The sequence below is a fragment of the Dermacentor andersoni genome, chromosome 10 (assembly GCF_023375885.2).
Source record: "Dermacentor andersoni chromosome 10, qqDerAnde1_hic_scaffold, whole genome shotgun sequence".
NCBI classification, from domain to species: Eukaryota; Metazoa; Arthropoda; class Arachnida; order Ixodida; family Ixodidae; genus Dermacentor; species Dermacentor andersoni.
This window is the reverse complement of record NC_092823.1, coordinates 996,584-1,068,672: the sequence shown is the minus strand read 5'-3', so window position 1 is coordinate 1,068,672 and position 72,089 is coordinate 996,584. Positions and strand designations below refer to the sequence as shown.

General features: G+C 45.4%; 1 long non-coding RNA gene across 1 annotated transcript; it reads left to right on the top strand.

The window, feature by feature from the left end:
- Positions 1-47,888: 47,888 nt before the first annotated feature.
- On the top strand, positions 47,889-52,759 carry LOC126525256 (uncharacterized). The gene is made up of 3 exons (XR_007598179.3): positions 47,889-47,992; positions 50,623-50,664; positions 52,719-52,759. It is a non-coding gene; the product is annotated as an uncharacterized lncRNA (long non-coding RNA).
- The last annotated feature ends 19,330 nt before the right edge of the window (positions 52,760-72,089 follow it).

Here is a 72,089-nt window from a genome sequence, read left to right as displayed (position 1 = left end):
CGATAGGAAACGCGCTAGCACACATACGGGAACGCACACGGAAAAATGTCTTCTGTGATCGGGAAGAAAAAAAAAAAACGCTTCGCAGTTCTTTGGAGAACGACGCGACGACAGCAAAAAAAAAAAAAAAAAAAGGTTGTTTCACTAGTACACTTCACGGTGTAAAATACGGCTTGAGGCGGACGACACGTACAGTCTCTGCGCGTGGTAAACAGCGCTTCGGCGATGGCAGGTCTCCGTGTGGAATCACTTCATAGTTCACGTCGCTTACACGCCTTAGTACTGTGTACGGTCCGAAGTACTTACTCAGGAGTTTCTCGCTGAGACTTCGCCGTCTAATGGGTGTCCAAACCCAGACTTGGTTACCAGGCTCATAGGTAACTTGTGGATGGTGGAGATTGTACTTTATTGCATCTGTACACTGCTGCTGTCTTATGTGCACACGGGCCAGTTGACGCGCTTCCTCGGCGCGCTGAATGTACTCCTCGACGTCTGGAGCTAACTGGTCGAGCTGGTCGGTATCTTCATATGGAATCATGGCGTCTAGCATAGTTTGGACATCTCGACCATAAACGAGGCGGAATGGCGTGAAACGTGTAGTTTCCTGCGTGGCAGTGTTGCACGCAAACGTTACGTACGGTAGGATTTCGTCCCACGTTTTCTGCTGCACATCCACGTACATAGAGAGCATGTCTGCCAGTGTTTTGTTTAGTCTTTCTGTCAAGCCGTTAGTCTGAGGGTGGCCTTATGCAGTGGCCTTTCGATGACTCGTGTAGCTCAGCTTGAAGATGTCGTCCAGAAGCTTCGCCGTAAATGCCGTCCCTCGGTCAGTGATGATGAATGACGGTGCGTCATGACGAAGCACAATGTGAGGCATAAAATAAGATGTTGTCCCGCGTGGTAGTGCCTTCGTCTCAGCGTAACGCGTCAAGTAGTCAGTTGCGACAATGATGCACTTCTTGCCGGAGGAAGACAAGAGAAATGGTCCAAGAAGGTCCATTCCAACTTGATCAAACAGCGTACGCGGAGTGTCGATGGGCTGTAGAAGGCCTGCAGGCTTGAAGGGTGGTGACTTGCGGCGCTGGCATTCACGGCATCCTTTCACGTAGCGTTTGACGCAAGCAGTCAGTCTAGGCCAGTAGTACAGTTGCCGTACCCTGTCCAGAGTCCTTGAGTAGCCCAAGTGACCAGATGTCTGCTCGTCGTGGCAGGCTAATAGGATGTCGTCGCGAAGGGCTTGAGGTACTACTAGAAGATGTGGTTTGTCGCCGGCACCTGTGTTTCTTTTCTGTAAGATGCCCCCTCGTTGGCAAAATGACGACAACCGTCGCAGATAGGGCGAGGAATGGACGCGATGCCGCCTTCTAAGTGATCGATGATGGGTCTTAACTCAGCGTCCGATCGCTGTTTAGCGAGCAGATCCGGCCCGCTCAGGGCTCCCAGAAAGGCGCTGTCGTCTTCCTCGTCAGGATTCTGAGATTCAACAGGTGCTCGTGATAACGTGTCAGCATCTTCATGTTCTCTGCCTGACTTGTAAACGATGGTGATGTTAAATTCCTGGAGTCGTAGACTCCAACGTGCCAATCGTCCAGAAGGGTCTCGGAGGTTGGTCTACCAGCACAAAGCGTGATGGTCGGTCACAACTTTAAATGGCCGCCCGTACAGATACGGCCTAAACTTTGTGGTAGCCCAAAGAACCGCGAGGCACTCCTTCTCTGTGGTGGAATAATTGGACTCTGCGCATGACAGAGTGCGGCTCGCGTAGGCGATAACTCGTTCAGTCCCCTCTTGCCGTTGCCCCAGGATAGCTCCGAGACCGATATTGCTGGCGTCAGCGCGTACTTCTGTGTCAGCATCCTCATCAAAATGACCAAGCACGGGTGGAGAAGACAATTGACGTTGTAGCTCCGCAAAGGCGGGCTGTTGTGCATCAGTCCAGAGGAATGACGGGTCGTCACGCGTAAGGCGAAATAGCGGATCTGCAATCTTCGAAAAATTGTCAATGAAGTATCGATAATATGCACACAAGCCCAAAGATCGTCGGACATTTTTCTTATCGGTGGGAGCGGGAAAAGCTGCTACGGCAGCAGTCTTCTCGAGATCGGGCCGAACACCTGCCGCGCTTACGACGTGACCAAGGAACTTCAGTTCCTCATAGCCGAAATGGCATTTCTGTGGCTTGAGTGTAAGGTCAGCCGATCGAATGGCTTCGAGTACATTCCGAAGGCGTCGAAGGTGCTCGTCAAAAGTTTCCGAAAAGACAACGACATCATCGAGATAGACGAGGCAGCTTTTCCATTTGAGGTGAGCGAGAGCGGTATCCATCATTTGCTGGAATGTGGCTGGAGCGGAACAGAGGCCGAAAGGGAGTACTTTAAATTCGTAAAGGCCGTCCAGAGTTACGAAAGCAGTTTTCTCGCGGTCACGCTCATCTACTTCAATTTGCCAGTAGCCACTTTTCCGATCGAAAGAGGAGAAATACTTCGCGCGCCTCAGCCTGTCCAGAGAATCGTCGACACGAGGCAACGGGTACACATCTTTCTTTGTGACGTTGTTTAGCTTCCGGTAGTCAACACAATATCGAAGCGTGCCATCTTTCTTTTTAACAAGAACGACTGGCGATGACCAGGGACTGCATGATGGCTGGATTACGCCGTATTGACGCATTTCCTTCACCTGCGTTTGAATCGCATGTCGTTCGGTCGGGGAAATACGATAAGGCTGTTGCCGTATGGGGGGCACGTCGTCATAGGTGATGATACGGTGTTTCGTAATCGATGTTTGACGTATCTTCGACGACCGTGCAAAGCAAGAGGGGAACTCAAGCAACAGCTCGCGCAGGGGTTGTCTGTTCTCTTCAGGAAGCGTTGGACTAATGTCGACGTTGCGTAGAGCTGCTTTAGCAGTGCCGATTGCCTCGGAAACAAAACACTCAGTGACATCGGCGATCGGGTGGGCGTAGGCGATGATAGTACCGGGGAAAAGGTGCCGGTGTTCGTAGCTGAAGTTGGTGACAAGAACCTCACAGTGGCCATCGTGGAGATCGACAAGGCTTCTTGCTACGCCAATACCATGAGAAAGCAGGAGAGAGCGATTGCTTTCTGCGACCGCTTCACCGTGTACGAGCCTGTCACATGCCACTTGAACCACGACACTTGCACGCGGTGGTAACGTGACAGGGTCATCGATGACACGAAGAGATGCTCGAGGGTGGATGGTGTTGGTCGTCGCTGTGGCGCTCTTTGTCGAGAAAGTAACGAGGCGTTGTCGAATGTTGATGATAGCTCCGTGCTCCCTGAGGAAGTCCATGCCGATGATTAGGTCTCGAGAACACTGAGGGAGAATGCTCAAACTGGCAACAAACGTAGAGCCGCGAATCTGTTTTCGTGCCGTGCACATGCCAAGTGGTGTGACGATGTCCCCGCCAGCTCTACGAACTGGTGTTTGATTCCAAGGCGTGGTCACTTTCTTCAGAAGGGTAGCCAGTTTTTCGCTGATTGTACAAGAATCCGATGAGATGGTGGAGCGGCATCAGCAAACCAGGTGAATTGTGAACTGCGAAGAGGTGACCAAGCGAATTGAGGACTGTGGTGCAATTTACTATGAATGAGCACAGTAAGTGCAATTAGGCACGTGTGGTAAAACAGATGAAACAAAATTTTACGGTGAGATTCACTAAGACACTGCGGCCACAAAGCATGCCCATAGTCCTTTGCAAGGTGATTGGCAACTATGGTAAGAAGCAATTTGCATATGTTGCATGACAAATTTACCCTCGACATCAATAATCAGAGAAGCGAAAACAAAAGGATTCCACGATTGAAGTGGGGCAGAGCAGAACCACTTCACTCTCCAAAATACCCTCCAAACTCCACTAGGATAATCCCCAGTAGCATTGCTCTCCGCATTCGCCTTAATGTTGCCTTTAACTATAGTACAGTGTGAAAGCACGAAATACTGCTGCCATCATGGTGCTGATGGGGCCCTGGTGCATGCGGTCTGAATGTCGTGAAATCAGTCTATCTGCGTAATACATAAAAGTAGCCACTGTGATCTACTGACTCAACTAGTTCGATGGACAGCTCTTTTGACACCAGTCAAGAATGTTGTATGCAATACCATGTTCCTTAGACAACAACAAACAAACAGAAATATCATTGCTGGGAATTTTCGATTGCACCGAATCCGGATCTCAGTGCTTGATTTCAATTGGCTCTTGCAGCCTATGCACAGGAAGCAATCACGATCAAGAAGTTCGATTCCGAGTAGACTCAATCGCAATAAGAAATTCTCCGGGTAGCACCTTATCAGTTAGGCGATCAGTTAACAATGACAAGAAAACTCACAGGACAACAATTAGCTTTTGCTACCTTTCAGGTTCATCAATGCCGATGGTCCTCTCAAACCATTGATGACATCTTTGTATCAAGTGCCATCTTCATATCTCTCCTGACAAGCTCGGCGGTTCGTGCCTCAACTGGCTCATCGGTGACGTATCTCATGCTCACTAAGGAAAATAAGAAATGTTAAAATTCTATAAAACACCGCACACAGTGCACCTCTTGCAAAATGCAGAACTTCTTTTTGCACATATTTGCTTCGAGAGTAGAGTGCAAGAAAGTGACATGCTATGCTCCTTCCACATGCTCGCTCCTTATAAGCCACCAGCGGCATCCAATGTAGCCGTTGAAAGGCATCATGTTTTGCACAGCTGCCCTTGCAGGCACATCCACAGAAGAACACAACACGAAAGACTTAGAGGTATGCACCCTGTTCTGGTAAGTCCATGTCACTGGTTTCGTGCTGTTCGCTTCTTGCACAAACTTCTCAAGGAAGAGTTGCACGTTTGTATGGGACTTGCCAAACCAAAGTCCTGCAAGTGTCGGGTGCTTGAACAGCAAGTGCAGTGAAAGTTCATTAACAATGAACTGAATAGGCCACACAGATGTTTTTGACGACTTGAAAACTTGGCTGCGATCGGTGTTTATGGCCAGCGTCATCATCTGCAAGGCTTCTTGCCTTCTTCAGTTTAGCATAGCACCGAGCATTTGTGATATCACGTATTTTCGATGCCGGCAGTCGTGTTTTTACCAAACTCGACTGTTACTCAGATTTCATTTTTTTTTCTATCAAAAAGCTGAGCTGTTTGTGGAAGTCAAGGGGTGATAATATATTAGCCTTGCCCTTTCAGGGCCTGAAGTCTTTCAGTACGCTCGCAAATTTGGCACTGTGCCATTTTGCCTTGTGGAGTCATTACTGCGCGGCATGTTCGCATACATAATAGTACAGTAGCACTTGCTTTCCTTCTTTGCTCAGTAGCTTGCGAAACATGTACCAAAGAGAAAGTTAATAAGCTTTCAAAGATCGTCTGGTGTCGTCCAAGTGAGACCGTGGGCAATGGAATATGCCAGAACTGTGCTTTCCTGACTTGTGAGCCTGCCAAGGTTTCCTCGCTCAAGCCAGAAAACTGGCGATTGTCTCCCTCCTCAGACTGTGCCTCCTCCAAGCCGTCGCTCTCCTCACTGCTCTCTTTTCAGCTCCTTTGCTGGTCGTCACTTCGTGTGTGCGTGCTACTGGACGCAGAACTGCACGGAGCTGTAGCCGCACTGCCACTGGCACCGTCGTCGTCGTCATCACTGTGCGCAAAACACGATGCGCTGGTTTCTGCCAAAGCCGGAGAGTCGTCCCCGTTGCAGCGACTTTTGCTAGCGACATTTGACGTTGATGCGTGGTCCTTTAGTCGCTTGTAAAGACTTGACACAGGCACCTGGAAGAACTTGTCACGATCCAGGCACTCCTTGCGCCGCTTTGAGGGGCGGGATCCCTAGGTATTTCCCCGATGCTGCACCGACTGCGCGAACTTAAATAGGCCTATGATTGTTGACAACGACAATGCCTTCACGACGGTTTAGCCACATTAAATGTATTGGATTGATGAATGATTGAATGAATGAATGAATGCGCGCATGGATGGATATTATGAACATAAAAGGGTAGTGGCGCTCATTATAGAGCATATAATTAATTTAATTATAGAATATAATTTTATTTATTCAGCTAATCTACTACTACTACCACGTCGTCATGGTTCGTTTTTTTTTTGTGGTGACTGGTATATTTTTATTATTCTACAGGCGTATAGATCGATTCCCATGTAAGTAGGCTACGTGTGGATTCGTGGATTGTTCCTGTGATGAAAATATCTGCACACCCGCCGTGGTTGCTCAGTGGCTATGGTGTGAGGCTGCTAAGCACAAGGTCGCGGGATCGAATCCCGGCCACGGCGGCCGCATTTCGATGGAGGCGAAATGCGAAAACACCCGTGTACTTAGCTTTAGGTGCACGTTAAAGAACCCCAGGTGGTCGAAATTTCCAGAGTCCTCCACTACGGCGTGCCTCATTATCAGAAAGTGGTTTTGGCACGTAAAACCCCATAATTTAATTCAAAATATCTGCATATATGCAGTTTGAACAGCTACCTGTCAACATCGCGTGTGTTTGCGTACACCTTCGTTTAAACAAGGGGAATGTACACGTGACACTTTTGAAAAGCTTGTACCATTTGGGGTTTTTAGCTTGTCCCCCAACGATAATCGTCATGTGCCTTGCTTGCGCTTCTTTTCTTGTATAATCTGCGCTTGCTACTTTCCTGTCAAGAATCCCATGCTGAATGAAAGCGCGCATGTCCTTCGTGACCTGGAAGAACAGGGCGCGCAGTTTTAAAGAGAGGCAATGCGGGCAGTTTTGATGTCGAGTATCTTTGTGGGAACAGATAAATAACCCATGAAAGGGTGCAAACTTTTTAGTAGCTAGCTGTGTGTTTAAATTGGTTAATATTTCGAACGGTCACAGCTTGGTGAAGGTTCATTGCTTTACTCTATACAAAGTGATAGAAAGCGATTGACCTTGCACACGTTGTTTTGAACCTCTCTTTTCAACTTGAAGTTGTGTTGACTGGGACTCACCCAGCCCGGGGAACTATAACAAGGCATTTTCACATGTGTTCAAAATGCATGGTCGGAACTAACCCGAGTGATGACAACAAAAAATTACAAAGGAAGCGAAACAATTTATGTCAAGCGGAAGGAAGAAAATACAGCACGCACCGTACCACCCTCAGCTCCCGCTTGCATCGTACGAATTGTGTAACGATACACCAAATTCGACCCATACCAGAACCCGCTACAGTGTCTCAAATCAAAATGGTTTGGCCAGCGAAACAAAATGCAAAGAAAAGAAAATGACAGTTCAGCAATTGAACCGTACTCATTTGCAACGAACAAGCAACACAAGAATGAGCAAATGCTGTGCTGCAACTGACAGTGCTGGACCGAGCAAAGAAAAGGTCATTTGTGCGTGTGTGTGCTATTTCACGTTGTGCTAATTATTAACAATGGCCCCAGCTAAGGTGACTTTCTGGCCGGAAGAGGCACAGCGCATATCGGGCGCAATAATTATTTACCACTGTGTATATGGACACACAAACTGACAAAACTGTGCCAATACATTAATTAAAATGTAACAACCCGCTAAAACACAACCAGCAGACAAACTGAGTGCGAAGAATACAGTTAGCGGGAGTTTATTTATTCATTTGGCTAAATTTAAACGGTCGCTTTCTGAATGAAAACCCAGGAAGGAACACACTGCAGAAATCTTGGTCGCGTTTATTTATGCATAACGTTCGCCTAAGCGTGCACTTTATTTAATGCTTGCTACACTTTGATAATCTTCCGCAAGCGGGATAGCCGAAAGTTGACAAGTCGACAAGGTGCGCTGTAGTGATCATAGAATGGTAAGAGCTCGAATTAGCCTAGACTTGAGGAGGGAACGGAAGAAACTGGTACATAAAAGCCGATCAATTAGATAGCGGTAAGAGGGAAAATACAGGAATTCCGGATCAAGCTACAGAACAGGTATTCTGCTTTAACTCAGCAAGAGGACCATAGGGTTGAAGCAATGTACGACAATTTTATGGGCATCATTAAGGAGTGTGCAACAGAAGTCGGTGATAACTCTGTTAGACAGGATACGAGTAAGCTATCGCAGGAGGCGAAAGATCTGATCAAGAAACGCCAATGTATGAAAGCCTCTAACCCTACAGCTAGAATAGAACTGGCAGAACTTTCGAAGTTAATCAACAAGCGTAAGACAGCTGACATAAAGAAGTATAATACGGATGGAATTGAACAATCTCTCAGGAACGGAGAAACCCTAAAAGCAGGGAAGAAACTAGGAAGTGGCAAGAATCAGATGTATGCGTTGAGAGACAAAGCCGGCAATATCATTACTAATATGGATGAGATAGTTCAAGTGGCTGAGGAGTTCTATAGAGATTTATACAGTACGAGTGGCACCCGCGATGATAATGGAAGGGAGAATAGTCTAGAGGAATTCGAGATCCCACAAATAACGCCGGAAGAAGTAAGGAAAGGCTTGGGAGCTATGCAAAGGGGGAAGGCAGCTGGGGAGGATCAGGTAACAACAGATTTGTTGAAGGATGGTGGGCAGATTGTTCTAGAAAAACTGGCCAGCCTGTATACACAATGCCTCATGACCTCGAGCGTACAGGAATCTTGGAAGAACGCTAACATAATCCTAATCCATAAGAAAGGGGACGCCAAACACTTGAACAATTATACACCGATCAGCTTACTGTCCGTTGCCTACAAAGTATTTACTAAGGTAATGGCAAATAGAATCAGGAACACCTTAGACTTCCGTCAACGAAGGACCAGGCAGGATTCCGTAAAGGCTACTCAACAATAGATCATATTCACACTATCAATCAGGTGATAGAGAAATGTGCGGGATATAACCAACCATTATATATAGCTGTTAATGATTACGAGAAAGCGTTTGATTCTGTCGAAACCTCAGCAGTCATGGAGGCATTGCGGAATCAGGGTGTAGACGAGCCGTATGTAAAAATACTGAAAGATATCTATACCGGCTCCACAGTCACCGTAGTCCTCCATAAAGAAAACAACAAAATCCCTATAAAGAAAGGCGTCAGGCAGAGAGATGCGATCTCTCCAATGCTATTCACAGCTTGTTTACAGGAGGTATTCAGAGACCTGGATTGGGAAGAACTGGGGATAACAGTTAACGGAGAATACCTAAGTAACTTGCGATTCGCTGATGATAGTGCCTTGATTAGTAACTCAGAGAACCAATTGACCTGGCCTGGAGAGGCAAAGCAGAAGGGTGGGTCTAAAAATTAATCTGCAGAAAACTAAATATTTACCAATCTCGGAAGAGAAGAGCAGTTTACGACAGGTAGCGAGGCACTGGAAGTGGTAAGGGAACATATCTACTTAGGGCAGGCAGTGACGGCAGATACGGATCATGAGACGGAAATAATCAGAAGAATAAGAATGGGCTGGGGTGCGTTTGGCAGGCATTCGCAGATCATGAACAGCAGGTTGCCATTATCCCTCAAGAGAAAAGTGTATAACAGCTGTGTCTTACCAGTACTCACATACGGGGCATAAACCTGGAGGCTTACGAAAAGGGTTCTACTTAAATTGAGGACGACGCAACGAGCTATGGAAAGCCGAATGATGGCTGTAACGTTAAGGGACAAGAAAAGATCGGATTGGGTGAGGAAACAAACTTGAGGTAATGACATCTTAGTGGAAATCAAGAAAAAGAAATGAGCACGGGCAGGACATGTAATGAGGAGGGAAGATAACCGATGGTCATTAAGGGTTACGGACTGGATGCCTAGGGAAGGGAAGCGTAGCAGAGGGCGGCAGAAAGTTAGGTGGGCGGATGAGATTAAGAAGTTTGCAGCGACAACATGGCCATAATTATTACATGACCGGGGTAGTTGGAAAAGTATGGGAGATGCCTTTGTCCTGCAGTAAGCGTAAACAGGCTGATGATGATGATGATGATGACGGCACTTTATAATGTCTTGCGGCTACGTTAACATATTGCAATTCATTAGGCGCTTTCCTTTTCTATAGGTCTATAGCAGATACAACACGCGACATTTGTACCGTGCCTTGTTACAGACCTTTCGCTTGAAAATTATGTCTGTGGACAATATGTAGCCTGTGTTACCTAAATTTCGCTCGCAGACAAAAAAAAATGAATTGAGGACTTTGCTAGTCGTTCACGATCGACAAGGCAAATTTCTTCTTGAAGGCCGTTTCTCGCCACGGAGTTTAGTTTCGTTCATACGCCATGACGAAGCCGGTTGTAGCGTGTTGTAGCTGAACCAATCCGAGGTCGCTACGGTTGGTACAGCGCCTGTACGGCTGGGCCATACTAGGCTATGAAGCTGTGTACGATGCTAGCGTACGTGAACTATCTCGACAAATATCGGACTATTTTGCCAGCAGACTTATAAATCCCGGTCAAAAAATCCGTCAGGGCTATCTTGATGGACTTGTAGAATTCTTGAAGGTCCGTCAGGAATTTCTACAGGCACTCTCCCAGTACCAATAGGATTCTTAAAGGTCAGTCAGGAATTCCTACAGGCACTCTCCCAGTACCAATAGGATTCTTAAAGGTCAGTCAGGAATTCCTACAGGCACTCTCCCAATACAAATAGGATTCTTAACGGTCAGTCAGGAATTCCTACAGCCACTCTCCCAATACAAATAGGATTCTTAACGGTCAGTCAAGGATTCCTACAGGCACTCTCCCAATACCAATAAGATTCTTAAAGGTCAGTCAAGAGTGTCTATATGCACCCTCCCAATACAAACAGGGCTCTTAAAAGTCATGTAAGACTCTTACAGGCAACCTTCCAGTGCCAATAAGAGTCTTGTCATTTATTGGAGATACTTTACATGTAGCTTTCGTAGACCAATAGGGCGCCTAAAGGTTAAATAGATTTCTACGGGCATCATGGCCGTCCGAAACGAAAGCGTCCGCCCAGCCGATTAACTGAGTTGAACGTGTAAATCCTCGTGAAAAAGCTGCAGTAACCAAAAGCGATCAGTCTTTGTTTGGTGCTTCTACTTTTATTTACTCTTTGTGTTGTCGAGATCGGCAGATGCGTGAGGCAACTCGCAACCGAGTGGCTTTCCGCAGTACACTAGGCGAATGATTTCTTCACCTCATGTTAATTACAGCTACAATAACATCAATTGCGCTACCTTAAGAGTGTCGAGGAGAGCAGAAACTAATTGCCGCTATTAGCAGAGTTACCGCGTGAGTATATTATGTATATATAGTATATATAAGCGACATTACAAACTTGGGCCAGTTAGAGAGAGAGAGAGAGAAAATATTTATTTATCATGAGTTTGGGCGACTTCCTCGCAGGGTGGGCCAGTTAGAAGCAGAATGAAGGCTGCGCTACAAACTGAATTTTTTCGGTGACTTGTCATCAACTCATAAGCTCAGCGGGTGATTAAGATCGCGTACTCTATTTTTGTGGCTGCCGAGCAATACACCATGCATCTATGCGTTGTGACTTCGCTTCTCGCTTAATTGTTTTCTCCGCGTGCGCGTCTTTCCGAACCGTCCGCTCTCACAACGTCACTGCGCAATATATACAGTGTAATAAGGCCTCGGTGGCGCGTGCCTAGCTTTGGCAGCTAAACAAACACGTTTTCAGTTAAAGATCAAAACATCCCCGTGACGGCAAGGAGCGGTATATCGGCAAGGCATCATTTAGTGAAGAAACTGTCCAGAACTGGCGTAAACGGCTGTCGACGTCTTACAGCGAATCGAGTGTATGAACGCACCATCTGAATGCAGCGCTGCGACAGCTGCGGCGCGCAGTTCACAAGCAGAATCGTGGTCGAAACGCGACCTCCCTGAGCGCGAGCGATTGTGCAGTTTTGTGATGTATACCTCATGCACCAAACATACGTCCGCTAGGAAAACGAAGAGCTTTCCCGATGTATACGCACTGCCGTATGTTGCATACGGCCCAATTCGATTACAAACGGGAAATCATATGTCTGCATGTACTAAACTGGGCTCTATACGCTATCGCCGATCATTACTATAGCGTATGCGATAGCTCTGCATGCATTCACGCTAAATGCTGCATGAACAGACTTCCATTGCACGCCTTTCATTCTGAAGCGAGTTAACAAAATTTTTATCAGCACAGCAATTAATTTAACAGCTAACAAATTTTCATTAGGATATACAGAAATTCTATACGGTTCTCATATTGTTGCTGTGGGTGCACCGAGCTACCTTCAGGCAGATGGCTCAATGTTTCTGCAGACATTATGTGTTTAGTCTAGCTTTGAGTGAGTGCATCAATTGATTATTGGTAGACATGGAGCACACCCATGCAATGCAACCGTCACAAAATGTGTAAACTGCAAGGTTAACATATAACACACAGCCAGCCGGTGAAAATATGCTCTATAGCCCCGAAGATGCATATGTGAGCCTGAAGAATATGCCATATGCCCCATATACTGGCAAATGCTGTAACAGCTAGCCGACTTATTTTTTCCATGATAAAGGCTGTCATCTATGCATGCAGTCCACAATTATATCTTCTGGTAAATTTTAGCAACCTGTACAGGCTGCTAGCCTGGTGACCATGTCAATGCCACCAAAAAAAGTGCACCAAAACAATTAATGCATAATGTTAAATGTGTTCTGTATTTAAGCAAAGGCTGTGACAAACTCTTTTTGCTGGTAGTTGTAGCAGTGTTGTATATCAGAAATTGTATATATAGATCATCAGTAAGGTGAACAAGATTTCAGCATTTTAGTATTGTGTAATAAAATTGGTTGAAGTCAGTGCTTACTTACATCTACATTTACCCTGTGTACTCATCAATTTCATGCTGCCTGATACCACGGCACTTTACCAACTTGCCTGCAGGATTTCAGCAATTGATGCTTCTTAAATAAATTTGTCATAGATGTTACAAGTGCTGCTTCAATGTCAATCAGTGCTTAATGTAGCAACAGCTTTGCCCCACAGTACTTTAGGAAGGTGATAAATGCATGAAAAACAGGTTTCATGTTTGAAATCAGCAGCAGATATAAGCAGGATTGCTATTAGGCAGGCATGCCTCAAACACTAGATGGCTTCAGCTCCGTCGCTGCAGCATGTGCAATATATTGCACGAGCTTTCCCTTTGGCTTCATGCTTTTCATTTTAACTAATAGTGTACAAAAAGCAATATTTTATCATTGTATTGGATACAAATATTCAAGGAAAGCCACCTTCAAGTTTCAAACAGGCCCAATGTATAAACAAAACTTAAAAGTTTCATGGGGTCTGTGCAGAAATAAATGCCAGATGCATATATAGATATTAGTGTGTAGTTCTCGTTGAGAGTTAAGTGCAATATAAAGCAGCATTCATCATTTTGAAGGAATCCAAATGTGGCAAGATCTCCCAAATAATGAATTGGTGTCTAGATCGAGACAGTGAAATTATAGGCAGCCTAAAGCAAGACATGCTCACTCAAGGGCTGTTAACTATTACGCATAAGTGACCCCCTCCATGTGTTTATCCAGAAACTCTTGTCTCTATACAACTGTGGTTCTGCTAAATTAGAATCGTACCATTGCACACCTCATTTGCATCAAGCCTCACTTTGCATCAGTCTTTCCCCTTGTTAACTGCAACAACTTTTGTTGTACCTGATAGTCTTTGAACAAAAATGTTTCACAAACACTTGCTAGTGGCAGCTTATTTAACTGCCCCTCTTTTTTTTGTTTAGATTCAGCTTTCATTTCTGTGTTCACTTCAAGCTGGTTTTGTTTCTTCAAGGAAAATATAATTTTTCTTTTTTTTTCATCTCCCATCACACGTTTGATGAAGGATGCTTCACCAATTGTCATACCGATTCTTTTAGACTACTTGCTGCAAGTTTAGCACATTTATCCTCACATCCCCGTTCATCCTTGTTCTGCTAGCACAGTCTGTAGTCGTTCGTGTTGAACCAGCTCATAAAACATATGGTCTCACTTGAAAATATGTTGATCTTACATGAAGCTTATCCCAATAGTCCGCTAATTCACAATGGTCTACAACAAATGTCCTGTAACTGTACAGTTTGTTAAACATTCTACATGAAATATCTTACAGGAAGTACACTGCACTCATAGTGGATTCTTTGCATATACGTTCATTCTCGTCATCAGCCTATTTTGGTATCCACTGCAGGAAGAAGGCCTCTCCCTGCTATATCCAAATACCCGTCTTGGGCTAGACAATTCTAACTTGCACCTGCAAGTTAGAATGAGCTCAAATCAAATATTCAATCTATATTGGGTGGCATCCCCGAAAAGATTGGAAGGCCTGGAAGGTGCGTGGTGCCACCCAAGAGACTGAACTTATAAATCCGATCACGGAAAGTAAGATCTAGTGTGTCGTTGCATTTAATCCACGGGGTGCCACAAACACCACTGACAACACTAATGTGGCTTACCCATCTAATAGAGGACACCACTATAGTGGTGCCGGGCATTTGTACCAGTACAAACAGTACCAGGCACTTCGTTCGTTGCCCGTCCAGCCGAAGGTCGTACCGTTCCTCTCGTCTCGACAGGTCTACAACTATTCTACAGGCTTGCAGAGAGCTAAAAGAAAATATCAAGGGTTGACTTGGGCATGTTGGTAGTACATGTTCATAATAAAAACACCACAAGAGACAGAGACAAATGAAGAAAGACACAGCACTGTGTTTGTCTTTCCTCATTTGTCCGTGTCTCGCACGCTTCATTTTAAAAAAGACAATATGTTCAGAAAATTTCACTTTTTATTGGTGAATAAAAATTATGCACAGATGTACATCAACAAAGCATGGGCTAAACAACTGCCATGAGGTGACAAGATACATTGACAAAACAGTTGCTTAGAGGTGACAAAGCAATTTTCTAAAAACGTCTAAAAAATGAGCAACATAGCCTATTTAAAATCCACATCAGTTAGACCAAGCACTACGCAAACAAACACCGCAGATAATACAACATGTAAGCTAGCTCTCAGTGGTAGTGTCATAAATGGGGATGCAAGAGTATTTGCAAGGGTACCCCCCACCCCCGCCTATGTAATACCCTCTCCTGGAGGGCCTTTAGGGGCAACGTGAATAAACAAACTTGCATAACTGTGCAACATTATCATAACTGTGCGACCCAACAGTGAAGCCTACAAGAAAATGCACCAATGTGTAGGTATATGTCACTTATCCTTTGTCAGATAATGTGCATGTAGTGATATCATTGTTAAATTTTCTCACCATGCTTGTCTCTAAGTAAGCACTTTTTTTTTACATCAAAATCACAAGTATCACTCATGGTTCTCAAGTGCCTGTGCCTATAACTATGAATGCCTCAATGTACAAAAGTTGCTGCTGAGCATGTTGAGGGGCATTCATTTTATTAGCTACTTCACGAAAGCAAATAAACACACAAGCTTGGGTTTGGATCGTAGAGGTGCACCAATCGGCTACAGCTCTACTGAGGAAGGAGAATGCCACATGCAGATTTGCACATGAATAGAACACATTAGCACGTTCTGCCTAGGCCGCAGAGCTTACCAACCACTCTCACAAACTATTGGTGCCATGGCTGGTCAATTCAATGAACAGTTGCACCTGACTGCTACCTCTCCCCAACCACCTTCACGGAATGGCGACTTCAGGCAACCGAGCCAACCATGCAAGCACAAGCACAGCTACTTAGAGCGAGTGCGACGGCAGCCTTTTTGTACCAGCCGACTTCCCACAGCTCCACGGCCTCCTGGAGTTCTGCATCGCCTAACGAGCCCTCTGGTTTAGCCAGCCGGACAGCCATTTCACTAACAATGTGACTGACTTACTGCTGCATTACCACCATGCATTACGGGAGCTTTCAGAGGGCCGAATTGTGGAACTGTGAATGGCACCTCCTGTGCCAAACATCTGTAAGAACCTGCGGCACAGCGTAATCGGCTACTATACTTCGTCTTCCTCCCAGCACGCTGTCATGACCACTTTCACCCCATGACCAGTGGCCTCATTGCATATCTTCACAATGCTTACCCATGTTCACCCATGCTGATTGTTATCACATGCCAGTCCAGACCTTCAACCTCTCTTCATCCCATGAGTTGTCACACCAGCTCAGATAAGTCCGCACAGCTGCTGTTCCCACAAAAGAAAACTGAGGCAACCACAAATCCTGTCCGCTTCTTTACAAATCCCACTTCTTCCTTACACACTGCCACGGGCTCTCATCCCAACCTGTTGTATCTGGTGACCTCTCACAACCATTTCCGAGGCTTTACCACTCACTCTACCAGGCACACTTTCTCTACATGACAGTCCAAGGACCACTTCGAGCAACCACCACCACCGCCCCAACTTTGTTGTCATAGGAATTCTCCTAGCAAGCAGGAGCAAGTAGACCGTCTTCTGAAGAGCAGTGCTCTTGATCCCCACAGATGCCTGAACTGCAAAAGTTTCACAGATGTAGCCTTGCCATGTATTCATTCAGCTTGAGTGTCAATTCTACCTCAGCATGAGTAAGGCACCACGCCACCATGCTGCAGCTGCAAGTCCTACACAACTGCCGCTTTTTCTGGTATCACTGCTGCCGCCAAATTCGTGTACTCTATATTCATGTCCCCAGCAGCAAGTAAACCTGCTCTTAATAAATTAAGCAATGACAGCTATCGGAATCCCTCATGAGACATTGATACTGCAGATACACCGAGATTACCACACCAAGACACCACTCCCGACGGCTTCTCGCACCAGCCACCTCCACCTGTCCTTTGCATTGTTCCTTCAGCTAAGCTTGTGAAATAGCATGAATCAGCTGCGACTGATCGTGCAGACACCAGCTTTTGCTGTACTATGCCAGTGCCATCAGAGCACCAATGGATGACACGGTCCTCAACATCAGCCCTTGCTGGACCCTTGCCGTCAGCATACACCTGCCTGGTGCACCTCGGCCCCGATTCCAAGATCCGTCACACTGGAAAAACATATGTATATTCAACATAACACTGTCAGTGGGCAAGACTGCACGTTTCATGTACAGCCACAGGCTTGGTCTTCCCATGGCTATGTCTTCCTGCAGGCTCGCAGCTGACAACCTTCAGATAGGCAACTACGACTGGCATGTACGTACTTCTTGAATCTATGCAACCCACCGCCCATCCCCAGCACCACTCTCAGCCTTGACCTCTAAAGAACCGTATGTACCATTCACCCCAACATGAACTCGACCAGGACAGCCCAATTGGCCCTATGAACTGCCACCATGTGTACGCACTCTCTTATTCGAGCGTTTCTTTTGCATATATTATTCAATCGCACTGCATGCTAGGGGAAGTACCTTAGCAGAAATGTGCCAATCAGCTACATTATCGCCAAGGACAAAGAAAGCTGTAAGCAAATTTGTGCATGTATAAAATGCTAGCACAACTGGCCTGTGCAGCTGCACTTGCGAAATGCTCTCAGCTTCAAGGCTATTTGGCTTCGACGAACCATGACCGTGGCATCTCCCTCTCCTCAAATGCCTCCACATGCTTTTCAACTCTGTCTTGATTAGCAGCCTATGGCATTATTCTACATGTCGTAAGAGGAGGGAATGGCTGCACTCTTTGCGTGCATCATAAGTGATTCATAATCCCATACAACCAGTAATGGCCTTCATGGCATTCCCACAACCAGTTTTCTCATCTGCCATGGTCCCATTTGTTACATGTGGTGGCATAAAAGCCGGCTCTGCTTGCCATTCTAGACAGCTCACAATGAAAGGCATGGCACACTTGATGAAATTGCTACCGAGCAGCCATTAGTAAACCTTATGGAGGTGCATGCGCTCGCCCGCCTTACCACAAATTCGCATAGTAATAGAGGCACACAGCTCCTACACCTTGCTGCATCTACGTCAAGAGTGCTGGAACATGAGCTGCTACATTTGCCACCCCAATTAGGTCCTCTTGTCGAAATGCTTACTTCAAGTTTCTTTTATCCGACCATTCCAAGTTCCAAGGTGATTTCAGTAACAGGCACTGACGAGGACACAGACAAGAAGCAACAAAGGCTTGATGAGGTCTGCACACCCTATTACATGGCAAGCATGATGTATGGTGCTCACAGGTTGAAACACAACACTGCAAGAGGGTGGCCGCCGGTATATGCAATGTCGTGTGGGAGCAGGGTGATGCAGTGTGGTATACCGCGAGGGTGAGAGCGTTTTGTGCATAGGCTTACTGCTTCCAGCTGCCAATGAATGAGACTGCGGTTCCCCGCAGCGCCCCACTGATGCTGCATGCCTGGCGCGCTAGAGTGTGCCGCCAATGTCGTCACACTGTCTGCTCGCATGCTCTTGTTACACATGCCCTTCCAATATGGCAGATATTCTGTGCACGTAAGGCACATTTACGTTCATCTTAATAAAATGAATGTCTGCATGAAGGAATAGCAAATGTTATTCTTTCTTTTTTTTTTCTAGAAGGTTACATTCTGCAATAAAGTTTGCTATTCCTTCGTGCAGATGTTCGTTCTATTCAGATGAACGTAAATGTGCCTTACGTGGACAACACATGTGCCGCATAGGAAGGGCATGTATAAAAAGAGTGCGTGAGCAAATAATGTCGTGAAACCATCGGCACGCAAGCACGCTCCAGCGCACCAGGCTTGCCGCGCCCCTCCGGCGCTGCAGAGAACCGCAGTCCCATTAATAGGCAGCCAGAAGCAGTAAGCATACGCTCAAAACAACCTCTCTCGCAAAGTACCACAATGCAACACCTTGCTTCTACGAGCAGTGCTGCATGTACTGGTGGCCACGCTCTCAGTGTCGTGTTTCAATCCGTGAGCACAGTACATATCTAGGTAATGCAATGCATGAAAAGAGCCTTTTTTTATACAGGTGCAAAAAAAGAAATACAACTTGTGGAATATCGGTTAATAAATTAGATGAACAATTACATATTGATCGATTCTCGTTTTATAAAAGGACCACTAGAAGTAAATGATACAATAAACAAGAAACAGCAATAGAAAACTAGCTATTCTGCAAAAGCTCAGGACACACCATGCAATGCCACATAGAAACGAAGTAGCAATACAGCAGTGCAAGGCACTGGGAAAAAAATAGCATTACAACAGTTTGTACAAAGCATACCATGACAGACACACTTCACTAACAACAGCTTTCACATGTCATTACTCGCACACAATAACAGTGAAAAATACATAATAAAATAAACAGTCCAATGGTTTGTGCAAAGTGTTCTACTATAGACACTTTGCAAACAATATCAGCAGACAGGACTATTGATCAGTTTTTAAGCATGTTGATGACCAGATGCAAAATACAAATAAATAAAAATGCCACATTAGCGATTGAGAAAGGGGGAAAATTAATTATACCCTCACACTACTTCAGCTTGCGGCCAGACCAACAAGCCCCAATTCAATGTTATCAATAAGGTAGAAAAACTCAATTTTATGACCAGAGCACACGCACGTAACAAAGCAGCTCCCTTCTCAGCAGCAGTCTACAAGACTTGGCACAGAACCATTGCAGTTAGATTCCTACAAGAACATGGATGTGCAGATGCCAAAAGGAGGACATGCCTGCCTCTAGAGTCACCAACATCAATAGTATACTGGGCACAGTTTTCAAGCAATCCACGACTGTATGGTGAAATAGAAAAGATTCCCGAGAACTAGAAAGGGCGGCTAAACTTTGGCCATGCTAAAGAACAATTGAGCACTGCACATAGCGCTAGCCAATAGCCATGACAGCCTGCCTGCTTGCCACTGCCAGGCAAAATAAACAAACTGTAATTCACCCACAATGACAGAAAACAGAACCCCTGACAAATAAGTGGTCAACATGCATGCAGCATCAGCAGAGAACATTCCTAACAAAAGCTGAAAACACTTTTGCAGCTTTTAGTCTGTGGTGCTCTCCCGATTTTTGTTATATGGGAAAAATAAAGGCAAATTTCAAATGTCGCGATGTTAACCTTTCCACCATGTCCAAAAGAAATATAGGCTTCGATTATACCACTCAGCAATAAAAGCTCAGTAGAGCAGACACCTAATAGTTTGCATTTTTTTTTTGCGCAGCTTCACTTCACTGAATCTATGTGCCTGTAATGCCCACTGGCAAGAACAAAGAGATTGCCACAAATAAAAATTGCATCTGCTGCAAAAAATATGTGTGCAGGAACAAATGTAACAGATTGTCCTCATTTATCATCAGATGGTTCCTTGTGCTTTAGTTTCACAAGGAAACAGTATTACAAGTTAGCCTAGCAAAAAGTCAATACGAAGTGCGACACAAACAAAAGTATTGCTATCATTTGCATCTACAGCTTCTAGACCATTCATGACAGGAGCTTCTGTGCAAACATTCTGGCAATGTCATTCTTGTCTACGACCTCCAGGGCAAAGTTAGTTAGCATAGAGGGTAAAAACTTAGTCACAGTTGTCTTGAACAACTTCTCGTGATCACTGGGGCCTGAATACTTAAGACTTAATGCTGTCGCAGCACTTCAGCACCATTTTTGCCAATATCGCACACCAATGCTTATGGTGCCGCATTGATCAAATTGCATTGATCGCAAAATGGCATTTAACAGCAAGAATAATTAGAAATCTAAGCTTTCAAACCCGGTACACAGTCGACGACAACTCCATTACATGTTTAAACGCAAGCACATTAACCTTGCGACTTGTTGACAATGTGCAAAACAAGAACACTAACCGATACATATATATTTTGTTTTTTTTTTCATGTGGCACACGACTGGGGCTCTCGGCCAATGCAGCTAGTTCATTGTACAAAAGTAAGCCACTGAAATCCTACAGCGAAGTAAGGGGCTCTTGAATGCAAAACAACAGATTTGCTATGACAGCCTAATGTGTGCTTTACTTCACAGACAGCAGTCATTGCTCTATTACTATATCCTTCATCCCAAGCCACAGTTTTAGTAAGGCGAACAGGTTTTGTCACATTTTAAGACTTCCAGAAGTGCATACACTGCCATTGCGACTTTTCCGCATAGGTGCTTCGACAGAGAGAGCGCTGCAAGCCTGGATTGAAATGCGAGGCGGCTCAGAAACTATACAAGAGACTATGGTGTAAATTATGCAGAATGAAGTCCCCACTGCTCTCTCAGTTCAAACATTGCTAGTGTTGATGCACATCAAGAGAGTTCATATGATTAACTACTGCAGGCAAGAATACTTTCAGCTCGCTGTACACATTTCGTAAACTCGCCATTTCACCACAAAGGATTCCTTTAGAAGATCAGTAGTCAGTCCCTGTAGGCCTTGTACATCTACAGGTGGAATCAAAACTTCTCTACAGAGTTCCCAACATCACAGATGTAGGATGAGCTGCCTACAGTGAAGAATACACACTGTGCCTGCAAGTCATCACTGCTGTACAGGCAGTGATTTTCTGAGGGCGGTGGGTGTTGGCAGTGCATAATGTGAGGTACATCAAAAGCACAAGCACCAATGAGCATGTGCTGACAATGAAAATATATGGAGCTTGTGTCCGCATAAATTCCCAAGACATGCACGTACTTGCCATCCTTCATGCTGACATAATATGAAGAGGTTTTTCGCGGAACTAAATAGTCTGCAGCATGTACGACTACTGTGCCAACCTGTGCTCGGAAGTACCTTGAAACTTCAGGCACTCTCTCAAATTTAGATATAAACAATTCCTGCAAAGTTTCTGACATCCCTGAAAATGGCTGGGGCACACCAAGAACACATGTCTGAAAGCATGCCTTGTACTGAATTTCCATCTTCGCTTTTGCAGATGCTATGCGAGCAGACATAGTCACTGTTCTTTCCAAGTTATGATACATCTCTCGCATAATGCACCTCTCAGCTACCTGCATTGGCACAAACTTCGCCGCAGAAATAAGACGCAATACAAAGCCATTGCCATCTTCAAAGGGAAATGTCGATGTTGCCCAAAGAGGACCAAACATGCGTGTTGACTTCGGCAAGTGTAGCAGTTGGTGGACATTAAATGTCATTGAAGATTCTCCATAAAGTCTTGACATATGAGCAACAAATCTCAGCAACAGCTCTTCTGCCTCATTTATGCCACTTGCAGTAACAATATCTTTAAGCAATAAAAAAACAGCTTTCGAAAGCAGAGAAAAATGAGCCAGGAAACTTCGTGCAGGCACACCTGAAAGGCATGGAATACTATAAAATAAAAGCCAATGCCGCCATTCAACAGCCTTCCAAAAAGAACGCTCCGAGAGCGGTCGCGGTGTTCGTCCGAATGTTATTGGTGGCTTGATGCTACACAACTTCCCATCCAGCAATTTCAGCTCTCTGCCAATGTAATAGGCAGATCCTACAGATGAAAGCCACAACTCAGTCAGCTGTTTTGTTACACCTTCTAAAACACAACGCATATAGTCTGGGGGCAAGCCCCACACAAGGTCTAGACTTTTTAGCTTCATCAAAGGAGATGGCCCCTTAATACCAGCGACTGTAGTTCTCTGGTGTACAGCTTGAAGCATCGCCTTGAAAACACCTTCATGCGTCCTTTCTGTGGCTGGCTCTGCATGGCACAAGTACTTCAGTGTTCCTGCAAATATAAGCGCACAAATGCAAAGGTCATCTCCTGAACGCATCAGAATAAGCTATGAATTACATCATATGGCAGTATCAGCAATTCAGCTTTAGTAAGTCTTCACTCACATACACTAAGAAGTATTCCTGCAAAATAAGTGGCTCAGCAATCGGCCTTTGTCCATATAGCATAACAAAACCAGATAAAATATGGTGATTGCAGCTATTAAAATTGGTAAAGTGTGCAGAGCATGCCACCTAAACATAATGTGATGTGGTACGACTACTACTGGTGGCAGCACAGAGCATTGCAGCAATGGTGCTTTCGGCAGTACAGGGGGAAAATGATCAGCGATGTAAATAAGAGGGTTAAATGAATTCTTGATGGACTCTGCAGTTAATCCACCAATGTTTAAACCACAATGATTTTTATGTTTCTATAAGTGGTTTAGCACACTAGCTTAAAAAGCCAAGCATTCAGCATAAATTTATGTGCGCTTTTTAGGCAGATAGCTACCATGCCCAAGTAATTAACCACTTATTTTTCATTTACATTTAAATCATTTAAAACATTACCTTTCAGTGCATTCCCACTTTATTCGCATACATGTGGCAGCTAAATCTGCAGTAAAAAACTGTCAAAGGAAACAACAGAGATAGACTCCAATTCAGTGGTGCAAGCTAATGTAGTGCCTTTAGGGATGAGAATATCTTCAGATGTCATGTTTGTAGCGTAGAGAAGTGCAGAGCCATGATAAAACTAAGCCAGCCCTGATGCAAAGGTTATCCCTCTTGCGAGACCGCTTGCAGATGGTAATACGAGCACGTCGCCGCAGTCAATGACATCAGACGTCATAGTAACAATGCTTTGATGGCGAGGAGGTAGCGCAGTATCTTCTGCAGCAAGCAAGTGAAGTGGAGCATCATCTGCATGAAGTGAATAGGTCGCGTCGTTCATGTGGAGAATGCGTTGCCCGCAGCAGATGGAGGCGGAGGCCATAGAAAGAAAATCCCATCCCAATATGAGCTGCTGGGCACACGAACTTAGCACTGCAAATTGTACGTAATGCAGAAGTCCATCAATGGATATACAAGCAATGCACATGACAGTAGGTCGAATGGCGGCCCCTTGAGCAGCGAGTAGCGTAGGTCCATCATAGGGGGTCGTAACTTTCCGAAGTCGCGAACACAATTCACGGTGAATAACTGAAACACTAGCACCAGTGTCTATCAAAGCTTCTACTTGTACACCTTCTACTACAACCAATATCATGTTGCACGGACGCGATAGAGGAATTTCTGTCCTGTCGTTTGATGCAGCTTTTCCTCCAAAAGCCGGACGACGCTCTGCGAATTGAGAAGCAGGTCCAAGTGGGGACGTGGAGTGGCGAAGGGGTGATGGCGAGCAGCATCTCGCAGGACGGTACGTCGGAGCCATCTTGGATGCTACATTAGGCGATGGTGAGCGGCCGCGTGGTGGAGCATAAGGATGGCATTGACCATGGAGGCTCCCTAGACAATGGAAAGTAGCTTTGGGCGAAAAGTCATCCCGTTCGTATACGTCATATCCGCAACGCTCGTCTTGCTGGCGCTTGTGGCAAAAATGTGCTATGTGGCCACGATAGCCGCAGTAGTAGCGGATGGGACGAGGAGGATGCCACAGCGGATAGCTGGTTTGGCTAGGTGCGCTGGTAGTCATGGAAGCCATGTGGGCCGGCGTTGGTTTTGAAGGCATCAGTGGAACGATGACTGGAGTAACTGCGACAACTTGTGCATATGTTGGCGCGGTCCAGATATTTCAGTAACTCAACTTGTTTCTAAACTTATGCTTTGATGTCATACATATAATTGTACCCATGAATTTTGCACTGTACCATGTTTATTTTTCTATTTTTTTTTATATTCAATTTCGTTCCCGGTCATCACAGGAGGTGACCGGAAGTGCTGCGCAAGAAACAAGAGTGTCCCTCGGAGCTCGTGCTACTAAAATGTATCACTTTTTTTCTGCAATTTCTGCTCGATTTATTTTGACATTGCATAGCAATGGAAACAAGTATCAAGCACCAGCATATAAAGTAAAATATAAACATAAAGTAATAAAGCAAAAGAACCAATGTTCTGCTGAGACTCAAACCTGGGTCTTTTTTAGTGGGTAGCAACCATTCAACCCAACAACATAACTTATCGCAGCACAACTACTGGCATTACCATCTTCTGGCTTATTTTTTTGGAAGTTTCTTCTGCATCACTCCAGCATGGCACATTGAAAACAAAAAGTGCAATGCATGAAGGAAGAAATAAATTCACCGACAATCAGGATACTCCCTAATGCAGAATTGGAGCACAGCTCTATATATGTTTTCATTTCGCAATATATTGGCTGGCACAGACAATCAGTCTTGGGCAGCCCACTGCAAACAGAGTGAAGTACGGCGCGACTGCCTTGCTAATTTAGAGATTGCGGGAGCCAGCGTGTGTGTGACGCGTGCTTGCGAATCACAGCAGCAGCCGCCGGCAGACCTCCTAGATGACGCGCACTACTCTGGCACCGACTCGTAGCCATCATCGCTACACTACACTTTTCTTCTCATGCCTTCGCCATACCCTCCTCCACAGCCTTCCTCCTCACATCTCGTCCCCTGCTGCAGTCCGCATTCACTCTTTCATTCTTCGCTGCGGTCATTTGCTCAGTTACGCCAACGCTTGCCGCAGAACAAGCGCCTACGAGCTGCACTCTGCAATGAAGATGAGCCCTTCCTGAACAGGAAGCATCTGCAACTTGTAGGGCAGTAGCTCCTCTATGCATGCCGTCTCTGATCTCCGAGCTAAGCACGCCTACGCCAACCAAAGCCACATCGGAGAGCAACCATTGAGATTTGTTCCATAAACGAGGGCAACGAGACCTAAAATTACATGCGAGTTTCACCACACTTTTTGCAATGCATCTAGAATTGTCGGCTTACCAAGACTGCTGCTTGTGATTGCAGCAGCATGGCTTAAACTCCCGTTCCATGCACAGGCAAAAGCAATTAACTTTTCTGCTGACCTACACACTAGTCCTAAAAAGGGCTTTCAAGTACCTTCTGAAAAAAGTACCTTCTGAAAAAGATACAAACGGAAATTGGCTCAGGAATACTAATGTTCCTGTGGCTTCATAGCATGCTGTCATAATGCCATCACTGATAGGTTCAGCTGAATTGTATGTTCTGCAAGTAATAAATTTGCAAATCGTCTGGCTGAAGCCACAAATTAATCCATGGGTATCATAGCGCTATAGGACACAGAGAAGACGGAGGCAACAGCAGGAGCGCTTGTCCTGTTGTCTCCCTCTAGTCTGTGTCCTATAGCGCTATGATCCCCATTAATGTATCTAACCAACTAGCACAAAGAACCATACTTCTAAGCCACAAATAACTTGCTCATACGGAGATAAATTATGTTAAATTCCACTACCAGTTCTCTAAAGAAATGTTCTATAGAAAATGTCCTGTAAAAAACAATATATACACTGCTTTGAGAAAAACTAGTCAAAAATTGCCCAATGTGGCATAAAAACATTGCAACTATCCAGACCATTTAGTAGATGGGAACATATGCAACAAAACTTCACCCACCCAGCTTTTCCATCTATCAAGATAGATCTCCAGCTCTAGCCTCAGTGCTGGACAAATAAATACACTTTCTATGATAAATGTGTAAAGTTAAGCTTGCACTCAATTTGCCCTCCACTTGCTGGTTCATAGTACTCACTTAATATTTTTGCTTCTGTTGCCAATAAGAGTTTGACAACACCAATTCAAAGTGCTTTGTAGCTATGGGCACTAAGTACCATGCGTGCACTCATCTTCTACAGCTGTGCCTCTCTCCAAACACCAACTACAGCCAAAGTAGCCGTTGAATTGCTTCATGTTCAGAACTGCAGCTCTAGCTGGCGAATCAACACAGCAAGTAACTGCATGGACCGCTGATTTGATTCGTCTTCCACCATGGGACCATGTAAGAGTTCCAATATTGGCAAGCTCTTCAACAAATTTGCCAATGAAAAGATGCATTGGAGGGTGAACTTTTGAAAACCACAGAGCGCCAATTGCTATATTTTGCCACCGGACTTGAGCAGGAAGCTCGTTCAAAAGAATTTGAATTGGCCAAATTGAATATTTGCTCGATTCAAAAACTGGTGCACCATCTGTATTGAAGCACAGTGTCAAATCTGACCAACTCATATTAAACTGTTTCCTTATGCTTCTATACAAATCACCGTCAGTGATGTCACTGTATGTTCCTGGTATAAAGCGTCGCGATGCCAGCAACTGCAAGTTTTGAAGCAGTGCACCACCAACATTCTTCAATATATCTAGCATCCGCTGCCTCATATCAAACATCAAGAAGAAACTCCCAGAATGCTTCAGGCTCTGAAGCGTCTTCTCCATGCCACATGACTGACAAGTCACCGACACATTTTCTTCAGATCTTGAGAACTTCCCCAAATATTCATGACAAGTGTGACAAAAAAAATGTAGCTTTATCAGTTCTTTCTTGTCTTTCCAGAGCTTTCGGAAGAAATATGTGCTTCCAGGCACTACATTGCTTCCTAACAGGGCATTTATCAAAATTAGCAGACCTCTAATTTGAGCCCACGTCAGTCCAGCACTGACAACATAAGCTAAGATGAGCAACAGTGCCTCTGCCTTTGTCGTCGACTGCGAAGGGAGCGTTTCCTTTGAGAGTTTCAAGAAGTACTGCTCAGGGGCATCATCCAAACCGAACTGTTCCGTGTCACAATCTTCGGCTGCACTGTCACCTTCGCTGTCATGTTGCACCTGTGTATGGTCGGCCTCTTCTTCGGTTTCAGAGCTGACATCCTGCATGGCAACACTGGGAGCAGGAACAGAGCATTCATCTTCGTCTCTCTCGTCTCTTTCACATGTGTTGCTGGCATAAGGCATTGGCGGTTCATCATCAAGGCAGCTAGCAGCCATGTCTGGTAACATGCTCAGGTTGCCATCCCGAGATGCATCTTCAGAAACACTGGCTGTCCGATGAACTGGAGAGTCCTTTGCACAAACAGTGGTCGCTCCCTGCTTGTTTGGTGCAACAACCTGGAAAAAAAGGCCTTCCAGTTTTAATTAAGTGGTAATTACTTTTACTGCGTACTGGGCAGATAAATTACAGTGGAAGTGATGTGTAATAAACAGAAGTATCACAACTAATAATAACACAAAGAATAAGTAATATAATTGATATCCAAAACATTAAAAAGGGTCACACAATGGAAGGCTCGCTCTGGGCTGAGGCTTCCCTTGTTCAGCCATTATTAATAATTGATATTACAATATGTGTATAACATGCTGCCATATAATCAGTTGCAAAATACTCAATTCAGGTGGTTCGTAAGGCATCTTAGAAGCAGGGTATTCTAAGTGCACTGTACACAGAATCGTATGAGAACATGACACTTAATATAACCAGGATTAATTTTAATTGCTGCGCTCAAGTTCATACCGACATGAGCAAAGGATGAAATTATGACAAAATAGAGAAAACATACGCCCATTGGAAGCAACACAGTGATGCTGTTTTGTTGCATCATGTGCATTAGTTTAAAATACAACTAATCCTGTTTTCCAATAATACAAATGGCTGCTGACAAATCTCAATGCCAAGGATACAGAAAGCTCCCCTAAGCTATCAAGCTAATATAATACAATTTATTATATTTTATCACAATTGTGTGCTTATTTATTTGTTAAATCAAGGAGTGCACAAGTACTTAGAAATGCAAAGATCTGACGGCAAGGGAAAGAATCCAACGAGTTGGCACAATCCTGCAAAAGGGAATTGATGCACTGGCCTCTTGGGTCGATGTGGTAATAGCATGTGAAAGAAATGTATTATATTTGAGGGCAACAATTACCTACATTGTCACATGCTCAGTTATTGCTTATGCTCATTTGCCTACACAAGCAATCGAAATCAGAGATAACTTTTGCAACTGCGTTGTCTATTCTAGATTTGTTACCTGAATATAGGGCACAGCAGCAATTCTTCTGTGGTAGTTCAACGCGTTCAAGCCCAGTCTTTTTTTTAAGCTTGAGAAAAAGAGACGCAATTCGCTGCGGCTCAGCTACGTCGTGATTTTAAGTGACGCATTCTCTCTTTTGACCCTGGTGGTCGTCTGATGCTCTCGCAGTTGCTTTCACCGTTCTAGACTAGAGCCTTGATCGAGCTCTGTACGAAAAACTACACAGGACTGTTTTTACTTTCTGCCTGCATCGTAAAGCGGCGCCGCGGCAATCGTCATGGGAGCCCTGGATTAGGGGCCCCGCCAACAGTCCTCTGACTAGTCAATAAAGATGTTTATATTTCTCTGCACAGAACTCGACTTTGTGCTCGGCTGCAGAACGCCACAGCCACTAAACCAAAGTGGCATGTCAAAAACTGCCCCCCCCCCTCCACCCAAAAAGAACTTGTTATAATCACTGAATTATCAGTATTGCACGTACCTTGCTAGCGCTGCGTGTTTTCGCTCGCTTGGCAATGCTGCTGAGGGTCTGCTTTGGTACTTGATCAGTTGAGTTCGGTTCCAAGTACCGCCTGTAGCGGCCTCGCGTCTTCTGCGACATGCTGCGCGCAAACACTAGCAGAGAGCAAGCTGGGCCTGCGGCACGCTTATTACTGCTGCTGCAAATACTTGCGGGCAAACACAACTAAGAGCTAGCTTCACCTTCGGAATACCACAAAACTTAGTCGAAACCCCAAAAGGAGGCATGTACAAACCGAACCACGCGGCCGACTATCCAAGATTATGGAGCCACGCGTGAGCAATGGATATATATTGTGTTTTGTGAGATGGAAAACATTGATGGTCGCCACCTGGCCGCTGGTTTTTTTTCTTTGCTAGTAAACATAAACTTGTTTCGCCGCCTGCCGTCAGCTGCAGAAAGGAGCGTTTCAGGGAGGGCTTCCGCGCGTTGCCCACTCCTGGGATAGGCGAATGCCCTCCTTGAAACGCTGCTTTCTGCATCTGACGGCAGGTGGCGACACAAGTTTATGCTTGCGCAGTGACGGCAGCAGCTTGCATTCTCATATGTGCAGTATATTTGCACTTTTTTTCATAAAAACCAAACAAGTAAATGTGCGAAGTGTTATACTAAATGAATTCGATGCAAAAATGCGATCGTTTTGCAAAATTTGAGCAAGAACAGTGCAGGGATGAGCACAAAACCTTTTTGAGAACACGCGGAGCGAAATATTCAGGACCCTGTACTTAGGCTGATGCGGCCACTTATTAGCGTTTCTCTCTCTTACGCTCGTCTAGTATACCTGTGTTGAAACCAACAATCGGCATGTCGTATAAGCTCACGTCGAAATCATGCCGTCGTCGTCACGCGATGGTCGTCACCGTCGTCTTGCTGATGTCGTAATACGCACGCTCCTGTCAGACACAGAGCTATTTGTATTACACAAATATGTACCTGGTAACGCTTTGCGCAATCCCAAACGAGCCCGCTACATGCAAATGTTTCGCATAACATTGATTCCCACTGTGCGTGGGATGAACCAGCCCGATTCAGCACACTTGTGGATATCAGTGTAATTATCCACACTATACCGAAATTATAAGTCATCCTTTATAGTTCTTTTACATGACTTTTGATCTGCGTTCTGTAGATTATGCGATGTTGGCGGAAATCACAGAAGTCAAGATACATGTGCAGGGTGCTCTAAACGTTTTCCAGCACTTTTGCCGATCATCATAAGTTGCAGCACTCTAATACATACATATAACTACAGCGCTGTACTCTCGTATAATCAATTCTTCCCAACACAAGTTCCATCATTAATGAAATAGGGGGAGTCGGGACCGTCACAGCAGCATATGCATTGCTATATCTCGCTGTATAAACAGCTTCCTGAATGTCCACTTGTATAAGTCGTAGGATTGTATACCTCCGTATCACGCATAAGTATTCGCATGTTTTGTACAAACACTCAAGCATGAAGCACTATGCATTATTGCTCTTGGCTTGCAAGAACTAAGCTTGGTTCATATTTTAAAATGTTAGTTGTTCGCTCTAGAATATTGAATAGCTCTTAAATATTGAACCCTTTTCAAAAAATAAACCAATTGTGAGTAGCGTTTCCTCGTCGTCGTGTCGTCTTTTCACCGTGTGTTCGTCCTTTTTAGCGCTACCATCAGTTTTAAACAATCGCTGTAGAAGCTTGTGCATGACCATATATGGAAAAGTTACAGATTAACAACCGTCAAAACCCCGAAGCTTGACTAGCCCGTGCGCTATAACAACAACCGCGGGACTGGGAATTAAGCCAGGGTTTTTTCGGGAGGACAACGAACTAGAAGACCGCAATATTAATTAAGGAAATTAAAAGAAAAAATAAGAAAAAAACGCAGGAACAAGAAAGAAAGGAAGGGAAGCAGGAATAAAAGATGTGTTTGAGGATGGTAACTGGGCGCATCCAACGCAGCGTAGGTCGACAGTCAATCGTGCTTCAAGCGCCGCACGCTTCACAATTAAAATATTTCGAGGATTCACGATCGAAACACCATGTAGCTTACCAAAAGTGAAATAATGCAGAAAAGAGCAAGCAAGTTGTGGCTGCAAATGTGTGCCAAGCATAAAAGTTGTCTTCACTTTTGTGTCCAGCTGCATCAGTGTACACGTGCAGCGCCCTAAAAGTGTTCACTGCCAACTTTCAAAGGAGTAATTTCACGACGTGGCAATTCCACTTCCACAGAATAATTGCATTTTCCCTATTATTATTAGCTATTGTCGCTGTTGTCAATTGAGATAAACTTAAATGTATAAGAAAATCATGGGGTATATACAATGCCATATATACAGAGTGACCCGTTATGCAATATGATACGAATACCGAATTTAGAAAAAAAACAAAAATTCATCTCGCTTTTATTACACCCACTCACCTTGCCGTTTTAATCTATCTTGCATGTAATTCTCGGAAACTTCCCGTTCGTCGTGCAAAATTAACTTTTGACGCAGATGTAACGAAAGTCTGCATTAAAAAAGAAAGATTAAGAAAGTGCAGCCAACATTTCCTAACCTTATAACGGCATCATGGTGGCTCATTTAGTGGGGACACCTGTTTCACATTATTTAGCACGCGTTTTGAATGAAAAGGCTCTATTGTGCGTCCCGCAAACAGCTACACTAGCACGAAAGCAGTGTGGCACTTTCGTATGTTCGCGCCTTAGATCACATGACATTGGGTAATGTCGTCAATAGGACGTCACATCTCAAGCACGTGGTATAACGTGAACACGTGGATCTGACAAGTGCTACTCTCTCAGTGACAGTTCGCTTGGTTCGCCCGTGCCTCCTAGCTTGCCGCCACTGACCTGAGCTGCGTGACAATGTTTGCGTTCGTGCAATACGAATTCGATGGCAAGACGGCTGTCGTCAAGCACTGCGCCATAAGCGACTCCAAGCCCAAGAACGTTGCCGATTTCCAGCCAACCAAATCTTACAGCGTTTACTGGCCTGGAGACGACAACACAGACGGCGACTTCTATGAAGCGCGAATCCTGCATCTCACTGGTAAGTGACACGTCAAGCTCCATTCGTACCCTTTCGTAGTGATGTCCTGGATCGAAGAGCGTGCGTTGTGTATAGGCAGCGGCCGTAGTGACATAACTTAAGTCGGGAAGCAGCTTATCTAGACCTTTTCACACAATGTGTGTTACGCCTCGAAAGTGGCGGTAGCATTACCTGTATGTGCATTCACTTGGAGTCTTTAATTTTCAATATACGCTATCGCACAATGATTGCACCATGAGCATTTCATGTAGGCGTGCTTCAAAACGGCTGTAGAGTCTCCAAAAGGCGGCGTCTTTCCTTGGATTGTAACGGCGTTGTCGTGCTTGCAGGAACATTATGCAAGTAGGCCTTGTAGGATATTTGTGTCTGCGTGTGTTTGGGTTGCATCCCACAACGTTATATTATCTGCAGAATCGATGGAGGAGATGCAGGCCTACATGGAGAAGCGCCCCAGGAAGGTGTTGGTGGACTTGCCAAAAGGGCGAAAAAGGAGCAAAGAAAAGGTAATAATGCCTTGTTGATAATTGCATTTGCTGCATGCAAGGCAGAAGGCTAGAGCACTTAATATTATGTGCTGAACTGCCTGACGTCTTCAAAAAGTAATGACAGTGATGTCCAACCTGCACGGAAGTCAATGTGATTGCATCACACATACTACAGCGAAAAGAATGGTAAAAAAATTTTAGGAACACCTGCAAGCATTCCGCGTGCTAATTAGTGATAGTGGAATAAGTCAGTAAGTGATGCACCACCATTCACTTAAACCAAGCACTTTCCACCTTCATAACACTCTGTAGATGTACTGCAAGTCAATTTCACATCGCCTCTAAGACAACAGTGTGCTGATAAGGCAAAAGCAGACAGTTGGGCAAGTTTGCATGGTGACAAAAGAAACAGCTAGAAGAGACAAATGCGATGAAAGCGAGAGGGTGGAGTGCCCACTCTGAACTTATAACTGATTCAAAATCTTGTGACGTCTGCAGGAGAAAGAACAGAATGCAAACACAATTTTATTCTTAATAATGTTTTAGTTACTTTGGCAGCTGAGATCAGAAATTTTTTCATGGTAGGTCACAGTACAAAGCCTTCACAGAATAATTTTACTATGTAAACTGCAAGCCTTTTTGTAATTGAAGCCTTATATATAGCATTGTGCATGCATAACATACTCCATATTACCAAATAGTTGTCTATATAGTAAAAAAGGTTTCATGTTCTAGTCCATGCAAGTTCTCCCACATAAGCTGCTGCATGCACAGGTATATCAAAAGCAAAAGCAGTGATTAAAATAATGATATTTAAGATGCGCCACATGCATCTTAAAACAGTTGTGGTTGAATCTGTGCTGCAAGTTTCAGTAACATGTAAAGTGCTTTATCTATATGTGTATACATCATCATCATTAACCTACTTTAAGTCCACTGCAGGATGAAGGCCTCTCTCTCCAATCTCTAATTGGCCCCTGTGCTGTGCTAACCGATTCCAACTTGCACCTGCGAATTTCCTAATTTCATTACCCCACCTAGTCTTTTGCCGTCCTCGACTGCATTTCCCTTTTCTTGGCACCCATTTTGTAACCCTAATGGTCCACCGGCTATCTAACCTATACATTACATGCCCCACCCAGCTCCTTTTTTTTTCTCTTAATGCCAATTAAAATATTGGCTGTGCCCGTTTGCTCTCTGATCCACACTGCTGTTTTCCTGTCTCTTAACGCTACACCTATAATTCTTTGTTCCATCGCTCTTTGTGCGGTCCTTAACTTCTTTTCGAGCTTCTTTGTCAGTCTCCAAGTTTCTGCCCTATATGTTAGCACCAGTAGAATGCACTGATTGTACATCTTTCTTTTTAGTGATAATGGTAAGCTTCCAGTAGGAATTTGAGTATGTCGGCCGTATACACTCTACCGCAAATTTATTGTTCTATGAATTTGTTTCTCATGATTGGGGTCCCCTGTGAGTCCTAGGTAAACATATTCCTTCGCGGACTCTACAGGCTGACTGGCGATACTGAAATCTTGTTCCCTTGCCAGGCTATTGATGATTATCTTTGTTTTCTGAATATTAATTTTCAACCCCACTCTTGCAAACTCTCTGTTAAGGTGCTCAATCATTTGTTGTAACACGTCCCCAGTGTTGCTGAACAGGACAATGTCATCTGCGAACCGAAGGTTGCCGAGATGTTCGCCGTTGATCCTTACTCCTAAGTGGTCCCAATTTACTAGCTTGAACACTTCTTCCAAGCATGCAATGAATATCATTGGAGAGATTGTGTCGCCTTTGCTGACCCCTTTCTTTATAGGTATCTTCCTACTCTACTTGTGGAGAATTAGGGTAGCTGTGGAATCTTTGTAGATATTTTCCAACATATTTATGTAAGCCTGCTCTAATCCTTGATTAAGTAATGCCTCTATGACTTCTGGTATCTCTACCGAATCAAGTGCCTCTTCGTATTCTATGAAAGCCATGTAGAGAGGCTGACTAATCTGCAGATTTCTTTATTACCTGATTGATTACATGGATGTGATCCATTGTACAGAATCCCTTCCTGAAGCCAGCCTATTGCCTTGGTTGACTGAAGTCCAATATTGCCCTTATTCTATTGGAGATTATTTTGGTAAATATTTTATATAATAAGTAAGCTAATGGGCCTGTAATTTTCCAATTCTTTAACGTCTCCTTTTTGTGGATTAGTAGAATGTTGGCATTCTTCCAGTTCTCTGGGACCCTTGAAGTTGTGAGACATTTCGTATAAAGGGCCACAAACTTTTCAAGCATGTCCCCTCCATTTTGATTAAATGAACTGTTATTCAATCTTCTACTGCCACTTTTCCAAATCTGCCGGTAGCCCTCAATGATTGGCAGAAATTATTTTGTGTCGTGCCCATTTTGGCAGTCGTTGTGAGCAATCGGGTTCATGGACTACAACTTTGCTATCTGCCACACACGGTTTAAACAAAATTCTTGTATAGTAATGGAAACACCTATTGTATGTGAATTAGTTAGTTATTATTGGTGTTATGAGTGTACCATTGAAATCCCAAGTCGTCATCATAATAATATGAGCACCTTTAACTAGCATGCAGCAGAAATATGGAATGCAAATTCTAGCTTTCTTTTGTTTGTGAGTGTAACAACATCTGCACCACATCTACAGAAATATCATTTCAGCTTTGTTTTTATTGCTTTTCACATTGAGTTGGTTATTGTATATAGCTTTGTTTGTGTTTTACTTTTATTCTGCAGTAGGTAGGTAAATAAAGTCGTGCTGCATTACACTTAACTGTTACATTCTGTGCAGAAAGTGGTGTGCGTTCATTTTGCCAGGGCATCTATTGTGCCTTATTGAACTGCAGGTGGAGCAGTCCCAAAAGAAGTTAAGGACTCAAGTACGCGAGAGGTCGGAGCTGCAGCTGGCGGACGAAGTCCTGCAGGACGATGAGTCTGACTTTGTCCCGAGGAGTGCATATGCAGCTTTACAGCTGCAGCTGCAAGCTGTGCAAAATGAGCTGGACAGCTTGCGCGCCCAGTTCACTGAAAATGCTCAAGTAGTCTCCTCGGCGCAGCAGGTTCCTGAGGATCAAGGCAGTGCCTTGCCAAGAGGCACTTGCATATGTGCCGAGGAGCACTACAAGGAGCTGAATGAAGAAGTGCGGCAGCTTCGTGCCAGGAACATGGAGCTGCAAAAGACACTCTGTTACAAGCTTTTTCAAAGTGGTGAGTGTTTTCATTTCTTGAATTTTGGATCATTACTGTACTGTTGGGAAATTCGCACGCCAAGTATGAAGTTGATCCCATAAAAATGTTTAGGGCCCCATGTTACATACAGTGTAAACAAATGCAGGATATTTCATATTTCTGGTTTAGTTGAGGCTATTGGTTCCTGTCTGTGTTGCCTGGTTCACTTCAGTTATATTTTCCCTGTATTATTGTTTTTCGTGCTTTACTGGTTGCAGCTGTCTGGTGGCATATCGTCCTGAGGAAGGTCAGTCTGTCATGTGCTCAGGATTGAGTGTATTAGAAAAGGCCTATCGACTAGGCCACTTGACTTGGTAAAGCCTGGTGTTGGGTGCGAAGTAGAATGGGCAGCTCAGGATGGCAGACATGGCTTAGAAATGAATATTTACATATGGAGTTTGGTAGCAGTACATGACATTGCACCAATTTACTGCTTTCAAGACTGGACCATGCTTTAAAGTGTAAAATAATGCATTTTAGGTGGAAATTAGTCATGACAGACTCTGCCATTGGTAGTTTTGCACTCATTTGATGTTTCTATGAAATATTCTTTCCATTGTGACATTTCTGAAAAAAACTTTTAAAAAAAGGCAGGCTTGAGCAATTTGGAGGACTTTCATTGTGCATAGAGTGACCTGGGGGGAGATATTCTGTAAGTGTCCACCTATTGGACACGTCCATTTCTTCTGCTGCTGAAGTTCTGATTGGCCAGGGGTCGCCTGTCTCCTTCTGATGCATAGCCCAGCCCAGCCAATCGGAACTTCAACAGCAGACAAAACGGACATGTCCACTAAGTGGACACTTAGAGAATACCCCCCCCCCCCCCCAGCAGTATCGTCAAACCTCAATGTGGACCTAGTGCTCACTCCTAAGGGAAAGTTGGAACGCAGAAATTGTAATTGATATTCGGGACAGTCCTGCAAATTCTAGGAACCTTTGTGAGCCTAGCATTGTTACTGCCATCTGATCATGCTAATGCAGCAAGAAGCACTGAAGCAATGTTTGGAATTTTGGTTAAGTGGAAACACGTAGGAAATGCTTGAGATCCTTTTGCTATGTGATCAACAAAAGTCGGACAAGAGCTCTTATCCATTCTTGAAGCATCGTCTCCAGCCTGAGACATCTGTTGTTTGAATGCTGTTAATGACTAGAGGAAGTTTATGTATGTGGCTTCAAAATGCATAGGAACAGAAAAATCATTTTTCTCGGTAACCACTGCTTCAAGTTTGATTAGGTTTACTGCATTTAATAAGAAACGTTTATCTAGGGACTGCAGCAAGGGTATTTTTATTAGGCCATCAATTTTTCATATGAATTGTTAAAAATTGCAGAAATTCAGAAAATGAGAATATCAAGCTTACAACTTCGTAACTCGAGAACAAAAAAAACCATTTCACAATTCTGTAAATTTCACCTTATGACATATAAATGGGACAAGGTTGATGTATTATGTGCCTTTAATTTATGGGTTGGACTTTTGCAGAACCCCTGTAAACATTTAACCAATTCATATAGGCTGTAAAATCTTAATAAATTTGTCTGATTTAGATGGCTCTAATGGATGAAGTTTACAGAACTGTGATGTCTGCTTTTGGTGCTGAGTTATGGATTTGTAAAGTTCGTGCTTCTGTTGTTGCAAATATTTTTCACATTATATTCCTAAATCAAAATTTCTTAATCATTAGAATTTAACTCTCTTAAGTGCAGCGAATTTTATTACAATTGGTCGAGCAGATGTTTTATGAAAACGTATTTGCATTTTGCATTATTTCAATAAAGAACTTGGTGTTGGCCACAAGTTTCTTCTTACGACTTAATCTTTCTGTGAACCTCTTGTTTAGAGTGCTAGATAGATGAACAATACAGAGCACAATGGTAAAGCGATATGCCTTCCACAAAGAAGCTAAATGCAGCAAATTTGTAGTATAGCTGTGAAATTTGGTGCATCTGCTATGCACATGTTGCACCAGCCATGCTCTGTACACAGAAGTCGAGCTTGTTGGCATTTGCAGAGATCATTGCCTTTTCAAGGCTAATTTGTTTCATTGTTTGTTCCCCAAGTGAAAATCTGAATGAAAGGAAAAGTACAAATTGTTTTCTTCAGTTTTCTTGGTGTCTCATAAAGGGAATTGCAAGTGGTTGTGAAAATATATCAACTAGAGCTGGTGCCTTTGCAGAGAAAAAGCATGCAGATGAACTGAAATAAATAAGTGCCTCAGTTAAGAATGTACTTTTCAAAGCATTGCACTTACACCAAAAAGGCAATGTAGGGGCAAATTTGGTTGAATTATGAAGTATTCATATTTTCTGGCCAGAAACTTTGCCTCCATGAAACAAACTATGCTAAGATAAAAAGTGAAATTGTTTTGAGCTTTAAAGGGAAGCTTAAGAGTCTGTCGAATTCAATAGGACACTCATATACGGTTGCGGGAACCTTATAAACCATGTAGGTAAAATTTTTTTTTTTTTTTTCAATTAGGAGCGGCGTAATCGTCGGTTAAAATTGCGCTGTAGCTCCGCTCCCCGTCGTATGCCGCGCGCTGCTGCTGACGCTGACGATGCGAGCGGAGACCGGAAACCACGGTGTTGTGACAACACTAGTGTTCTGTTCCTTCGCAGCCTCCGCGACCGTGCCTGACCGTGCTTGTTTGTGCATGCGTGCCATCGTAATCTGCTTCAATCGACCCTGCATTCCTTTGTTGGTGCGTCTGCGTGTATGTAGAGTGGTAGTTAACGTGCGCAGCATCAACTGAAGTGGTGGGCCGATCATGCTGGCTTTCTGTGCAGCCTACGGTTGCACGAACACCCGCGGCCGCGATGATGTTGTCTTCCAAATGCCATCAAAGACTACCAAAGAAGCATTTGCACTCATGAACACATGCAAAGTACTAGTGTCAAATTACCAAGTGCACCTTAGCTTGATACATACGTATACGGCCAGCCCTGCAATTCGGCCTGTGCAGTTGCTGCATATGGCCACAGAATGAGAGAGGACAACTTGCCACTAGCAGGCTTTCTAAACGCAGCGCGAAAAGATCGGAGCAACAAAAACAAAGACTGCACGAGTGCGGACTGACTGATGATAACTGGTGTTGGAAGGCCTTATGAATACACGAACTCGCCCAAACCTGGATTTTGATTTACTGCGAGCTCCTTCGTGTTAGCATGCTGAACGGAAGGTGCATGTTTATCTCCCGCCCTTGATGCAGGTTTCGTTGCAAAGCGCCGCTAATTTTCTATTTGCACGTGTGTTGTAAAACAGCCTGCAGGCAGCTACCATAACGCAGTGCAAATGTAGAGTTTGCATGTGCTGGAAAGCCGGCGCACGCCAGGACGCTACACTCCCCCCTTCTCTCGCGCACAGCGAGAAACCGACCGTCTCACGTAGCCGACGGAATTCGCCGCCTTTACGACTTTGGTTACGAGTAGTGTGCGGATGGCGCACAGATGAAAGTCACTACACGTACTGCATGAACCGGGAAGCTTTTCACGCATTTAAACCGTCTTTGTAGATTGCCGACAGCTTTGGACAGCGCGCAAATGCCGACGATCGCATCCCCGCTTACGTTCCACGAGGAGGCATGCAGGAACACAACACTACAGTTGTTTGACCGGAAACGAGCTCACTAGATCGGCGAAAGATCGGCGAGATCACTAGATCGCTTTGCAAAAAACATACTCGCCAAAGAGCATTTCCAACACGAGGAGATCCCAAGACTTCGCTTTCGTTCGCGTCGAAAGCACTGCTCGCATCAGCATCGTTTGCTTCTTTGAGAGGCCGGCTCTTCGCAATCGGCTCGTACATGTAGGGAGTAACGCCGAACTCCTCAGAAAAACGCAGTCTCTCTAAACTTTCCATTACCATCTCAGAAAAACAGCACCAAACTACGTGGCACCGCGCTTCATGTGTAGCGGCAGCGGTTGGTTCGGACGAACACTAGTGTTGACGTCACGAGGCGCCCGACCAATCACAGGCGGAAACGAGACGCGCGAGCTCGGCGTGTCCGCTGCTGCACTTTTCGTCTAAATAAAATATATTTGAGCTTTCTTTCGCTCAATTTCGATACGATATTCGAATTCGGAGGGTTGAAAACTATTATGTACAGATGTTCACTCATTTTTTCTGGAAAACCTTTCAGCTTCCCTTTAATGCTCATTGCTACAAATGCTAGAAATGTTTGTGTTACCACCACTTTAGTGTAAGAACTTCTAATGTATTTTGACACTGTTGTGAAAGCACAGTCAGTGTTATTGGAGATTATTGCTCTGCAGACATCTGTTATTTCCTTGACTCATATCAACACTGCTTAAACAAAGAAACATAAGGGATCAACTGTGCTTCCCAAACGCAAAAGTTGCACTAGGAGAAATGTTTGTGTTCATTGCTAGCATTGGCGAAACGACAAGCAGTAACAGCTGGCAGCATCTGTTGCTATGTTGTCTTAGTTTTCTACTCCATTCTCTGTTTTTGACTTGTGCTTTCTTGTCCATGGGCTAATTAAACATTATGTCTTTGTGGAGTACATACTATTTCATATAGAAGTTATCATTTGTCATTTACTGGTGCCAGTCATGATAAGTTATGACATTCAGGTGCTGGTAAATTGTTGACAGCTCAGATGCCTCCTTCAAAAACCTTTCAGAAAGCAGAGTTGTCTATGCCACATCGTTCGATGTGTCAGTACGGGCGCAGCCGGACCCTGTCACCCCTTCGAACATTGGAGGCAAGTTCTATCTTCTGCTGTGTGTTCTAGTTTAATCTTCATTAGAAGCACTATTTTGTTTTCCGCAGTAAAGTGTATTGAAAAAAGAACAAAGAATGACTCAAGAAAGCATTTTTTTTCTGTATTTGATGTAGCATAAGGGCCATTATGTATCATCATATTGGACTATAACATTCCAACTGGAGTGCTTGTATAGCATGCAATGATTACATTTTCAAAGCATCATTCAGCCTTATCTTATATCCTGTGCATATGTACTGTTAAAAAGACAGTGAAAAATTTTGTATAGAACTTGGGAAATGAGCTTGAAGTTAATATAGTCTATTTTATAAATACCTCGCATTCAAAGAGTGCTTCAATGCATTCAGTAGAAGTGTACTTATTGGCATTCAAATTCACCGTTAATCCCCTTCGTATTCCTTGTGCTCCTTCAATGCCATGCACTGCAAAGGCTATGCCAAGTGCACTTGTGCTCAGTGAGCTGCAGTGAGCTCAGCTAGTGGGCTCATTGCAGTACCCTGGGGCAGCCGCAGTATCTACGCTATGTAGCAGACGCAGCAACATGTAACTGTAATGCATATATGCAGCATTTGCTGCATGTACAACACTGGCTGGAATGTGCACTTGTGCTCATTTTCTCCAATCTGGCTGTGCAATGTGGTGTGGACAGGCTTTGTCCTGAAACAGCTTGACTGAATAATAGTACCACATCGAACTTGTGCATTCTTAATTTAGCACTATCAATAGGTCAGTAGGAAGCGATGTCTGCCAAGGCATCTAGCGAGGAGCAGCCAGGAGTGAGCACGCGCTGGCAAACGTACGTGGGGTCTGACCCTAAGTTTAATATGGTTCAAGGCCAGTTCAATATTCAAAACAAGTTGAGAGTAATGGGTTTCTTCATCAAAACTAATAGCTGGGTAGTTGGTGTGGTTTCATTTTAACAAAAACCTGTATGTGAAAGGTGCGGACGAGCAAAGAAACAAGAGTTGCAAAACAGTCCCGTGTTTGTTGTTTCTTTGCTTGTCCATGTCTTTTTCACGCTGGTTTTTTGTGAAGATGAAAGTAATGAGACTCAGCGGCTACGACACTGATAAGTGGTGTGGCCAAAGTTTAATTCTTATGCCGCGCAAGAGCAGAGGATACCGTAAAAACCGGACTATAGGTCGGACCGGAATGTAGGTCGATTCCCCAACTAACAAATTCTAAAAATGAAAAAAATCTTTTTCAATGGCAAAAGTACCGAAAGACACCCTTACCTTGAAACAAATGCAACTCATGCACAATAGTGACAGTATTTATTTAAATGCTACTCGCATGTGCACCCGGTCAATTTTTAACAGTATCGCGCGACCATTGACCCGTGTGCTTGTCAGCACCTTATTAACGGCGCTGAGCGGTGAAACAAACGAGACATGCGCATGTGTACACGTGCGCTTACTTTCGCTATTTCACCGCTCTGTGCCGTGATGACAAGGTGCTGACAAACATGCGGGTCGATGGTCGCGCGATACTGTTAAAAATTGGCCGGGTGTACAGTACACAGAAGGGCACAAAGTGCGCAAGCGCTACTACGAACCAGAGCAACGCCTTTGATCAGAGTCGTCCAAACTAGAGTCTGATGACGAGTGCTTCTCGCTGCCCAGTCCAGAGATGCGCGCAATCTCTACCGCTTTCAAACGAATGCATTCGGCAGTCACAGGCAGCGATCTTAAACGCAGCGCCCGGACGAACTCCGCAACCTTGTCTTCCAGTTCTGTGGTCGGCCCACGAAATGACGTTTTCTGTTGGTTTGCTGCTTCTGCCTCCGCCAGTACCGAATGCTCTTTTCGGATACTCCAAATTCGTTCTGTGCCGCGAGGTCGCCGTGGGCTTCCACCCACCTTGTCGACTTTTAGAGCGCAGCTCTTTGGCGTCCGTTCCTGGGTTTCGCGTCGTCGTCGGCGTTGTCGTCGGCCTCGTAACCAGCTCCGCCCCCCTTTCATCCCCCCAGCGCTAGCAGCGACCGACTGATACCGCTGGATGCCGCTGACGCCGCTAGAGAGTCAAGATAACGTGACTGCATAGAACACCGTCGCCGCCATGCAGAAAGAGGAGGAAAGGGTCCCCCCCCCCTGTTCTTGTGTGGCGGATAGGGTGCTCTTCAGTTGCCGACGCGCCGGTTATTTCACGTAGGCCCCGGCACGTCGATGAATACGTGACCACCTTCCCACGGCTAGACCTGGTTCTTAGCGCTGCGGAAGCGAGGGTATCATATTGTTTGTGTCGGCATCGGCGGCGTTGTCCCTGAAACCAACTCCGCAGCTGGGGTTGACTCACTATCGGCGTCAGCGGCACCAGTCAGTCGCTGCTATCTCTTCCCTCCTCCCTTTATCGTGTTGTCCGCTTGCTGCGCGCGCTTCTGCCCCCATCGTTTGCCGCTGGGTGTACACGCCGCCCCCCTCCCCCTTCTTCCTGCGAGTCTCCGGTTCTCAAAGCGCCGGCTCGAACTTAATTCCTTTCTTCGCTCCTCCTCCAATGCAACCCCTGTGCGGTGGCAATCAGAGAGCCAGATCGGTGGCGGCGGATGTGTATATGTGCACCGCCCGAGCCGAAATTGCCGCTGCCGTTCGCCCTGTGCGGTGGCAATCAGAGAGCCAGATCGGTGGCGGCGGACCTGTATATGTGCACCGCCCGAGCCGAAATTGCCGCTGCCGTTCGCCACTGCGAAATTATCTTGCTGGTAGTAGCTGCCTACTTCGCCCCTACCGCACTCACGAAAGACGTCGTGCACTTCCTGCAACTCGCATTAACCGTCCATCGATCCACACCGATGTTAGTAGTGGGGGACTTTAATGTTGACATAAAGACAAACAGCAATTTCCTAACACTTATGCGGGAGAACATCCCGTTCCTCTCGCTCGTAACGCGTCCCACGGCTGTGACAACCTCGCGAGGCACTTGTATAGATCTCGTCTTTGAGAATCAAGCATTGGTGTACCAAGTCGAACATATATCAGTCTATTTCTCCGACCACAAAGCTTCCTTCATGACTGTCAAGAACTGTTAGTGGAGTCTTTGTTAAAGGAATACGTGTGAAAAATAAAAAAAAAAATCTGTGATAGCGCATACATGTGTTGCTCGATTTCTTTGCCTCAATCTATCGAAAAGGTGAAACAGCTTATTTGCTGCGCTCAAATTTCGCATTAGGAAGTAACGTAATCGTCGGTAATTTTTTCTTGAAGGCGACGATGAATTGCCGTCGGCTTCCGCTCATATTGAAACAAAATGTGAAAAAGCAGCCTTTAACCAGTATAACTTTGTAACAATGTAAACGCAAGTTGGCAGTGCCACAATGTCGCCACGCCGCGCTGCTGCTCATGGCCATGGCGAAGGTGGCTCTTTACTTCATCCGTCCATTGTTGCAAGACTTTCGTAGTTTTTCTGCCAATGTCCGGTATAAAAGACGAGGGTTGACTTTTCGCAATGGTTTCTTGAAAAAAGTTCGACTTATATTCCGGTTTTTACGGTAGTTGACTTATTTCCGAAGTACGTAATTCTTATGGAAATTCGAAAGCATATTTTTGCTAACTTCAATTTCTATTAAACTGTGTTAATAAATATATACAGCAACATTAGAAACAAGTGCACTGATCTAAGCATCCTTCTTGATATTGGCCAACAGCAGCCTCATATGGGAATGTGCTATATGACGAAATATGGCACCCGAAAAGAGTGAGAAGGCTTCTGTTGAAAAGAGAGTGTTTCAGAAAAAAGGTGAATTCATGGTCTGCTTATGATCTCCATATGCACAACACAACTGAGCTCCACTGTGCATGAATGGAAAATTTGACTGACGTTTATAGCAGTGTATCCGTTCTGCGTACCCGCCGTGGTTGCTCAGTGGCTATGGTGTTGGGCTGCTGAGCACGAGGTCGCGGGATCGAATCCCGGCCACGGCGGCCGCATTTCGATGGGGGCGATATGCGAAAACACCCGTGTGCTTAGATTTAGGTGCACGTTAAAGAACCCCAGGTGGTCGAAATTTCCGGAGTCCTCCACTACGGCGTGCCTCATAATCAGAAAGTGGTTTTGGCACGTAAAACCCCAAATACTATTATTATCCTTTCTGCAGACTGTTTTTTCACCAAGCCCAAGGGGTGGTTCAGGAGTTCTCTAAAGCAAAAAGATGGTTTTTATCCCCAAAGAAATTTGGTGCGTTACAGAGAAATTGCTGGTGTGCAGGATTCATATTAAGGCTGTACTTGCAACTTACTGAAGCACCTCTTATTGAAACTGATGATATGGATCCAGCATAATGTGCAGCCTTGCGCTCACATACACAGCATTCCAAGGTAAAGCGTCAGTAAATTTAATAACACTATGCTAGCTATACAAATTGTTCTTGCACAGGCACTTCAGCACTTTTGCCGAGCCTATATTTGCAAGAGTCTGGAGATGCACAATTAATGAAAATTCGTTGATTATATTTTTTTGTCACATTCGTTGTGTACATTTACATAGGAAATTTGAAGACGGTCATATTTGAGGACAACTACATTTTGTTTGGTTCTTATGAAGTACTTCTGTTCCGTTATATTCATAATAAAATTTGGCTCTCTCTGTGTGAATTTCACATTTAAAGGAGAGGGAGGAGTCGAAACAAGGCAAACCCATCATGTGACATAGCATATTGCGTATATCATGCCAGTGTAAAAGCCAGGCAAAGCTGATAACAGCTGTGCTCCTGCTCCCAGAATGCAAAAGAGGTTTTTGCATCAAGCTACATCATATGCAGTCTTTTTCTATCTATTAAGATTATCTCTGCCCCTGAAGGTTAGATTAGCATACTGAGTATGAAATTGATATCCGGGAACACCAGTGCTTTAGTAGAATCAAAGTGAAGTTGCCTTCACATACAATTGCCTTGAAATTTCTAACACAGTTGCAAAATAAAAAAAAGTTTCCAAACTTTCGTTAACCATGTGTTGGTTTGCTGAAATTGTGTCTGCTGTGAACCACACAAACAACTTCTGCAAACATTTGTGTAGGTTGCATAAGGTATTTATTAATCTGCACTTTATCTTCGCAAGCACTGTAATGTTAAATGCAATAAAGGCACTTGCTTTGTGATCACTTTAGTAATGATGTCGCATTGCAGGAATGTATTTGTAATAACAGTGCTTGTTCCTATATGGTCTTTCAGCAGTTTGTGTTTTGATATTCTAGGGTCCACAACCCGTGTTGTGCCAGCACCAAGGGTGCACTGTCAGACGGGTAAGTCATTGTCTAATAGTACAGGCGATTTGCATTATGCAGTACTCATCCTGTTATGTTGTGTTCACTGAAGCCATGCATGCCCAGCACACTGATGGTACCTAAGCTACTGTAGAAGGTTTTTTTTCCCACGGCCGTCTAATTTCTTGACGTAGCTCATAAGTATTCCCTTTCTGTAGGACGTGCAAGACTCCCACTTCAGAGGCCCACCGTCCCAGAGGAGTTGGCCCAGAGAGGTAAGTAACGTCCATGCTTTAGCTTGGAGCTTACATTGTATTATGCAATGCTAAAGTGGTAGGTCAACATGGCAGACCAAACAGGCAGCTGTTTACTACTTTTTTTCCAACTTTTGTTTGTCACAGTCTCAACTGGTGCACATTTATTCTTTTTTGTGCATCCGTTACTGTTCTGCTCTTGTGTAAGGTTACTTGATTTTCCTGACTGCGAGCACAAAGGAAGAATCCGAGTGGGAGGCAGTTGAGGAAGGAGGAATGAGGGGCACATGCTATTTGCAGCAAGTTTGCACTGTAGTGTGCTATATGTTAGTTTTCAGTGGTTACTTTTCCTTCCCTGGAGGAACACATGTAGTACTTGCAATTCGGGGCACTTGAAAGAACTGCAGATGCCAACCTGCCAACTCTGCTTAATTTTCTATAAAGGACAGCTGCCATGCACAACTTCAATTTTGTATAGCCTTGTACACGTGATGCACAGGTTGTGTATTTTTCTTCCATTGGTGGCAAGTTTTTCGACTTTCATTTCCTTCTTTTTTGAGGAGATGAATATAATAACAAACGCTTCCCCTTTATTTTAACTTTGCATTTCAGTTCTAAATTTCATAAGTTATCTGCATACTTTCTTCGTAGGGCTTTTACTAAGATGCAGAAGGGTTGAAATTCGGGCCAATTGGTACATAATTGAAGGAAAAATAAGTCACAAAACACAAAGGACAAGAAGAGAGGTTCACACCACAACGGCTGGACTATCAACTGAGCTTTATTAGAAATGGCGTAGTCCCAGCAAGGCCAGCAGAGCATGCACAGCAACAGCATCACTAATCACAGAACATGAAAAGTCAAGTTATCGCATCTGTCGTGACCGAACTAAAAAGGCTAATTCTTTCTCAAGTAAGCGCACCGAGGTCGTACTAATGACGGCTGAATTAGTACAACCTCATTGCGCTTACTTGAAAAAGAATTAGCCTTTTTAGGTTGGTCACGACAGATGCGATAACTTGACTTTTCATGCTCTGTGATTAGTGATGCTGTTGCTGTGCATGCTCTGCTGGCCTTGCTGGGACTACGCCATTTCTAATAAAGCTCAGTTGATAGTCCAGCCGTTGTGGTGTGAACCTCTCTTCTTGTCCTTTGTGTTTTGGGACTGTTTTTTTCCTTCAACTATGATCGAGCTGCATGGTTTAGTTGTACTGTACAAAATATAAATATCAGGAATATATTTCACATAAACAGTAGTGATGAAGCTATGGCTGAAAATGCAACATTCTCTTGTGTGAAAAGAAAACTACAGTGCAGTACATATTCTTTTTACATTTATACCTGTAATGGTGCTAGCTGTTTCTGAAATAAGTTTGGCAGCATATGCCACGTCATGTTACAGCTTAGCACAACAGCAGCACCATTGCCAAACCTGAAGGAAACTGTTGGCAGTGTGAAACACTGATGCACTTGTGCATTGATGTTTTGCATGCTTGATGATGTTTGTAAGAGGTGCTTGCTTATTTAAAGTGCAGCGATTTCACTTTCTATGGACTCTTTCACTTTTGCAAGTCAAACCATAATTGATCATGGCGGAAACATCTAATAACCTTGTAATTGGAAACATCTGTGAGGTACACCAAGAAAGTGCTTGAAATTTCCCATATTCAGTGCCTAATTTTCCCAGCTAAGAAAGTAAATATAGTAGAGCTAGCTTAGTGTCAATAGGCAAGTAAAAGCCATCAAGAAATTCTGTGATATGTTTAATATCAGGTGAGTAGAGAAACTAAGGAAAATAGGCAACCATCAGCTAAATGGCGGGTGTGTGTAGTCGTTGAATATAGGTGCAGTAATTATGCGAATATTTTTATTCCTCAGAATCTGCAACTGTCCAAAAGGATGCTGCTGCTGCTGTTGCTTCAGAACCTGAGATTCCTCAGAACTACGATGCTGCAGCATCAAATTTTAACAGCTTAGAAGAGTTGGGTGAGGAATATTTATATGTTAAATGATTTGTTTCTACTATATCTGTCTTCTGGTGTATGTGGCATTGTTAACATATTTGTTAGGGCAAGTTTTACAAACAGTGTGAACTTGTAGAAGGGAGTTGCAAGGTGTTTATCAAGATTTATTGGTGCCTTAGGTTCGTACAGGGAAGCAAAGGATAAGAGGTACTAAGATAAATATCAGATTCATTTATTCTCCTAGAAAGCTGGAATTCAAATTCTTTATGTGTTTTGTAGGTTTTGCACTCACTTAAGTTGATTAGTGCGGAGATATGGGCTTATTGGTATGTCATCATGAAGTTTTTTCGGTGTAGCGCAATTAGTACATGGATGTAGAGCAAGAACAAGACTGACCGTTTGTGGGTTCTTTTCGTTATCTGTGCACTAGTTGCACTACACCAAAAAAGCACTCATGCAACTGCTAGCTTTTTGAAAAAAGGTTCTAAGCAGCTTTCATGTACGTTACATGCTTCCGGTAGCATATTCATGTGTATGAGGTGCTAGCGATATTACAATCCATGCTGCCATGCATTGGTCTTGTGTTTGGCTTAGCTTTACTATGTTTGCTTATCTAAGCACTGTTACAGAGATGCTTGTGCATAAAGCAGTTGGCATATGGCTCTTGAATGAATAACCTAATTTTTAACCAGTATGAAATAAAGAAGCCACTGCTTTTCAAGCATGGTTCATGGGAACTCATTTTTTCTGGGATGTAATTGAGGTAATTTTCATGTACTTTGCGTGTATTTTACAGAGCTCTCACACTCAGTAGTGGTGAATCTGCTGCATCCTTCTGTCACAGGTGCTTGCGAGTAGGTGTTTTCACTGCCAGCCTTCTAAAAAAAATAAGTAAATAGCACTGGAAGCAGCTGATTTGATAGAGATCATAATGTGACTGAGTCATGCATTCATTCTTCTGAAGATGCAGCCACCACAGCAATCTCTCCACTATTTAAATCTGTTTGAATGAGTGAGACAGTCATTAGAGTATGCATCAAACTTTTGTTGTACATGCAGGCTGTGGAGTGAAAGGAGATGAAAATTTGTGGCACGTTTACAGCCTGGTGGATTTTTTTAAAGCCTTAAAGGAGTACTCACACAAAAAATTTTCTATCCTGCTTTTTCTGGTGCAATAAGTAGCTAATGACACAGTCATCACGGCACGAAACATCATTGGCTTCAGAGCGTGACAGGCAATTATTTGGAATCTTGTCTGTAGTGACCAGTCCAATTTTTGGTTTCAGAGAGCTGCAAGATAGGACAAACAAGGAATGTAAAAACAGTTGGACACGTGATCGCAAAAAACTGTGACGTGCTCGCGGGCGTGCGAGATTCGTGATGCTAGTTGGTCTGCTACGCCTGCACATGCTTTGCGATGTCCTCGCCATCATTGTTGTTCTCATTTTCATTGTCCAGCGATGACTATTTCCTGGTTGCGCAAGTCGTCACCGTATTAGACGTGGTCAACCACTTTTGATTGGCTCCACTACAAAACAGCGACTTGGAAAGTGTGACTAGCGACAGCTATCATTATGCATACGCACTGCTACAAGACGTACGAAGCATTCGTCGAGGGCGCTTAGGGAATGAAGCATATTCCGGAGCACGAGACAAGACAGGATAAAAGTTGGCACAGCATCAGGCTTGGGAACATAGTCTTGGAGGAAGATCATCGAACAGCTTTGGTTTTGTTTATACCAGGCATGTTTGAAATGAAACGAGCAAATCTGGCTGCTCTTCAGTGGGGTACATTCTAAGCATCCAGTGGCACGCACAAACTCGGCCCACTTCTGCCACTTATCACACCAATTGTATAGCGAACGAGCAAGCCAGGTGAGCTGGCGACCGCTGGCAAACGGTATATAGGCCTAGCTCGCTGGATGTAGGATCCGAGGCCGATGGCCCTTGCGACCCCCCCGCAGCTTGTAATAAAGCACCTATATTCGTCAACAGAATCAATGCCTGCACATTTATGTCGCCCATAAGAGACAATATTATTGGTTTTCCCGATGCCATTGGTAGCGATGAGAAACCACGCTGGCCAGGCGAGCTGCTTCACAGAGACGATTGCTGTGGGGGCTGGGCTGACTGCTTGCGAGTCAAAATCACTCCAGTGATTTACTATATTGCGCATCATTTTATAACATGCACACTTCTGAAGTCGCTTTACTGCACGAGTTACTTTGTGTCGGAAAGAAATTTTAGCTGATTTTTGTGCCGCTGTCAGCGGCGAGAGATGTCAGTGTCGTGACCAGGGAAAAAAAGAAGACTGGGATGTTCAGAGCGGCGAGAAACTTGCTCGCTGGACCCGTTGCGATGACATCGCAAACCCGTAACGTAGCATTTTCTCGGTTGTGTACGATCCTTCCTAGATGTCGATGTCGCGAGGTGCTGCGTTTTGCAATTGGCTGCGCACACATACTGTAAAATTGATTTTAAATATGTTCTAAGCTGTATTTGCCGTTGATATTTTGCAGACGATGTATGTGTGCCCACATAAATGAATCTTGCATGTTAACCCGACTTCGAAATTTTGTGTCGGTACTCCTTTAATGTCTGAAGCTGCTTAGGTCACTCAATATATGTGATAAATTTGTGGTTATTCTGCAGAGTCTGTGGAAACCTCGGCACCATTACCATTGGAAGATATAGGTAAGAAATAGTGTGCTACTGGTAATGTTGTGAAGGAAAAACATTGTTCAATTTTATATCTTGTGTAGAACCTAGCTCAGTGCAGAAGATTTAACAGCTTTGTCTTCCTCGTGCGAATAGGAAACACATGTTAGTCATCATCGTCATGATCAGCTTATTCAGATTGTACACGTGGACCACCTTTCGTACTGGTGGCCAGTTTACACTTGTCCCACCTCAGCCAAACCCATTTTATGCTTGAATATTTGCGAATATTATTGCTCCAATCCATAGCACTTGGGAGAATAAGAAATGATGAGGCAGTAACACTGATCTGGACACCCTGCCACCAATAAGGGAATGGCCACATTGCATTATATGTCACCTTAAAAGCACATTTCAATACAAACCATTCTGTGCTTCTACAAGGTACATTTCTGGAAGTTTCTGTCTTGCCTTGTTGGGGGGCCTCTTTCACAAAAATTGTCTGGTGGTGGTTACCCACTAGGGTTACCCAGTGCAACAGCCTGATGTAATATCCATTATGCCACAGGCGCATGCATGGCATTAGAGAATAATTAAATCCTGGGGTTTGACGTGCTAAAGCCACTTTCTGTTTATGAGCCACACCATAGTGGAGGACTCCGGAAATTTCGACCACCTGGGGTTCTTTAACGTGCACTTAAATCTAAGTACACGGGTGTTTTCGCATTTTGCCCCCATTGGAATGCGGCCGCGAGGGCCGAGATTCGATCCCGCGGCCTCGTGCTCAGCAGCCAGACACCATAGCCACTGAGCAACGACAGGTCATTAGAGAATAGCAGCCTACCACAATTCCTCACATGTGCAAGCTACTGCTTTAAAATGCTTGACATACATCGCATTGCATAGCAAGTTTGCTCCATCATGCAAGCATGCACTACTTTTGTGATTGCCGCAGTTCATCCGCCTGTGAGGTTAGCCTTGGTCATACCGGAATAAGTTGAATGTTTCTGGTGAACAAGAAATCAGTTGCCTTGCCATCCTTTGCTGTTGCCACAAACACACACCCTATACAAGCATGTTGCACCATTTTCATGGATCCCCAAATGATGCTATGCGGCCCTAAAGTTGTTGGGCAAGTTGGTTGATACTTGAAACCTGCCACGGTGGCATTGTGGCTGTGGTGTTGGGCTGCTAATTCCGAGGTTGTGGGATCAAATCCGAGCGGCGGAGGCTGCATCTTGATGAGGGCAAAAAGCAAAAACACCCATGTACCAAGCATTGGGTGCATGTTGAAGAACCCCAGGTAGTCAAAATGAACCCAGTCTCCCACTATGGCGTGCCTCATAATCCGATCGTGGTTTTGGCATATAAAAACACTACAACCTAGTTTTCTTTTATACTTGAGGAAGGTGGCATGGCATTGCATGGCAAATAAAATGCAAAGAACATATGGTGGGGCAGCATGGGCTGCTCACCATATGGCTGCCTGATTTATTGCAGTCTTGCTGGCATGTTTTTTCCAGTCTTGTAGGGGCTGTGATGAATTGGTTGTGGGTGGCGCCTACGCTCTCCAGTGTGTTCTTTGTTCTATTTGCGCTACATTAGTGTCCCTATATGCTAGATGGCTAGTTACCTAGCTGTGTAATGCTTTGCCTAACATTGATTCCCACAATGTGTGGGATCTGCATAATTGGCTGCCAGAGGGCTATAAAGATTAGGACACAAAGGACAGGAAGTTTATGTACTTGAGCAGCATCCTTGGTTTTATTAAAGGCAAGCTTTATGAATTTATTTATCCCTTAGGCCCTGAAGTGATGTACAATTTTCATTTTCTTATTTCTTGAATAATTTTTAGCTTCAGTTTGTTCGTTTAATGTTTATGAAAAAAATGTACACTTGGTAGGGTAAATACTCTGCTGACTGTGACTGTTTCCATTTTCTTACCACCCTTTCTGTTACTATAACAGGGTGCTAGTTATTCGTTCTATGCAATATATTATTTAGTCCTAGGAATTCTATTATACCAATTTCTTTGTTCTTGCTTACACTGTTTGTAATTTGTGCGTTAGAAACCTCATTTTGTTGTGCAGGCGATCTTCATTGTGAGGAGGCTGTAGATTTTGAGCACGCCACCTCACACTTTGTGATAGGCTCCAGAAGAGATGACGGAAAGGTAATCACACCAAATTTATTAGCTGCAGATATTGCCTGAATGTTGCCACAAAGTGATCAATTTAGCTGCAGCTTGAATGAGCTGAATTTATTCTGTGACAGCTCGCAGGCATGCATATGAAAGTCCTACCTGTACCTGCCTTTCGGCAAGACAGTCGTTGGGCGATTTTCAACTACTACACAGCCTGACTCAGTGGTTGCAAGCCACGCAGTAAACAGTGTGCTGGTCAGCCAGACCAGCACATGCACCAGCAGTTTGCGACCACTAAGTCCAATTTTTGTAATTTTCAGTTTTTGTGAGAACTTTTAAAGAAACTCTATGGAGAAGCCACACTCTCCATTTTGTGTGCATAAGTGATATATTGTGCATTCAAGGAAATCTGGCATGACACTAGTTATGGAGTTGACAGCTAGCCCTCTGATAAAGCAAAAAAAAAAAGTGATATAGACCTGTCAGTGCTTCTAATTTGTGAGTGATTATTTCTTTCTGTAATGCAGGTTTATGCAGGCAGTGGCTTCTGGTTGGACCAGAAAGCCTGGGACTGCTTGTTTAGTGCCTCGACAGATTCTATGTTCTGCAGAAGCGCTGCTACCGTGTTATGGAGGGCAGAGCAATTAAAGACGAGGAGTGTGACGGGGACACTTTCGAACAAAGCCCGTTCGCTTGGCTACACCGAGGCAAAGCCACCACTCACGCCAGAAAAATCTCGTCTCTAAAGGGTATATATCTTTTTCCTGTGGCCTTTAGAAAGTTTACATATTGATCTTGTGCATGTTTTATATTTTTATTATAATGTGGTTTATTCTACATAAAACTGGCACATCAATTTTGATTAATTGCCTTGTGTTATGTTCTACCATTGAATAATGGAAACAAAATATTTTAGCTCTGTTATTTGTGCATGTGATGGCCAATTCAGTATTTGTGCAGCAAAAAGAAAGTTGAAGGCTTGTTTATTTGAGTTATTGTTACCATGGTCTTTCAGCCGATAGTACAGTAAAAGCTCGTTAATTCGAACCGCAAGGGGAAGCCGCTTCAGTTCGAACTAACAAAAGTGAAGGAGAACAACAGTACACGGCGATTTGGAAGTAGTAGGGCATGCCAGAAATTTAATGCTTTAAAAAGTCCGTGATCGTAGCCTGCCTTTTTTCCTTGAAGGTGACAGCTAGCACTTCTTGCTCTAACGAGCTAATGTGGCGGAAGGCCTCCTCTTTGCCTTCTTTAAAACTCAAGAAGAGACGGGCAGCATTCAATCCAGCCATGACCTCCGCAGCGGAGGGCCTCACTGGCGCGTCGTCTTTCTCCTCCTCCTCGTCACTGGCAGCGACAGGTTCAGCGCTTCCGACCTGAGAAATTATGTCCTCATCTGTCAGCGCACCACACACCACTGCACTCTCGTCCATGTCGACAAAGTCAGCAAAGGAGATGTTGTCCAAAACGTCCGCCATGGGAGCGGTGACGCCGTCTTCGGGCGCAGCTGGCTGGTTTCCTCCTTGTAGAGCTTGTGCGCCGAAGCCACAGTGGCGATAGCAAGTTGCTATCGTAACTGCAGTTACTTGCTCCCAAGCACGCACATGCATGTGTAGCGCACTTAGGAGCGTCACCTGATAATTATTGCACAAAATAATTTGCTCCAACAAATGGCGCCGGTAAAATGATTTAAAATTTTGAATGATACCTTGGTCCATGGGCTGCAGTGCCGCTGTAGTGTTAGGTGGAAGGAAGGCTAGCTCAATGGCCTTCGTCTCAATGTTGACCTTATGAGCCCAACAATTGTCACCGAGCAGGAGGACTTTCCGTCCACAACGCTCAAACTTTTTGTCCATCTTCGCTAGCCACTGTCCGAACAGTTCCCCCGTCATCTATGCCTTTCTGTTGTCCGCGTAGTCCACCGGGAGGGACGGGATCTGGGTGGCCAACGTAGAACGGAGAGGAGGCAGCCGCTGCTGCCTTCTGGCTGACCCCGCGCCGGTTAGATCTTTTGCCGATTTTGCTTTCTCTCGCCGTTCTCTTTGTTCCGGAGGCGATGCAGCCTTGTGTGTATGCAGGAGGTGCGCTTCTCTGGCAGTGTGCCAGGCGCCATGCCGCCGGCACCGTGGCGCGTAGTTCGAATTATCCATGGCGGAACCTTCTCGCGCTTGAATTAATGGGCTTTTTTATACACAGACTTCTGGGGAGCTTGACCAGACAAAATCGTACAGTTCGAATTATCCATAAATTCGAATTATTGAAGTTCGAATTAATGAGCTTTCACTATACTTGTCTGGCAACTGTTTTCTATATTTTGCTCTTACAGTGAAACCTCATTAAACCGTAGTTGGCCGGAGCTCGGGAAAAGTACTTACTAAACAGCATTACTGCTTAACCGAAATAGCATGAGATCGCCCACTTACCTGTCAAAAACTGAACTCTGAGAGAGTGCGATGAAAGGGGGAAAGAACAAGCAGTATTTATTCACTTTGCGCAACAAAAGTGTTATTTTCGTTTGATGCCGTGGCGGCCTAGCAGCAACAACAGCGGCCTGTCGTCGGCTCACTCATAATTTGCTCATTTGCGCAAGATGCGTGAGGCAGCCAATCGCAGTCGAGAATTCTGATACGCATCGGGCTTGATCATGATCAAAAGTGTTCACTGGTGTTACTGAAGCTGCGAGCCAGCTTTTCAGCCAGCCCCCTCTTCTCGCCAAGCACTCGCATGACAAACTTCTCATTGACATTGCATGTTCTCCATGCATGCAGGCGGTAGCGCTGCAGAAGTTGCGGGGCGCCTTTTTCATTGCCGGGTGCTGTTCTCATCGTGGCGATTGCATTCATGAGGCTGACGTAACGCGCAGCTTCTGCCACTGTCGGGCCTGAATCGTCCGTGCTGTCGCTTTTCATGTCGTCTTCGTCACTGTCGCTGGTTGACACTTTGGCAACAACAGAGGCAACAATGGCGAAAAGTCGAACCTTGTAGCCGACATCTCTTCACGGTCGCAGCAGCGCTGCCAAGCAACTTCGCATTCTAAATGCCACGCACCGTAGCCAACAGTAGATCCTTGTTGTGTGCCAGCACCGACTTCTTCGTATCACGTTCGATAGCACGAACGATGCCTATTTGTTCTTCTATGCTGAGCACTCGGCGTCTTTTTTATCCGAGCTTCCGTATGACGCGAGTCCTTCTTTGCACGATGCCACAATGCTCTCTAGCGTGGCGCCGAAATGATGTTGATGTGGCTTCACGCGCAAACGCACAGGATGCTTGGAGGCCGTTCTGATTTCTGAGGCTTGTTCTGCCGGGCTGCTCGATGGAGACCACGCACTGCTGTGATTGTGCGATCAAAAGTGGAAACGCTACTTGTTAACCGATATGCACGCAATAAGCTGGTACGGTTTATGCGGATACAAAACATTATTTTCAATGGGCACTGAGTCGGCGATTTCACTGTACTACTTTTAAAACGAAACTACTGTTTAAGCGGGTACAGTTTAACGAGGTTTTACTGCGCTAGATTTCTGACTACAATTTTGCACAAGAACGCAAGCTGCAATCACCGATGCATTACTGAAGTTAGTGCAGCAACTTGCTGCACTCGGATAGTTAGCCATATCTTTATTTGTCATCACTGTAGGTATACTAAGATGCTCATTATGGTCAGGTGTTAACAGTGCTCATGCATTGCAAGTCATATGGAGCAAAATGTGGTACTATCGGCATCAAATAAAACGTGAACAGTGGAGAGCATAACTGAAGGGTTAGGGTGGACCGTCCAGTCATCACCATCGGCAGGCGTGCTCATCCGGTTTGAATATACTACATGATGATGCTCCCCCTTTTCGTTTCTGTTCTGGCTCTCTTTTATTTGAATGTGACAGAACAAAAATTGAAGAAAACAGAAGCTAAAATATCAAAGTACAGGGTGAGTATTATTGCCCATTGCGGTGAAACCGTATATGCTATTGGTGTCAAATGAAACGCAGTGGTACAGTTTGCACTGTCGTCATTACTCTGCCATAACCTTTCGCTTTCAAATAAAAGAGAACCAGAACAGAAACTAAAATATTGCAGTATAGAGGGAACATCATTGTGTAGGACGGTCAAACCGGAAGTATGTGCACGTCAATGGTGTCGATTGCATGGGCGCAGACTTTACCTTCAGTTAGGAGCTCCGTTCGTCATTTCATGTCGATAGTATCTCACTAGCAGTAGGTGTAACAGCTTTTATACATGGATGCTTCATAGCTTCATATTAAATATGAAGTAATCAAGCACACCACTGTTACACACGACTGTGCAGAACAATAATAGCGCACTTATTTTTTTTAAGGAAATTAATTCATGCGTTCACAAGCAGTAGTGGCTTCCTTTGCAAACTAAATTTGTCTTTGCCTACATACTGTGCTTCAGTGACTTCTGAATGTGCCCATGGAGTAATACAGAACTGTGCTTAGTTCTGTGTTTTCTTTATGAGGTTAATAGTTTTACTTTCTATGCAGCGATGCTTGCCATCTACATGGGCGACGTGACAAAGGAGGTGGCGGACAAGCGAATGAAAATGGTCCGCAAGCATTTGTCACAAAAGCTTGGTGACGTGCAGCGGCGCTGAATTGTGTGTATCAGCCACGGACATTAAGGTGTTCAATAAATCTATCAGTCGGAGCCTTCAGGTTCCCAGATGTCACATCAATGCATACTCTCATGCCATGGAGGAAGAGCAGATTTTAATGAAGAGAAAGGAGAAGAGGTTGGCCTGGAGAGCTTGTCTCTAGCCTGCTATCTTCCCTGGGGAAAGGGGAAATGGTAAATACAGGGAAGGGTAGGTGGCGGGTGATTGTTATGGTACAATGAGCTACTATATACACATCCAATATGCGGAGGCGTACTGTAGATGCAATACACGCAAGAGTAATCTTGTCCACACAATAAGTTATCATGCAAACCCATTTTGCACTGTCCATGTCTCGCAGGTTCTAGAGGCGATCGTCTAAACCAGTCTCATGTAGAAAGTTCAAGAGACTTTATGGCACGTTGGGCACAGTCAACTGTTCACCACGTGCCCAGAATCTTTTCTTCCTAAAAGGGGCGATAGTCCAAGCAGTCAACACTAGCTTTAAGTGTTCTTCATTCGCCCGCTTAGTGAGGGCACACACAAAGTACTTGAGCTATTGTCTCGGGAGTGTGACAGACACTACAGTGCTGAACATGAAGGCTGTGATGTGCAATTTTGTTGCCTTTGACCCTCCTGTTGCATGTCACCCAGAAAGAGTATAGAGCACCAACAAGATGACATAGGATGGGACACACTCAAGCATAAGTGTGTGTTACCCATTGTGTCCTTGTTTTGTTCTTGCCCGTTTACTCTTCTGTCTGTGCTGTTTTGTTGCAACTGTTACATCTGTTCTACAAATAAAACGGACTGTGCTAAAGTTGCACCAACCAGAGGGGTGGTCAATGTAAGTGTGGGAGGATTTATTCATTTTTATTTATTTATTTATTGCCGAAGGATACTGTTGCATCTCTTCTAACTGGTCACAACTGATTGTGATATAGAATCGTCACTTACAGCGCATACATAGACGAGGGACCTCGTCTATGTAGGCGCTGTAAGTGACGATTGATACCATTGAATACGAACTAGCCCGTACCCAAACCTTGCTGTGATACAGAGGTTCCTAAACAGGAATAAAGTACCTCGGAAAGGCTGGCTATATTTGAGCAAGCAGGTGGCAATTAATGAACCGGCCTGTTAACAAGTTTTTTTCCAGGCTGCCTGACTATATGTATGTTTTTGTGGTCCCCTCTGTTGTCTGCAGCACCTTTGTTAAAGTCGGCTGCTGTATATATAGTACAGCCCTATTTGTTATGCGACAGTGGTTGTGCTATATAGCTTTTGAAATCTAGTCTGGCTTCTGTGTTAGCTGTAAAGTGCATGCCTTTGTTCATTCATCCAGTAATAATATATTCTGGTCAGTTGTTATTTTTTGTTTTCTGCATCCTCAGGCATTCTTGCTATGACAACAAAGTACTTATATAATAATCATAGTGGTAAGATATTTGCAGCAAGAGCAGTCCTCTGTGCTGTCACCCTGCTACAATACAGCATTTTAGCGGAACATTTCACCGAGCCTGTGCCAAAGAAAGCAGAATGAAAGCTTCATTCCATTCATGCTGTCTTCGGTTAGTACAGGAAGCATCTTCAACAGCAGTTAATGCGGCAGTTTTTCAGGTCACTTTGTTGTTATTGAATGACCGACTCATGATAAAGCATTTAGTACAATTTTGTCATTTTAATTATCTCTAATACTGTAAGCCTGTATTCTTGCCCACATATAATGTTTTTTCCCTACATTTCTGCAAAAGTACCCTTGCTGTAAAATATGAATGGTGTATATTTTCCATTAAGACAGTATATTCTGCATTTCATGTTTTTTCTCTTCCCATCTGCTTCAAAAGGGGAGGCTGTTCCAGAATTTTCTTCAAGACAGTTGGTTTTGCACCAATTTCGTCAATGCAACAACAAAACCGAACTGCTCATGTCGAGTGCAAATAAAGCTTCAGTTACCTCAATTTTGTTTGTCCTGTTAAAAATGGAGTGTAGAATGCGCACATGCCTGCCTACTGACTGGCATACAAGCTGGTTGAGACACAACAAAAATGTTAGTCCTTCAGCCTGCGTAGCAGCTGTGCCAATACGTCTTAAAATTGATGCAATCATGCATTTTTGCCATTAACCGATAAGCTAGTAGGGAACGATAGACTGGTAGAGACCGATAGACTGGTAGAGCCCGATAGACTGGTAGACCATCAGACTGGTAGACCGGTAGACCATCAGACTGGTAGACCATCAGACCGGTAGACCATCAGACTGGTAGACCATCAGACCGGTAGACCATCAGACTGGTAGACCATCAGACTGGTAGACCATCAGACTGGTAGACCATCAGACTGGTAGACCTTCAAGGTCCAAAATTACGTATAGCCATCAGACATGTAAGCCAGTAGCTTGATGGAATTTTTGACTGGGATAGCTTCTTTTCCCGAAATCTGAAGAAGATTTCGAGAAAGCAAAAACAGTCCGGGCACTCTGGCGGAGCGAGGACGGTGGCATGCAAGGCTACTTCCAGCCTTTGTTGTCGCTCTGGCGGGTGAGTGTGCCGTGCAATATTTTCACCTCTCTTGTATGGGTTTCTGTTGCGGATATGGTCAACTACATTTCTTGCTGGCTGAATGTGTGAAAACGTAAAGTTTCGCTAATTTACCGTAGCGAACTGATAACGTGTGCTATAACATGTTCCTTGCACGTGACAGTATTTTTGATCTAGCCGGCGACGCATGTCATTTGTGATGCGGGTGTGACACGGGCACTTTCGATCGCTATCGAGCCCGATCGGTGCTGAAAGTGGCCCATGTATTGCTGGTATAACATTCACAACTTATTGGTTGCACAAGCAACGGTTATTATGCCAGCGTGTGTGCAAGCATGAAATCCATGGCCGTGGATTTGTGTTTAGGAGCCGTGTTTAGGAGCAAACCGAAAAAAGGGAACACTTTCGCCCAGTTTTCTTTCACTAGTACACCCGGTGGTATTTGTTAAGCAGAACCTACGTGATATGTGTGTCATAGCTGCCCTTTCTCTTAGTTTCGTCACAGCCACTACAGTGCTGTGTTCGTGTTCATCACTTGTGCGCCACTATTTTAGAAGATCTATTGTGGTGGTGTAGTTGCTTCAGCATTTCGAAGCTGATCCTGAGGTCACATGACATAATACTAGCGGTGACAGCTTGATGGAGGATGAAATGCAAAAATGTTCATATACTGTGCATTGTGTGGATGTTAAGAAACCCAAAGTGGTCAAAATCAACCCAGAGTTATGGTGTGCCTCATCATCATATCCTTGTTTTGGCATGTAAAACGCCAGAATTTCATTAAAGCACCCCTGAAACGGTTTGGACAAATTTTGTAGACGCGTAGGGTAGCTACAGTAAATCATTCGCACCACAATTTGTGTGCAGCGTTTCATATTAAAAGAGCTACGGACGATTACAAGTTACCTTCCCCCATGTCCATTAATTTTCTCCAGCTTACGCGCTGGATGATCGGGGCTAAACTCCGCCTTCATTGGCGCTGCGTCATGATGGCACGTCGTGTCGTCTACTTCCGGTTGTCTAGCAACAAGCGCGTGAAGCCTCTACAAACTCTCCGCCAGCAGCTTGGCAGTCAACCCTAAGCGAGAGCTATCGAAGCAGCAAAGCGTTGCGAGCTTTCTGTCGCAGCAGCAAGCGTGTCCAGTAGTCCGGCAACAACAGGCGAGGTGGGTGTTTGGATGGATGGGTGGAGGTATACCCTGAAGCTGATGAAGAAACTTTAGCGTAGACGAGCTGCCTGATCGGTCTGCATGGTCCAGCCACCTGGTGGCGCAGAGCTTGCAGCAAAGAGGTAATATTTCTCTAAACAAGTGTAAAATATTTACAAAAATTTGTTCATGATTACTCTCCTGAGGAAAATTTGCATCAACAGCAAAGCAGAATAAGCTTCGTTACACCTACTGTGTTTGGTTGAGATGCTACCAGATGGCTGCACCTTGCCGACCATTCACGTTTGTGCCTTTGCTCATCCTGTAAAAAAAATGGCTGTGGCTTAGCTAAGGTTAAGCCCAGGATGCGAAGCATACTAGCCTTTATTTTAGTTGTTGAACCACTGTTTAGCCTGGTGAACTGCTGTTGCTTGGCTATATTTGGTTCGGCTAGACGAAGAAAGAACTCATGCGTTACTCTGCTTCGCCTTCAAGAGTGGAACGCGAAAGCGTTCCTGTCGACCCGCCTAGGGGTGTAAGACAATGGGCTACGGCGCAGCGACTACGCGCCCCGCATTGCACGCGGTGAGCGTCGAGCAACGCAGCGTTCGGCGCGGCAACGAAATGTGCGCCTGAGCAAGCGACGCACGCCTGAGCCTTAGAAACAGCTCGTTTCTAAGGCAACACCGCATTCACTAGAGGCGCTTTTGTACCGCTTTGAAGCATCATACTCGTGGCTCAGTGGTAGCGTCTCCGTCACACACTCTGGAGACCCTGGTTCGATTCCCACCCAGCCCATCTTGCAAGAGTTGAGCCAAAGCCACCTAGAAACAAGCGCAGCTGCTTATATACCGCCGCGACGCCGCGAGCGACGGCGGGAGTTGGAGCCCCGTTCTCCTCTGTCGTGACGTCACGGTATCACGTGGTCAGCCTTGAAGTCAACGCCGCGAGCGACGGCGCGAGTTGGAGCCCCGTTTCTCCTCTGTCGTGACGTCACGGTGTCACGTGGTATGGCATGGGGTCACTAAAGGTCATTGGAGGCGACACCGCCGCGCCTGAGGAGCTGGGTTGAGCTCTAGTAATATGCTTCGCATAAAAGGCACGTTCTACGGCCAAGCCCAGTCCGCTTGCGTTTACCCGAATACCGGACACACGGAACGCTATTAGCCCCGAGGACGAACTACAGAAGCGCTGCGAGCGCCGCTCGCGTGACGTCAGGGCATGGAATCGCGCCTGTCGCCTGCTGTAGTTCGGGCGGTGTCCGGGTGCATTCTGAAGTGTTTCTGTTTGTTCGCTCTCGTTCCCTCTGCTTGTATACTTATGGCGGTAGTCTCAAATATATTTTTACGACGTTCTGGTTTGTGAAAATTTACTCAAAGCGCTTATTCCTTGAACGAAGGTATAGTTCTCAAAGGCAACGCTACAGTGCCACCCGAAGGAGTGCAGGCTAGCCAATTGCGTGTTTTTCATGCACGGATCGATAATCGCAATAACATGGCGTATAAGAATCCAGTTATGATACCATACCTTCCGCGGTGCAACAGGTATGTCACAAACGCTGGCAATATATGACTTCTACAACAGTTACCTTGATTTTAATCCGCTAAAACAGGTTTAATCACGACGAGTAGTTCATTGTATAATATCGAATTATGGCATTTCTTCACAGGAACGCTCGGCGCTGACACAAGAACTTAACTAACATTGCAGTTTCGATTCCACCACCACCACTTGCTTCTTTAACTGCTTCTCAAAATTAGGCGGTTTCTCCCAGGTTATTTTAAGTGGCTGTTTGTTGAAGTAAAGCTAATTGAAGCTTACAGCTGTTTCAAGAATACGAAAAGGAATGAAGCAATATATATTTCCTTTTCCGGGGTGCAGGTTCAACTTGCTTGAGCAATTTACTGGTGTTAATTGCTTGGGGAACATCCACGACAAATCTGTTTGGTAAACTGACACAGACTGCTCAGCCCAAAATTTTTTTAGTGAGGTATGCTTTTTGGACCATGTGGCAGCAGGTAGAAAGAAGCTGAATCACCATTCATTATTTGTATGGGACATATTGAGGATTACCTAATTCCCTGGGGCACGCTCAAAACTCAAGTGACACATGTAAGGCTTGTGGAGCCTTCCTTAAAGGGACACTACAGTGAAAAATGATTTCTGCTGCATCAGTAAATTGCTTTTCTACAACACACCTCTTTGGCCTCTGCTTCACGTAGACGGCACCTCCGGCCTGACCCGACCGGGGGAAATCGGCAGTCGCCTTTTCCTATCCTCCCCTCCACCTTTCACTTTCCTATCTTCTTCCTTACAACTTTCCTGTGTCCTCCTCTCTTCTCAGTTTTTTCACTTTTCATAGGCGGCGAGGGTTAACCTTGTGTGACCAAATACCCTGAGTTGTGTCATGTTTGGTTATAGTTGAGGTGTACAGTAGGCGTGGGCAGCACTTGCTTGCGAGTTCCTGTCCCGTCCCCTCGTTGGGCTCCATGGTGGGCGGCTGGCATCATGACCGAACATTAAACGCACTTTATGGCTCCACCCCTCAGAAAATGATCGCACTCCAAAAAGAGTGCGGACCGAGGACATAACGTCCCAATGCTTCTAAAAAACAAACGAACATTTCCCCAGGTATCATGTCATACATAGTGAAGATCCAGATCAACCAGCTCGAAAAATGTCCCCATTCATAGTATCAAAATCTCTGACTTACGCCCTGGGCCTTGGCTACAAAGTGACGAAGCTAGCCAGTGGCGACCTATTCCTCCAAATCCGAGACAAAGCACAATACTCGAAACTCCCAACCTTAGTGTCCTGAGGAGACGTCCGGGTAACCGTAACTACACACCGCTCACTAAACACAGTCAAAGGAGTAATATCTGAGCACGATTTCCTGAACCTTTCTGAAGAAGAGATGTTGGATGGTCTGAAAGACCAGAATGTCACCGAATTCCATCGTATCAAAATCCGAAAACACGACAAGGAAATACATACAAAACACATAGCCGACACTACAACCTCCGACGACGCTTCGTCGAGTACCAGCCCGGCGACCGTGTTTGGGTTTGGACACCCATACGCCGACGAGGACTGAGCGAGAAGCTTTTGCGTCGCTATTTCGGAGCGTACAAGATCATCCGACGTATTGGCGCTCGACTATGAGGTCGTGCCAGACGCATTTCGCTATCACAGCGGCGCCGCTCACGACCTGAAATAGTCCACGTTGTGCGAATCAAGCCGTACTACCAGCGTTAATGAACTTTGGGGCTTCGCGTAACTGACCTTTGGACTTTGTTTATTTTCGTTGCTTTGTTACTTATGTTTATTAAGTGTCCTTTCGTGTTTCGCTCTCTTATATTTGTAGCACCGGGACGATGCTCTTTAAGAGGGGAGTAATGACACGTGTACTTATCTTTATCGGGCGACCACGTTTCGCCGCCTAACAAATGTTATCGCACTGCGCGGGACGCGCCTGCAAGTATCCGAAGTTTCTGGAAAGTTATCGATGCTTCTATCCGCTGTCTGCTGTCGCCGAACCTTACGCGAATGGTGTAGAACATTGTGGAAGGCGCGCGGGTCCCAACGATTAGTCTGGAACATTCGACGACTGCTGTAAAAGACGACGCGCTTGACCCGCTGATCAGATTTTCGACGATCGCCGACCGTGTTCGCCGCTATCGTTGTGCTATAAGTGTAGCCTCTTTTGTGGGCACAGGTTCGCCCAATAAATGTTAGTTTTGTGTTTCACAGTATTGCTGCTGTGTTCTTTGACGTCACAACCATGTGACAATATTTTCGTCAGTTGTCATTGTTTGTTTTCTGCATCCTCAGGCATTTAATCTTGCTATGACAACAAAGTACTTATATAATAATCATAGTAGTAAGATATTTGCAGCAAGAGCAGTCCTCTGTGCTACCACCCTGCTAGAATACAGCATTTTAGCGGAACATTTCACCGAGTCTGTGCCAAAGAAAGCAGAATAATGAAAGCTTCGTTCCATTCATGCTGTCTTCTGTTAATACAGGAAGCATATTTAACAGCAGTTAATGCGGCAGTTTTTGAGGTCACGTTGTTGTTATGGAATGATTGCGACTTAAAATTGTACTAAATGCTTCGTCATAAATGTCATTTTAATTATCTCTAATACTGTAAGCCTGTATTCTTGCCCACATCTAATATGTTTTCCCTACAGTTCCGTAAAAGTACCCTTTCTGAAAAATAGGAATGGTGTATATTTTTCATTAAGACAGTATATTCTGCATTTCATGTTTTTTCCCTTCCCATCTGCTTCAAAAGGGGAGGCAGCTATTCCAGAATTTTCTTCAAGACAGTTGGTCTTTTGCACCCATGATTTCATCAATGTAACGACAAAACCGAACTGCTCATGTCGCGTGCAAATAAAGCTTCAATTTCCTCAATTTTGTTTGTCCTGTTAAAAATGGAGTGTGGAATGTGCACATGCCTGCCGACTGACTGGCATACAAGCTGGTTGAGACGCACAACAAAAATGTTAGTTCTTCAGCCTGCGTAGGAGCTGTGCCAATACGTCTTAAAATTGATGCAATAATGCATTCATGCCATTAACCGACAAACTAGTAGGGACCGATAGACTGGCAGACCAGTAGACTGTTGAGACCAATAGACTGGTAGGCCGTCAGACAGGGAGCCCATCAGACTGGTAGACCATCAGACTGGTAGACCATCACACTTGTAGACCATCAGAATGGTAGACCATCAGACTGGTAGACCATCAGACTGGTAGACCTTCAAGGTCCGAAATTACGTATAGCCATCAGACATGTAAGCCAATAGCTTGATGGAATTTTTGACTGGGTTGCAAAGCCAGCGCGATCGCAATTTGCGTTGTTTGCCTTCGGAGTACGTCGACCTCCACAGCTGGTCGCTCGTTCACGTCACCGCAGCTGTGTGGGCGCCCTTCCGGGCTTCGTCGCAGGAATGGGAATCGGCAGATTCTTGCGAGGAGCGGGGAGGAGAAGGGTGGCCCCCGAAAGCGGTTCGACGCGAGAGCGCCGTCTGCGAGCGAGAAGAGCCACGGCACGGCGGAGAATTGCCGCGAAACGGAAAATGTCTCCTTCGAGAGCGTGGGTGCCCCGTTGGCGGAGCTGAAGCGTTCCGTCGTAGTCCGCCGTCGGTCCAAGTGCTTCGCAGTATCTGTCCCGTAAAGACTGGGCCACTCCAGTTGGGGCTGGGGCGACGCTACACGAGACGATGCCTCCCGCCAGGTTTTAGTCGCCCCTGCGGTGCCCGCTGAAGCGACGCGCTGCTAAGGCGCTCTTTGCCTCGGTGGTGTTTGGGCTTCAGACACGGTCGCTTACCACGCAACTGCTCGTGTGCCGCACGCTTGCAGGCGGTTCACTGCCTGCCAGCCTCGTCTATAAGTGGCTCCGTGTTGGGCGAAGGACGTGGTAGGGCGTCGTACTCGGTTGGCGCTGGGTTTTCGAACGTGTCGAGTCCGTTTCGGCATACCGCTCGTATGACGCACGCGCGCAGCCGTTGTGCCGCCTGCCAGCCTCATCCATAAGGACGTGGCAGGACGTCGTATTTGGTCGTGCTGGAATGGGCGAAAGCGATGTATCCGTTGTCGACGTCAGATCAGGCGAGACAACCCGCTGAACTTAAGCATATCATAAGCGGTGGAAAAGAAACCAACAGGGATTCCCCGAGTAGCTGCGAGCGAAACGGGACCGAGCCCAGCACCGAATCCCCCGTCCTTGCAGGCGGTCGGGAAATGTGGTGTATGGGAGGCGACGTTCTCGGGTGTTTGCGACGGTGCAAGTCCCCCTGACAGGAGCTTCTCCCAGAGTGAGTGCCAGGCCCGTCTCCGCCGTTGCGCGCCCGGGATGGAGCCTCCCGTGAGTCGGGTTGCTTGGGAGTGCAGCCCTAAGTGGTTGGTAAACTCCAACTAAGGCTAAATACGACCGAGAGACCGATAGTTCACAAGTACCGTGAGAGAAAGTTGAAAAGAACTTTGAAGAGAGAGTTCAATAGTACGTGAAACCGCTTACAGTAAAACGGGTGGGCCCTCTCTTGCAAGAGTCCACAAGGCGTTGAGGCAAGACACCTCACATTTACGACAGGATACCAAAAAGAAAGACACTGATTGTGACAATGAGCCTTCGGGCATTGAAATCTCAACAAAAACAAAACCCTTACAATCGGTCCCTATCTCGGAAAAGGGAGAGGAGAACACAACTTGTATCGAATCCTCTGCGCCCACCCGTGTCAGGCCGTACAACCTGAGATCACGGAGGAAAATGTCTGATGACAAAGGTACAGGCACTGCCACACGTAGGCACCCTACGGGGAGGCCACCTGAGAAGGAAAGTCTGGGTGACATCCAGTCTGTCTGCTCGCTTGCTGTAGTCATGGAGGGCGCCTCAAATTTTCCGGTGACTGCAGTGAAGGATAGCGAGTCTGATATTCGGGGTCCCTCTCCGGGCAAGCCTTCGGGGGTTGTGCATGCGGCTGGTCTGGAAGGTGTCATTAATATTCCAGTAGCAGTTGAAGATCGGAGCACTCCTCCAAAGGCTAAGAGTGGCTTTGGTCACTCCCACAATAACGTGGAAATGTCAGCCTGTGGTCGAAAACCGGTGCTAGACGAAAGGTCCCTTCGGCTGCCTCTGTTCCGGAGGTGCCTAGAGTTCAGCCATCAGTGGGCTCTGGTGTTGCTGACACCGAGCCCTCCCTTTTCCTTTCGGGGGACTTCTTGGGCATGAGACAGATCCTGCGGGTACATGCACTGGTGCTCCTAGTGGTGATGGTGTCTCTTGCAATATTGGTGCTAAGGTATCGCCATTAAGCGGTGAATCGGAGGTTGGTGTCGGCTCCACCTCCTGCAGCCTACATGACACTTCCTTCCCAGGCGCGAGGTCCGACGCTTGTGTCTCCTGTCTGCTGCTTCCTTCCCCTCACACTTCCACTATACTAGATGATGCTTCCGGCATGATGTCCCATGGAGCAACGGATTCCGTCGCTCTCTCCTTGGTTTCCTCCACGTCGTACCTCCACCTCTGTGGTTGATGTTTCCACTCCGGTTTCTGGGTCCCGGGACTCTCCGCTTCCTGTTTCTGCGGTTCCTAGTTCGTGTATTGGTCCTCCTCGTTCTCTGCTCCAGGTTGGCTTTGTTGGTGTCGCTGTGACTGGTTTTGTTGTGGGTAGTTCCTTCCACTCCTGCGCAGGGGTTATCGCGGGGTTCCAGAACTAGTAATACGGCTCCGATTCGAGGAGCTTGTCCGGTCGCGTTACGAAACACACTTTCCGAATCGTCTGACGACGAGACAACCGCCCCCGTACATCACGCGTGTCGCGATTGCGGTAGAGCATTTAGTACTTTGGTAGGTCTTAGCCAACACAGGCGCCATGCCCATTTTAATGAATATAACGTGGACATAGTTATCACACGTGTGAAACCTAGATGGACTCGGGAAGAATCCTACCTTCTGGCCAAGAAGGAGGTCGAATAACAGCGACAGCGGGTAAAAATCTTAATCAAACTGTTCATTTACAATTCCCAAACCGTCCTTTTGACTCTATTAAATCTCACAGGCGGGCCGCCAACTACAAACAGATTGTCAGAGAAATATTAAGTAAAACACCCCCACAGGAAGCATGTGCAATAGAGCTTTCTAGTGCTGCCTCTTCAGACAGCCACGACCCTCACGACATGCACTCTGAGCGATCGACCCCTCATGAGGCTTGTCTAGATGAAATTCGCAAAATTGTAACTAGGGCTTCTCCTAGAGGCTTTCGTGCCCCTAAGCTTTGGGAACTAGGGAAACTGGTCTTTGATGGACAAAACAATTAGCATGCAACTCAATAACTACATTCGGGAAAACTTCCACAAAGACAGTAGACGGGCACTGACCCGTGAGCCACAAGCGTCGCTCCCGACACCTCTGAGCAACAGGAGACGACGACGTGCTGACTACGCGAAAACGCAGGAGTTGTTCAAAAAGGACCAATCCCGTGCGGCAAGAGAGGTTCTCGACGGAGTTTTCACCAGCAAGGTTTCTGACAATGGGAAGTTTCTGGAAGAATGGAGAGGCCTCATAGAGAAAGAGCGCGACACAACCGGTTGTGCTGTCGGCAAATATGACCCCCAAGAAGATAATAACCCCATGACCCCTATAACAAGCCAAGAAATTAAACGTGCTTTCCCATCGAAGGGTACATCTGCAGGCCCGGATGGATTTGGGCCCAAAGACCTTAAGAAAGTTCCGATAATTTTCCTCCAACTACTCTTTAATATTCTGCTCGTGCAGAAACGATTACCGATATCATTGACAGGTGCTCGCACCATCTTTATACCCAAAGTGGATGAGGCTTCCTCACCGTCTCAATATCGTCCGATCACTGTTGCCCCCATTCTCTTGAAGGTCTTCCACACGGTTTTGGCAGCAAACTACACACTATGCCCTCTCTTGATTGTAGACAGCGGGCGTTCATACCTGCTGACGGTTGCGCAGAGAATGTGCATTTACTTTCAACCGTCCTTCATGAATCCAGGCGTCAACGTAGGCCTTTGTATATAACCAGTGTAGATATCGCAAAGGCTTTTGACAGCGTCTCTCTTGAGGCGCTTCTGGGGGCCCTCAGGGTGAAGGGGATGGCAATGGAATCCATAGATTATATCAAACAGTTCCACCAAATGGCGACAACAGTTCTTACATTCCAACGTGAGACCAAACTGGTCCATCCCGTAAGAGGAGTCCGACAATGAGACCCACTCTCTCCGATCCTGTTTAATCTAGTAATTGATGAATTTCTCCGCAAACACTGCAACGACAATGTTGCCTTCACCAGTCAAAGTAGCAACTTCAGTCTATCTGCAATGGCCTTTGCATACGACTTACTCCTGTTTGCTTCCACGCCTCGAGGCTTACAGGATAAACTCCATTCTCTTCATGGCTTCCTACGGGAACGTGGTATGTCGTTGAATGCCGCGAAATGTATGAGCCTCGCAATGGTCCCAGCTGGTAAAAAAAAGCTGGTGAAGGTTGATGCCGGTATTCGCTTCACAGTGGGCGAGGGACCAATACCAGCTGCGGAGGGTGAAACGCTCTGGAGGTATCTGGGGATCTCCTTTAGCCCGCAACGGACAAGGAGTCTACCCATCTATATGGAACTTAAGGGCTACCTAGATCGCGTTTCCAAAGCTCCACTGAAGGCCCAACAGCGATTGGTGGTTCTTCGGTACTACCTTTTGCCACGACTATACCACACACTTGTACTGGGCCCAGTATCTGTCAAACTCTTGACTCGTTTAGGCAAATCGATCCGCTCCGCGGTCCTACACTGGCTCAAATTGCGACATGACATCGCTCTGGGTGCTTTTCACGCTAAAGCAGCCGATGGGGGACTGGGTATTCCGAACCTGAGCACAACAATCCCCTACTTGCGTGTTCGCCGTTTCGCTGCATTGTCTATGTCTGAATTCGACGCCAGTAAGAAGGCTTCCATCATGTCGTATGTCAAGGAAAACCTCGAGAGATCCACGCCTCTCACAATTTACAGGGGTAAATCCATTGAATCGAAAGGTGCATATCAATCGTTTTGGAAGAAGTTCCTCTATGGTCGATGGGTCTGCTCTGAAGGACATCTCTGATGCTCCGGGTGCATCTAACTGGGTGACTGAAGGCACTCGATTTCTATCGGGCCACGAGTTCATGAACCTGTATAAGGTACGACTAAACGCAGTACCTGTTCTAACGCGCCTGAAACGAGGTCGGGATGTGCCTAAGTATTGTAGAGCCCGCTGTATCCAGGAAGAATCCCTGGGCCATGTCCTCCAGAAATGCCATCGTACACACCGCACACGAATTCAAAGACACACTATTGTCCGCTACACGGCCAACCGCTGTAGGTAGTTGGGCTTTACAGTTCTAGAAGAACCACACTTTCGCACAAGCCAGAGCACAAAGATCCCCGATCTCGTCTTAAAAATGGATGGACAAGCCCTGGTCCTTGATGCACAAGTGGTGGGGGGTCGGACCAGCCTATCGAATGCACGTATCGTGAAAACATCCAAGTATATGACTGAGGAACTCCATAAACAAATATCCGGTCGAAATAAACTTATTGTCTCTACAGTTACAATATCTTACAGACGGGTATGGGCAATCTCAACTCTCAAAGACCAAGGCTTTACAGCAAATGACTTTAAACTTCTAACAGTTAGATGTCTCCAGGGGGGCTGGCGCTGCTTCACTGTTCATCAGCGGATGACCAGCACGTACAGTGGGCGAGGAAAGGCGCGATCTGCACAGGGAACCATCAACTAACAGGGTACTACTGTCCATAAGCAGTAGTAAGCTCTCGCGGCCCTGATAACTTGACTGCGTTCCGAGGGAGAGGAAGTGTCCGTGAAACGGAACTCGCCCTAAGAACATACCTCGGCCAGTCAAGCTCTGGTACCCGAGATTTAAAACAAATGCCAAATGCCTTGTCATCTAATTAGTGACGCGCATGAATGGATTAACGAGATTCCCACTGTCCCTATCTACTATCTAGCGAAACCACAGCCAAAGGAACGGGCTTGGCAAAATCAGCGGGGAAAGAAGACCCTGTTGAGCTTGACTGTAGTCTGACTCTGTGAAGAGACATGACAGGTGTAGCATAAGTGGGAGGTCACGGGATACGGCCTCGTTTCGGCGTGGTCCTCGTAGCCACCAGTGAAATACCACTACTCGCATAGTTTCTTTACTTACTCGGTGGAGTGGGAAGCGGACCATTGAGTTGTCCACGCTTCTAGCGCCAAGCGATGGGCCCCCGTTCTCCCTTCGGGGCGGTGCCGGTCCACCCGGCATCCACCCGGGTGCTGGTCCACCCGGCACCCGGGGTGGTCCACCAGGACCACCCCGGGTGTCTCCGTCTGCCGTCGGTGCGACGGCGGAGCGCACCGACGGCGGAGCGCACCGACGGCGGACGGAGACGCCAGGGGTGGTCCTGGCAACCACACCAGTCTTCGAGCGGCGTCAAAGACCCCGGAAGCGCCC